Below are 71,415 nucleotides of genomic sequence, written 5' to 3'. Positions count from 1 at the left end.
GATGGGAAAGTTTTCCTGGTGGGAGGTGGTGATGGTAGAGCAACACTGTGGTCATAATTAGCAGCATAAAGTTATGTATTTGCATAGGGTTAAAATGAGAAATTTGGGGTTGTATATGTGTTTCTAGAATAAGAATTAAAAAACAGAACTGTACAATGTAAACAATGAACACATTGTAAAAGATGGACTATAGCTATGAGCATGTTCAAGAATTGTAACAAATGTACCACACTAACACAATAATGGGGTGGTATGTGGGAACTCAGTGTTTTCTGCATGATTTCTGTAAACCTACAACTTCTCTAATTTTAAAAGGCAAACAAACAAACAACAAAAACCACAGGACTGTACAACACAGACCCACATTAAGTTTGCGTGAAGTGTCTGAGACAGTTAATAAGTAATGTTTCACCAAGTGTAACAAAAGTACTGCATTACCGCAAGTGTTACCAGGGAGAACTGCGCCGTGAGGAGGGGTATATGGAGGTGCTGCATTTTCCGCATGACTTTCCTGTGAACCTACACCTTCTTTAACATAAAAGATAAATTTAACAAAAGGATAAAGAAGGGTAACGGTGACAAGAAACCAGGATTCTACTGCCACAAGGTGGCACAATTCTCAGCAAGTGAAACCAGGCCAGCGCCCTCGGAAATCCGCTTCGCCTGCTCCTGCCACACCGTCCTTTTTCTGCCAGAATTTCAGAGCTCGTTTTTCTATATGATAAGGACTAGCATGTGGCTAGTCCTTTGCCCATTTACCTTCCTGTCCCCACTGTGTCCCGCTACCTCCCATTTACCTCTGGTTTTCACCTTAAATGTTTCCTAGGAGGTTAGTCTCTGAGCACACACTCCCCTGAGCACACACTGAGCACTCACTCCCTGAGCCCATACTCCCTGAGCACACTCTGAGCACACACTCCCCTGAGCACACACTCCCCTGAGTACACTCTCCCCTGAGCACACACTCCCCTGAGCACAGTGCTTCAGGTGATACTGGGCTGTGAATGCAGGGCTCCTGTCCTCAGGATGTCTGCACCCAGCCATCCTGATTTCAGCACTGCTATTTTATAACTCACAGTAAGTTCATACTTTAGACAAGCATTCTTTTTCTTTATTAGAGTTGTGGGTTTACAGAACAACCATGCATAAAAGACAGAATTCCCGTTAATGAACTCATTATTAACACTTTGCATTGGTGTGCTATGTTTGTTACAGTTGATAAAAGTACATTTTTTTCACTTTTGAATATTTTAATTAAGTAAAAAATACGTGATCTGTTATCTATGGCACGTTTTCATTTGAAACAACGTTTTTTTCTTGTACCCTGTATCTCCATCAATTGCACTTTTTCATGGTTTCTGGACAAGTGATTAGTCCTTTGTGGTGTTTTGGGCTGAGCGGCAGGTGGCAGCAGGGGACAGGGTGGGTGAGGGGATGGTGTCATCATTGAAAAGGGAATATTCGATACATGCTGAGTTTATAATTCTAGCTACGGAACGGTCCTTCAGAGGGACATGCATATGATTACATGACAAGTAGGGATAAGGCAGAATAAACTTGGAGATGTGCTCTCAAACTCGGGGTGCTCCAGTTGAGCCTAGGGGGTGACGGTTTGCAGACTCTCTCCAGCTGCCCCCATGCCCCCAACCAGTTCTGCCTCCCAGCAGTTCTCCACCAGCAGCCCCTGGAGTCGGGCGTGTGGCCCACTGACTCGGCGGCTCGGTTACCCGCCCGGCCGCCCCACCTCACTGGTCTGGGGCCACCTGCCGCCTCATCCCTTAAGGGGAGCACTCCCTCCTCGCCCGCAGCGATGGCCCCTGAAGCTGCACGAAGACCCCACGAATCCATCCAATGACTACCAACGTTATTAGATTAATATTCCCTTTCACTGGGTCGTGTTTCCTCAGGATTAAAGTGCTTTCACATGCTATCTTATTTTCTTTCATTCCTCACAAAAACATCATGTAATGAATCTTAGAACCACCTAACCTGAGCAGGAAGGACCCTTAGAAATCAATATCTGATCCTCTTTTAGATGAAAATTAAGACCAGAAAAGTTAAAAGACTTGTCCCAAGTCTGAGGATTTAGCAGGAAACATAGATTGTATTATTTTTTATTGCTGCTGCACAAATTACCACAAGTTTAACAGATGAATACAGCCCCGATGTACGAGCTCTGCACTCCGTAGGGCAGAAGCCTGGACTGCCCGGCTGAGCTGTCCTCTCGGGGCTCAGTCCTCACCAGGAAGCGCGGTTCCTACAGGCCTGGAGCCCCGGTTTCTGGCTGTCCCTCCCCAGTCCCAGGCTGTTCTCTGTCATTTCCCCACGACCGCCTCCATTCTCAAGCCAGCAACAGGGCCTCTGAGCATCCCGCGCTTCGAACCGCTCTGGCCTGTACTGCTACCGGCCAGAGAAGACTCTGCTTTCACAGGGCTCCAGGGATTCGCTTCGGTATACTTGCATAATCTTTCTTACAGTCAGCCACGCACATAGCATCGCCTAATTACAGGAGCAAAATCCATCCAATTCGCAGTCCTGAGGGCTGTGCATTTGGGCACGTGGGGGAGGGAAGGAGAGGGAGAGCTTGGGCGAAGTCTGAGACGCCCGCCTGCCACGCACAGCTTTGGCATCGGAAGGACGTGGCTTTGTACCGGCATCGCCATCACCCTCTCTGCGACTGGAAGCCGCTACATTTACTGAACCTATGTCTCTTCACCTGTAAGACGGGGATAGCAAGTACCCCACAGGGTTTTGTAAGGGTGAATGAGAGGATGGATGGGAAAACGCACTGAAGGTACACGGTGGTTTGAAGCTGTATTTACCCCAGAAAATCAGGTCTTAGATCTAATCCACTCCTGCGGGTGTGGACCCAGGGTAAGTAACCTTGTGACACGGTTACTTCAGTCAGGGCGTGACCCACCTCATTCAGAGTGAATGCACACGGGGGGAGGGGAGGGGAGGGAGAGCCATGGAACCAAGAAACCGCGAGCAGCGAAACCCGAAGAGAAGGGACAGCCGAGCCGTGTGGCAGAGGGTCTCTGGGAAGAACATCCCCTTGGTGGTGTCTTGATCTGGACACATTTCCAGCCTCAAACGGTAAGCCAACGAATTCCCATTGCTTACACCAACCCCTTCACGGCATCTGCTTTAAGCGAAGCAGCAAACTAAAACAAGGTATAAAGAAAGCACCAGCCAGCAAGGCTTCGGTCAACGTGACACGTGCACGTGTACGGCACAGTACGTGTGCCTCCCTCTCTGGACCCCAAATTCTTTAAGTCAGCGGCCCTGTGTCTCGGGGCTGCCGCCCTGCTGTGTGAGTCCGGCTTCCTTTCCATCGCAGTGAGAGGGAAGCTCAGGGCACCAGGAGGCAGGCGGCACACAGAGGGCTCTCCAATGGCCCTGCATTCCCTAGCCAAGACGACACCAAGCCACATCTGGATGGAGCCGGCCTGCCCCAGCCCTCGCGGGAAGGAGGGATTCCTTCAAGGGGCAGGACCGTGCTGGGTCCTGGCACAGGGTCTCGAAGGCAGCCCTGCCGGCCACGGCCTGTGCCTCAGCGGACATAGCCCACCGCCCTCCCTGCACACGAGCCTGCCAAGGGCAGGAGGGTCCATCACAGCAACGCCCTGCTGACCCTCTCATCTCAGCGCACAGCCACTCGGCCACCCGGGAGCGCCCCAGAAGGCCAGCGCCAAGGTCAAGTCTGTGTGCTCCTTTCTCAGAAAATAAGCCAAAGTGAAGGGATCAAAGATGGAACTTCCACAGATGGCGGCATGGCACGGCTCAGCCTTCACGATTGGGGCACCTCCAAACCTTTCCCCACGCTTTCCTGACCCTTCTTCACACCCACTGGTCATGTGTGCCCCTTGACACCCGTCCACAGACTCTCGTATGAGTGATTCTTCTGCTCGCACCACCGCTTCCTTCCTTGGCTCACGCCTCTCCAGTTCAGTTCTCAGGACCCCATTCAGTCCTCGTTGTTTTGCCTTCTCCCTCCAGGCTGGACGCCCTCCTCACACGTCCCCACATGCCCCACGAGGACCGTGATGCATTCAGAGGGCTGCTGCACTGTCTCCCCATGATCGCGAGGTCCCTCAAGGCAGGCAGCGGCTAATTCTCGCTAATCGTTGATGCTTAATACGACAGCTAGTAAACAGTAGTGCATTAATGCTTATTCAGTGCATGAAAGTCCCTTTCCTTATTGATAATAACTCCCAGTATGGGCACTGTTTTCCCTTGGACAGTGCTGAGAAATATCAGTTACGCCCTTTTCATTCTCTTTAGACGCTACCACCGTGGCGCCTGCAGCAGCCATCAGAATGCGCCACGGCCAGCAGCAGCCACTGACTGAGCGAGGCAGTCCCCTGTGCCAGCCGGAAAGTCCCTCGCACGCACAGTGTAAAGGTCAAGAATGAGTAACAAATGTCTGCAGCTGGCCCCGACTGTGGGTATCGTTTCCAGCTTGCACATGATTGGTCCACAGTGCCTCACCCGACCGCCTCCGCATCCTGCTATGTATAAAACCTGCAGCTGCCGAGGCCTCCTTGGTCCCGATGTGGTGCCCGCAGGGCTGTGCCCACCGCGCAGTGCAGTGCCCGGGCCTGACCTCTGGGTCGCGTCCCTTTCGGAAGCTGCTCGGCCGGAGGCTATGCCCCACCACCCGGGGTGCTCCAGCTTTCCTGGTGTCCAAACAGGGAATTGACTGAACCGGCGCCACCTGCGACACCGGACCAGAGCCCCTGGTGCCTGGCCTTCGTCAGGTTAGCCAGGCCCTCGGGCTGCTGTCACCTGTCCGCCCACTGAGGAACCTGAGATGCCTCAGGCCAGCCGGACAACGGACACCCCGGGCATCGCCGGGCCTCTGCCGGCTCAAACCATTCCTGTTGGGACCACCAGGCTCAGCCATCTGTCTGACTGGATCCACCTGACTGGGTAAGTAGGTCCGTTTGGGACGATGCCCCAGGATCTCTCCTGGACCCTCCAGATAAAACTGGAACTGGGGCCTCTGTTTAACTGTTCTGCCTGAGTAAAAACTGCCTTGTGATTTACCTGTGTCTAAAATGAGAAATAGCCAGTCCTCTCCAGGAGATGGGGAGCCTATTGAGCCCCTGAAATGTGTTACAAAACTGGTCAAACTAGGAAAGGGAAGGCCTAAAAAAATGATTCAATACTGCACTGTAAAATGGTCAAAATATGATACTGCTGGTCTGCCAAAATGGTCACCCAAAGGGCCTTTCAGTGTAAGTTTGCTAAATGCCTGGATAACATGGCTGGATGAGCCTGGAAAGTTTGAGGAAGGATATTACTGTATGGTTTCAGGAACGCCTCCTACAGCTTCCAGTTCAGGTCCCTCCTGTGCAGCCCTTCTGAGCCTTTGTGAAAACCTCAGGCCCTGCTAAAAACTGCAATCCCTTGACGGGACCAGTCGCTTAACCCTCAGCTCCCACCGAGTCCCCCAGTTCCCCACTGCCTTAACCATCAGCTCCAACCTCTGAAAACCCTGGTCTGGGGCCCACTGGACTGTGCCCTCTGATTCCTGTAGCCAGGGTAATTCTCTCTGCTGGGGCAGGGGGGCTCCAGCCACCACCTGACTATGTTTGCATTAGGCACAGGGACCGTCAGAAGCAGCCAAGCTAGCTGAATTGAAGCATAAGTTCCCTCCCCATCCCTGACTGGTGGTAGAAACTATCTGAACTCTTCACCATTCACAGGCCAACCTGGGAGGGTCTAGAAGCCTTGGCTTCTCTGGTGTTGTTGGAAGTAAAAATCTTCCAGACCGTTTCAAATGCACACTGACTAGTGAGCTCCTGAGCCAACCTCAGCCCCTACGGGCCAGGAGATGACAGTTCAGCTGGGAGGCCAGTCGGACTGGGACTTTGATGATGACACTCGATCTCAAACTGGCCAAGCTTGCGTCTCCCCTGTTCAGCACTCGGCTCATTTTCGATACCTCTTCTTACAGGGGCTCGAGGCCAGCAACGTTCGCACCAACAATTGGCCCCAGGTAGAGGAATGTCATCAAGATGAAAAAGAACCCCTAACCCAGTTCCTCCAAAGTCGCCGGATGCAGCCCACACACACCCTAGTGAAAACCCCGATGGCCGGCACCTGAGCCCATTCTAAAACACCTGTTCTTTTTCTTTTTGTTAACTTTTTTTTTATTGTATAATATAACATATATACTGTGTTAGTTAGAATCAGTTGTCAACTTGGCCAGGTGAGCATACCTAGTTCTGTTGCTGTGGACACAAACCAATGGTACGTGAATCTCATCTGTTGCCAATTACATCTGCAGTGGGCTAGGAGGCGTGTCTGCTGCAATGAGTGACGTTTGACTTAATTGGCTGGTGCTTAAATGAGAGAGCACAATGTAGCACAGCCTAAGCAGCTCGGCATTCCTCATCTCAGCACTGGCAGCTCAGCCCAGGCCTTTGGAGATACAGGAAGAAGTCACCCCGGGGAAAGCTGTTGGAACCCAGGGGCCTGGAGAGAAGACCAGCAGAGATTGTGCCTTCCACGTAAGAAAGAACCTCAGTGGAAAGTTAGCTGCCTTTCCTCTGAAGAACCAACAAAAATAAATCCCCTTTTATTAAAAGCCAATCCGTCTCTGGTGTGATGCATTCCGGCAGCTAGCAAACCAGAACATATACAAAGCAATGAAAGAAAAAAGCAATAGTTTTCAAAGCACTCTTCAACAACTAGTTACAGGATGGAGCCCAGAGTTTGTCATGGGCTACCATACCATCCTCTCAGATTTTTCCTTCTAGCTGCTCCAGATCATAGGAGGCTAGAAGGCATATTTATTTTTAACATCACAATCAACTTTTTTTCTTTTTGTGAAAAATAACATACAAAAGAGTAATAAATTTCAAAGTATAGCACCACAATTAGTTGTAGAACATATTTCAGAGTTTGACATGGGTTACAATTCCACAATTTTAGGTTTTTACTTCTAGCTGTTCTAAGACACTGGAGATTAAAAGATATCAATTTAATGATTCAGCATTCATATTCATTTGTTAAATCCTACCTTCTCTGCATAACTCCACCAACACCTTTGATCTTTCCATTCCTCTCTTTGGGGTTGTTTGGGCTATGGCCATTCTAACTTTTTCATGTTGGAAGGGTCTGTCCCTAATATGGGGTAGGGAGATGGAACTGTCTGATGTTCTGGAGAGGCTGGGCCCTCTAGGTTTCAGGACTTATCCAGACCAGGGACCCATCTTGAGGTTGTAGGTTTCTGGGAAGTTTCTCTAGTGCATGGAACCCTCGTGGAATCTTATATATTGCCCCAGGTGTTCTTTAGGATTGGCTGGAATGGTCCTGGTTGGGGTTTGGCAGGTTATTGCAGGTAGCAAGGTCTAACAGAAGCTTGTGTAAGAACACCCTCCAGAGTAGCCTCTTGACCTTATTTAAACTCTGCCACTGATACTTTATTAATTACACTTCTTTCCCCCCTTTTGGTCAGGATGGAATTGTTGATCCCATGGTGCAAGGTCTGGATTCATCCCTGGGAGTCATCTTCTACACCACCAGGGAGACTTTCACCCCTGGATGTCATGTCCCACATAGGGGGGAGGGCAATGATTTCACTTGCAGAGTTGGGCTTAGAGAGACTGAGGCCACATCTGAGCACAGAGGTCCTCTAGAAGTAAATCTTAGGCATGCCTATAGGTAGGTTAAGCTTCTCTGCTACCTACATAAGCTTCACAAGAGTAAACCTCAGAATCGACGGCATGGCCTATTGATTTGGGTGTCCCTCAAATTTGACACAGTATCAGGGGTTTCCCTGATGGTAAGGTTTAATAGTTTCATACTTTTTCTCCCCTCCCTCATGGGACTCTGCCAATACTTTCTGATCATTTGCTTAATATACTCTAGGATGCATCCAGGCATTACAGTAATCTATACAGGATTGAAGGACCTCCGTCTCATTCTGTGCTCCCTGTAAAACACCTGTTCCTAATCCACTCCGCCTTGACATCCATCAGAAATTAACTAAAATGCCTGGGGGTCAGATACACGCTATCCATCTTTTAGAAGAAGCTCAGAAAAGGCTATTGGAAAAGCAAAAAGGCCAGAAGGTCCTGGTAATGTCTGTCCAGCCCTCTAAGAAAGGAAACAGGCCAACAGCGAACTGTGAGTTTGGGGGGAAAAGGCCACCAGTCTAAAGGGGGACAAAGAGGTCGTCCCCTCCTGGCACCAGATCAATGTGTCTCTGCAAATAAACCAGCCACTGGGAAAACTGCTCAGCCCAGCAGCACAGGAGCCAGGGCACGGGACCTTCCACGAGAAGCCCCCAACCGGGGAATCCAGCACACTGTGGCACAGGAGGCTCCCCAGGCCTGACCCAACCCAATGGCCGTCATGGAGGAAGATGAGTGACGGGGTCAGGGGCCCAGACCACCTGCTGAGCCACTAGTAAGCTTGCAGGTGGCCAGAAAAACTGTGCCATTCCTCATGGACACTGGCCGCTGTGTCTGCTGTCTGCCGGCCCCTCCAAGTGCCAGTACAGTCCACTTATCAGTCCAGGGGCCACGGGAAGCCAAAAGGTCTCTGTCTTCAAGAGCACCCCTGTCTATAGCCCAGCTCTCAGGAAAACGGAAGATAACTCTCTGTCCTTGCCCGAGGCCCACCTCCACCTACTGTGCAGTCACCTCCTGTGTAAGGCTCGAGCTCTTGTCTCCTGTGAGTCCAATGGCCACATCGTCACAACCTTCCAGCAGGAAACAGACTTCTGGAGAGGGTCACCTTACCCCAGCCCTCTCACGGTCGCCTCCCTGTCCCCGGTCTCCCACCAAGTGAACCCCCAGGTCGGGAAACAGGACTCCCTGGACTGGCTCCTCTGCCATTCCCATCCACATCACCCTCAGGCCGGAGCTCGACCCGTCTGCCTTTGCCGGTGTCCTCTCCACGGCGGCCTCACCTCCGGCCTCCTGGAAGTCATTCCCACCTGCCTGAAGGGCAGGTTCCAGAACCATCCTGGCCGTCAGAGAACCAAACGGTGAAGTCCGCGGGCTGCACGACCTGAGAGGAGTCAACGTCCAGACAGCGGGCCCTCGGCAGCTGGTTCCAGACCCCGCATTCTGCACAGCACCCCGAGCCCCCAGCTTCACCAGTGCGCGGTGCTGGGTCTGAAGGACGCCTTCTTCTGCATTCCAGTGGACCCTGAAAGCCGTCCCAGTTTCACATTCACGTACCGCTCTCAGCCTGACTGCCCTCTCCGAGCCACCTGGGCCAGGCTGCCCAAGGATTCAAAAACTCTCCAGTGTTTGAATCCTATCAGTGGCTGCTGATGTTCAAGAATAGGAGTGTCCATGGAACTCACACTTCTCCAGTCTGTGGAGGGTCTGCTCTGGCTTCTCCCACAGCCACCTTCTTGCTGCTAATCCCCATGTGGACAAGAATACTGTCTCAGAAAAAGGCTCAACTCACTCAGACCAAAGTCCGATTCCTCAGGCACAACCTTCACCAAGGAAAACGCCTACTAGCCCCCAAGTGGGTAAAGGCCACTGCAGCACCCTGTCCCACCCACAACATAGTAACTCAAGTCCTTTCTTGGCCAAACTGGCCGTCATCGACTCTGGACCTGAAATGACGGAACTCTGGTCAAGCCCCTTTACAATATCCTAACTGAGGCCGAAAGCCTCCGATCGCCAATGCTGCCGGCCCAACTGAGGTTGCTCGTCAGATTCAACAGCTTAAGGACCGTCTCTCCTCAGCTCTGGCTCTGCGCCTGCCCAACCCTCAAAGGCTCTCCAGCTCTTTGTGGCAGAAGGAGGTGGGCTGGCCCGAGGAATCCTCTGTCCACTGCCCCGTGGTAACTGCATCCTACAGTCAACAACTGGACTCTACTGCCAGCGGATGGCTGTACTGTCCACAGGCCACTGCTGCAGCTGCCCTGCTTGTCCGGGAAGCTCAAAGATCCACCTTCAGAGAACCTCTAACCATCCTGTTCCCCCACGTCATTCGCACTCTTCTTGAAACCCAAGGGCCTACCTGGATGGCCAGCAGTCTCCTCCAGTGCCATTCTCCTTGAACACCCTGAGGTTACCCAACAAGTCTCCAACTGACTTGGCCCTGCCACCCTCTTGCCTCTGTACCCCGTGGACCTAGAAGCTCCCAGCCGGGACTGTACCCACACCGACCTGCGAACCGAGCCTCGAGACGGTCTCTCTGAACACCCCATTCCTAATCCTGGTCTTCAGCTGCTCACTGATGGCTCCAGTTTTGTTGAAAATGGCACCAGGTACACCAGCTGGGCAGTTGTAAACGACTCACTAAATGCCGTGGCCGGTGGGGCCCTCCCCCGAATGCATCTGCCCAAAGGGCAGAACTTGAGGTGGTCAGTCATCCAGGCCCTACAGCTCAGACCCCACCAGGCCCTGCTCACTGCAGATTCCACCATCAGGGTGATCGGACACAGCTCCTGGCACCACCACTCCAGAGTCCAAAAGGCTCCTGAGCCAGAGCAGGGTTCAGCCCCTGGAAACTGACACCACCCACCGGCGCCAGTTCCTGTCTCGTCAAGAAAATCTGGCTCAAAAAACCCAAGCGGTCCAGTCCCCAACAGGAACCTGTGGTGCCTGACCCGCCCACAGGCTGTGCTCGCGACCACAACCAACGAAACCACTGCCCTCAACTCTCCAGGCAAACAAAGCACCCAGCCGCAAGCCGCCGTTTACCAGAACCATCTCGCCTTGGGTGACCCATTAGCTGAGAAGGCGGCGACTGGGCAGGTTTAACCTAGTCCACCGCTGCTACAAATCGATGACCAGAGCAAGGCCATGGAAAGAAATCACCACCCACATGAAAAAGCTTGCCCACATTCCTGTCCAGACCTGGCGAGGAGTCCTGGACTTAGATGAAAGCTTCCTGGGTCCTGTGTTCTCCTCCAAATGGTGGAAACAAGTTGGCCTCGTTGCCTTGTGCACCTTCATTGCCCTTTATTCGTGTCACCTGCCGCATCCCCTGCTTTCGGGAACTTGCTATGCACACGCACTATGGAAGGTGTGTGCGTCACCCCCGTTGATTCCACTTCACCTAAGGTCATGGTCTTACAAACAGGACTGCCAAGACCACCCCCACACACGTCCCTGCTAACGGCTACCCGAGCAAAATAGAAGCTGCCTGTGCCTCCTGAGGGGGAGGGGGACTGTGGAGCTGCAGCAGGCCATCAGAGCACGCCACGGCCAGCCGGCAGCCACTGACCGAGTGAGGCAGTCCCTTGCACCAGCCGGAAAGTCCCTCATACGTGCAGCGTAAAGGTCAATAAATGAATAACAAACGTCTGCAGCTGGCCCCGACTGCAGTTATTGTTTCCAACTTAACCGAGACTGGCCCATGGTGCCTCACGCGAACGTCTCCGCATCCCGCTGCGTATGAAGCCCGCAGCTGTCAGCACCTCCTTGGTCCCGACTTGCCACCCACAAAGCTTTGCACAGCAGAGTAAGATGATTCGAGCATGACCTCTGGTGTCATGTCGTGTTTTGGAAGCCGCTGAGCTGACGGCTGTGCCCCAGTGCCGGGGGTGCAACACCATTAATTAAAAAGATTTGTCTTTACAACTTCACCATATTGGTGTTTTGACATGAGTTTTTTTTGCATTGGTGTATTTGGAGCCTGTTCTTGAGCTATAGGGTGATGCCTTATCCTCATCTTGTTGATTCCTATCAGCTATACACAGGGTGACTGTTGTTGACGCTATATACAAAATTATATCCTTTAGGCCTGTGTGTTCCTACAGCCAGCTTATACCAGACCATCCGGTTCTCTAAAAAGTCCTTCGTATTGTAAAATTATCAGCATTTAAATTTTCCAATATTTATCTGCATCATGGGATAGTAATGCCTGCCTTGCCAAGTAGTTGAGAATTAAATAGGAAAATTGACGCAAAGCATCTAGCAGAGTCTACCGCAGGGTATGGAGGTAACTTGTAACAAGACCAAGACAGCCTTGTTTCCACTGAGCTGTAGGAGGTATCGACTTGCACTTCTGGAAAACTGGGAAGTAGAGACTGGTAGTTGCTTATCCAAATGCATTCTTCCCTTCATTTTGGGAAGACGATTTTATTTGTGGCAACCGTATGCCTCGCAGAGGTGAATCCATGCTACTAGGTTCCGATCTAGAAGATGCAGATGTTGTCCCAGCAGCTTCTGAAAAGTCCTTCTAAAATAAGGACATGATGGCTGGGGCTCCAACCACCATTTTGGGCCATGAGGCAAATCTGTGGATGGAAGCCAGACGGTAGGGATGACAGCAAAGAAAGGCTGAAAGAGGCTGGTCCCTGGGTTCGCAGCAGAGATCCGTTTGCTCCTTTGGGTGGCCTGTCCACTCCCCCACGGGTTCCCTTTCCCAGCAGACATCATTTGCTCCTCTTTTGGGTGACCTGTTCACTCCCTGTCTGCTCCTCCAGACAGGTGCCCTGCAGGTGGGAAGGGCCCTGGCTGGGGCAGCGGGCTCATGCGCCAGCACTTGCACTGTGGGACAGCGCCCACTTTGAGGAAGTTTTGCTCTGCCTGTTTCTTTTCTCTTTTTTTTGTATGATCTTCCTTCTATACTAGCCTGACCCTAACTGAGTAATATTTTAGAAATTACATATTTTAATTTTCCTAGTTGATCAAATAGTCAACCATCTGGTCACAACAATGGTGGAGGGAAAAATAACAAACTTAAAGGTTTTCCGTGTGAAATTGTAGTTTCTGTTCACGCACGTGAACCCAGGCAGCTAATGTGTTAAGAGAGCAAGTGTGGGCTAAGCATGGTCCCGGCTCAGTCCCTCGTATTTTGGGTTTCTCCAGAGCATCCAGAGCTGGAACCACAAGGCAACTGGGGGGGGGAGGGGGAAGGGGGGAAGGAGGGGAGGGGGAAGGAGGGGAGGAGGGGCGGGGCCGGGCGGGGCCGGGCGGGGGCGGGCAGGGACGAAGGAACCCGCGGCAGGGGCAGGATCTCCGCGCTGGGAGACGCGCCCAGAGGCGGGCTCTATCAACGGCGCTCCACCGCGCTCCTCCCTCCCACTCCTCTCCGCACCTCCAGAGCCCCGTCCCCCCAGCGGCCCCCGACCCACTCAGCGGCTCCGCGCCCCGCCTCAGCGGCACCCCGACCCCCCTCAGCGGACCCTTGACGCCCTCAGCGACCCCGCGGCGTCGCGCGGGCTTTGAAGGCTCCGGGAGCGGCGGGCGCGTCACGTGGCACCGCCTCGGGCTGCTATTGGCCAGCGCGGGTCACGTGCGGGGGCTGGGTCCGACTGGCGGGGGCGCGGCCTGAGCTGCCCGCGGGGCGGGGTCGCGGAGTGCGGGCCTCGGCGGTGAGTGGGCGCGGGCCCCGGGGGCGGTGATCCGGGGGCGGGCGCGCCGTGGCGGCCGGCTGGGGTGGAGCGGCCGTCTGGCCCGGGCTGCGAGTGGTGGGCGGGGGCCGTGCGGCCCGGAACGGGCGGGAGGAGGCGCTGGGGACCCCCGCGCGCGCCCTCAGCTGAGGGGAAGGCACACCCCGACCCGAGGGCCGCGGGCGGGAATGGGAAGGGGCGCGGGGTGGGCGGGGGTCCCGCGGGAGGCCCCGGCTGTGGGGACCGCGCCCCCCGGCCGCCCCTCGCGTGCGTTGCGGCGGGAGCTGCCGACCCCGCCGGACCCCAGCGCGGCGGAGGGTCCCCAGGCGGAGCCGGGGGGAGGCGGTGAGCCCGCGCTCGCTCGGACGCGCGCTCGAGTGTCGCTCCGCCTCCATTCGATAGGAAGGGAAACAGACTCAGGAGCTCAGGGTGACCTGTCCAGTCCGCCCAGCTCTTCAGGGACCTGACCCAGTCCGTGTGGCCCGGAACCATCCCCCGCCCTGCTGCTCCCGCCTCCAGCCAGCGGGGCCCGGGCCCGGTACACACCAGTCAGCCTCGTGGTCTCGCGCAGATGCAGCCGCCTCCCCGGAGCCCACCGTGGGTCTGGTTTCTGCTGCAGAGCCTGAGGAACTGCGTTTGAGCGAACTCTGCGGGTGCTGTCCGTGCGGGTGGTCAGGGGCCACTGAGCACCACCGCTCTAGTCTCCCACCCAATCCCAGTGTCCTGACGCAGCTCGCCCCGGGGACTCCGGGTTCCCTTTCGCAGCAGAGATCCGTTTGCTCCTTTGGGTGGCCTGTCCACTCCCCCACGGGCTCCCTTTCCCAGCAGACATCATTTGCTCCTCTTTTGGGTGACCTGTCCACTCCCTGTCTGCTCCTCCAGACAGGTGCCCTGCAGGTGGGAAGGGCCCTGGCTGGGGCAGCGGGCTCATGCGCCAGCACTCGCACTGTGGGACAGCGCCCACTTTGAGCAAGTTTTGCTCTGCCTTTTTCTTTTCTCTTTTTTTTTGTATGATCTTCCTTCTATACTAGCCTGACCCTAACTGAGTAATATTTTAGAAATTACATATTTTAATTTTCCTAGTTGATCAAATAGTCAACCATCTGGTCACAACAAATTAAACAGATTAGATTTTTAATGAAGTTGTGAATTTTGCAAGTGACTACTTGCAGTGAGGAAAATGTGAAACTGCCTTCTTAACACCTGTATGAAAAAAGTAATTTATTTTAAAATATTCATAAGGATTCTGCTGTAGGGTTTTCTCAGTTTGTGCCTGTTTTCTGGGCCACCTAGTTAATGAAGTGTTTGGACAGATCACTCTTTTCGTGGATTCAAACGTAACATTTTCCTCGTGGGTGGTAAACCGTGGATTTTAATCGGCAACCTTTTGAGTGGTGGGTTCTTGCACGAGACCATCACCTTGCCTGATTCTCGCAGCTGTGAAGGGACGTGTCCCAAGTGCTCTTTCTGTCCTGATAAAGGCGTGGTCTTTGGGTCAGACTTTCCTGAGTGCTGCGGTGCTTGCTCCGGCCACGTAGAGACTGGTTAGGAGGAGGCACCACAGTGACCCAGAGAGACAGGCCTGTGTTTGATCTCGAGTAGCCATGTCTGCCTGCAAAACTCAGACTGCTCCGTTTGTCCCAGCTGGCACCGGAGCATTCCATCCTTCAATAAATGCAGAAGTAAAGTTGCTCAGCCCTGTGCATGCACTCAGGACTGTTTCATCAAAAATGTCAAGCATTTCTTATTTTGCAGGCATTGTGATGGCTAACTGGATTTATTATAGGATTCAGGGGCAAATACCTGTATTTTTAGGAAGAGCTACTAGTGGAAATGTCTTCTCCTTTAGAATAATGCCTTTCAACGTCAATTTTCTTGATATCTTTCTTTTCTTTATACCTTAAAGACATTCAACTCTAGGTGGAAAAGGTTCTAGAGAATTTGCATTTTCTCTGTTTTCCTGAATGTTTTATTTTAGCGACTTAAAATGACCTGTTAGTGTAGTAACTGTATTTTTCATTTTATTCTGTTCGCAACTCTGTTTGCCAAGATAGTTATGGTATAATGCATATTGTCTTTTTAAAATAACATTTTTTCTTCCAGTCTTTTTCTGTGTCCATATTATATATATGTATTTGTTTTGTGAAAATAAGATCATTCTCTATGTTATGTTTTGTAGCATGTACTTTTTAATCTAACAGCACATGGTAAATAAATTAAACCTTCCCAGCCAATTTTTTATGATTTTTATTTTTTACTTAATTGCTGCTATTGGCAAAGCAACAAGAGTGGAGTTGAGAATTTATAGTAATATGGGTAAATAAGATCATATACTAGAATTTTTCCTCGGAATTGTAGAGGAAGGAAAGGCACCTGAAGAAAATGTTTAAACTTGAGTAATAGATTTTGTAGCTTAACATTTTTAAATTCAAAGAAAATGGCCCGATTTTTGAATTCCACTTCTCCTTTTGTATATGGTCTCAAATTTTCTAGCAATTTTGTTGTAATCTGCTACTACACAAATCTATTTGACTATTAAATTGTCCCTGTTTTTGAAATACTCAATATCTTTGTCTTTATGGTCTGTAAGAAATTGTATACAAATGCTTCAGGCCACAGATTATATCAGATATTGAAAACAGTGTTAGGAATGTATTTTTAAATGTGGCATGATAGTAAAACACCTAACAGGGTATATAATAGCAATCAGTGAAACTAAAGTGTTTGGAAACTAACATTTTTAGTCCTATAAAACATTGAATAAAAAGAGTTTAGAAAATACCCGTAAACCAAAAAGAAAAAAACACTTAGAATCATACCACAATTAACGTTCCATTAGTTTACTAATCTGATTTACCTTTCTTTTTCCTACTCTTTGGTAGCCTCTGTTCATAATGGTCATGTAGAGTGACAGCTCTCCTGTGAGTGCTCTTATTTGAACTGAGTATGTGTACATCAGAGGTTTGGTTTGCACTTATTCCATGAATGGACGGGCTTATTCCTATTTTGAGCTCAGGTTTCTTTTATCCACCCTGTGTATAAGCACAGCAGATTTTTATATCTTTAAGTGCGTGCTTCAGTGGCATTGATGACACTCACAGGGTCGTGCCACCGTCCCCAGCACCCATGCCAAGATGCTCCATCGCCCCAGACAGGAGCTCCGCCTGCTAAGCCCTCCCGTTCCACTCTCCTCCTGGCCGCTGTGGAAGCTGCTAATCTCCTTTCTGTCTCGATGAATTTGGTTATTCTGTGTATTCCATATAAGCAGAATCATACAGTATTTGTCCCTCTTTGTCTGACTTATTTCACTTAGTATAATGTTTTCAAAGTTCATGCATGTCGTAGCCTGTGCAGAACTTCTTTCTCTCTTAGGGCTGACATATTCCATTATGTGTATATACCACAGTTTGTTCATCTGTTCAGATGTTGATGGACATTTGGTTTGTATCTACCTTTTTGCTGCTGTGAATACTGCTTCTATGAACATTGGTGTACAAGTATCTGTTTGAGTCCTGGTTTTAAATTCTTTTCCCTACTCACCAGTGATGTTGAACATTTTTTCATGTGCTTATTCTCCATTTGTATATTTTCTTTAGTAAAGTCACTATTCAATTTAAATTGCTGGGTCATATAGTAATTCTCTTTAACTTTTTGAGGAATTGCCAAACTGTCTTCTCTGCATCATTGTCAACACTTATTATTTTCTGTTTTAAAAATAATGGGCACCTGGGAGTGCAGGGGTAGTTCTGTGGTAGAATTCTCACCTGCCATGCAGGAGACCAGGGTTCTATTCCTGGCCCATGCAGTTCCCAAAAACAAATGAACATGCAAAGAAAGAAAGAAAGAACAAACGAAAATTCAACAAGTGGTGCTGCAAAATTCAACAAATGGGATACTCACGTGGAAAAAGAATGAGATGTGACCCCACCATACAGCTCACAATGTAAGTAAGTAAATAATGACCATCCTAGTGAATGTGAACTGGTATCTTGTTGTGGGTTTAATTTTCTTTTCCCTCCTCACCAGTGATGTTGAACATTTTTTCATGTGCTTATTCACCATTTATATATTTTCTTTAGAAAAATCACTATTCAAGTACTTTGCTCATTTTTAAAGAAATATTTTTATTGACACACAATTTCATCACAGTTGTATGTTCATCACCGTGATCATTTTTAGAACATTTGCATCACTCCAGAAAAAGAAAGAAAGAAAAAACTCACACATCCTATACCCCTTACCCTCCCTCTCATTGACTACTAGTATTTCCATCGACCCAATTTATTTTACCCCTTATCCTCCCTATTATTTGTTTATTTTTTAGTCATATTTTTTTTTTTACTTAGCCATACTCTAGATAATAGGAGTGTCAGACACAAGGTTTTCACAATCACACAGTCACATTGAAAAGTTGTATCTTTATACAGTCATCTAGAATCAAGGCTCCTGGAACACAGCTCAGTCATTTCAGGTGCTTCCCTCCAGCCGTTCCAATGCAGCATAGACTAAAAAGCTTTACCCATTTTTTAATTGAGTTCTTTGTCTTTTTGTTGTTGAGTTATAGGAGTTCTTCATATGTTCTGGATATTGAACACTTACCAGATCTATGATTTACAACTTTCTCCCATTCTCTAGGTTGTCTTTTCACTTTCTTGATAATGTCTTAAATTAATTTTTTTGTGGAATACACTTTTATTTTCCTTTTACCTTTGCAGTCATCTTTGAGTTATCATTGTGTAAACAATGGAATGGAATGAAATTCCATTAAATCATATGTAAATAGCTCTAGAATACTTAAACAATTATGACAAAGCAATTATAAGTAACTTTTTTCCTTAGTAGTATGTATTTGCTTTTTAAAGTACATTAAAGAGCTGCCATGTCTAGAGCTAGCTAAGAGAGAGCGATAGTGCTGTCCCAGGAGCTCACCTCCTTGAAAGTTTAGACTTCAATTCTGAAAATCCTCAAGTTTCTGAGTTCCAAAGTATATAGTCAAGCAGAGTGCTATTTGGGTTGAAATTATTTATCTTTGAAACTTAACAGCATTTTACCTTTCAGTCATTGCACAAAATCCTTTCTATTATTTCCACTCTATCTTGGTATTATGCAGAATTCCAAGTAAAACTCAGATTCCAGTATTTTCAAGTTTATTGGCCTGCCCTGGTTTTTCCAGTAAACTTCTGTGCGGAATAAACTAACTGTAGTTCAATGTTCTCTTTCCTTTGGGCAAAAGCTCACTGAAAACAGACCTGATATAAAGGCCACAGGAGGTTTTCTCCTCTCTGCGATTAGTTGTGCATGTTCCCTGGTGCATACAAGAAAAGTTTTCTCATTTAGATAACTTTTCTCTTCTGACACAAAGGATTTGATATTTCAAAACAGGGCGGGCAATGGTGGCTCAGTGGCGGAGTTCTTGCCTGCTGTGCTGGAGACCCGGGTTCAATTCCGGGTGCCTGCCCATGCCAAGAAAAAAAACAAAAAACAGGGAAAACAGCTCTGTTAATTATTTGTGGATTTTTTTAAAAGTGTGAATGGCTCTAGTGGTTTAAATTGCTGTAAGGAGTTTATAGAATAATTACACTTTTAGCTTTTATAGCCGAATCATAGTTCAGAATTCCTCAAATTAGTGAAGGCAGGGATAAAATTTCACTTTTTCTTTCATATTAGGTTTAGGACTTCTAAAATTTTAAACTTTTCCAAAAAATAACTTTCCTAGGTGTTTATGACAGTAGAGAATGGAAGTAAAATACTCTTGTGGCACGGACAGCGCGGGGCGTGGGTGTGAGAGTGTGCCACCTCTTGTGCGGGGCCTTTGGGCGGAGAGCCCCATAGGTCTTGGCTCTCGCTGAGTGTGGGATGCTGAACCTGTCACAGGACCCGCCTTCCCTCGGTCCATCCCAGCCATCCTGGACAGACCTCACCCCTTCTCCACACAGCATTCTTCACAGTATTTGGCTTCATTTGCCATGGCACCCCCTGCCAGACCCTCTCCATGTTCTTTCATCCTCTCTACCAGAAAGGTCAGGGGCTATTTTGTTCATCTCTGTCACCCCACGGCTCGCATAGTTCTCCGTGCCTCGGGGGCTCACATGGGAGTGGATTGGTCTGTTGTTCACGGGAGTCCCTGACCATCCCTGTCCCTTCCCTCTGAACATGCTGCAGTTTGTTGTACCCCCTTTCAGCGGTTTTCCTGGTACACTTTTGTCCTCCTCCTTTGAAAAAAATTATACCAGTACAATGATAGAGTTTAAATGGCTTGGTTGGAAAACTATCAAAAATAACTTCATTACATTATTAGTGAGTATGTCGTGGTTTTATATTGCTGGCCAGTTATAATTGAATACTACATTGTTTGTTTTGTTGCTGAAATTGTTCCAGCTTTTGCCGTTGGGCTTTTGGTTGCCTTCAGTATCCCTTTGCCAGAACCCCATCGGTTTGTGTTTTGAGCACTTCCCTGCTTTCCAGCAGTGTGAGATGCTCCAGGCTCCTCTCTTTATTTCCTAGCCCAGCTTAAGGTCAGTGGCTTCTCCAGTGAGTCTTGGTTCCTTTTATTGGAGCATGATATTCAAAACCAAATCTGCTGGTTGTTCCTAGGCCCTCTTTGCAGACAGAGCCCACAAGCACGTGTGTGCATAAAAACTCTGTGTGCACATAAAAGTATTTCTATTTCTGTTCATCAATGTAATATTAAGCTAATTAAAAGTTCACTCTGTTGTCTCAGACTCTAGGTCAGTACCACACATGCTTCTAGCTGTCCCCTTCCAGTCAGACAGTGAGAGGCCTGGCTGCACCGTTCCCATTGCTTTTCGTATTTCAGTTCCAGTGTACGTGAACGGCATGGAACAGCTTTACCCATCGAAGTAGGGTTCTTTTTGTCTTGGCCCTACAGTTTTCGGTCATTTCCAGAGTTACCCCACACCCTTTTCCCATCCCCTTCAGTGAGGTTATGCCATACTTTTGTAATACAGGTAGATTCTTGTGTCACATCTGCATTCCATGCTGGCATCCTCTGCCATCCTAGTTGATATTTTAAGATTTGACACATTAAGGTTCATTCTTTGTGCTCTAAAGTTCCTTGGTTTTGCGAAAAGAATAGTGTCAATGGTCCATCACTACAGTAGTACACAGAATTGTTCTGTGACCTTAAAAAAATCATCACTCTGCCCTGATATATCCCAGAGTAATTTGGGCAGAGAGTTAAAAAAGTATTTGCAAAGTCCTCTTGGGGCACTGGGGAGAAAGGAGGAAATATTCAACTTCCCCATCTGGGGAATTCCTGATATTCTTGCAAGCAGTGGGGACAACAAATTCAATAACCTAGTCCTCAATCTTGGGGTTTGCCTCTATGAAACTTATTCCTGCAAAGGAGAAGCTAAGTCTATAATTATGCCTAAGAGTCAACCCCAAAGAACCTCTTTTGTTGCTCAGATGTGGCCTCTCTCTCTCTCTAAGCCAGCTCGGCAGATGAACTCACTGCCCTCTTCCCTGCATAGGACATGACTCCCAGGGGTGTAAATCTCCCTGGAAACATGGGGCATAAATCCCAGGATGAGCTGGGACCCAGCATCATGGGATTGAGAAAACCTTCTTGACAAAAAGGGGGAAGAGAGATATGAGACAAAATAAAGTTTCAGTGGTTGAGAGATTTCAAACAGAGTCAAGAGGTTATCCTGGAGGTTATTCTTATGCATTATACATATTTTGTGGTTTAGTTTAGTTTGTGGCTGAAACTGTAGCCTTGATTCTTGAAGATGACTGTATAACTATATAGCTTTTACAGTGTGACTGTGTGATTGTGAAAATGTGTCTGGTGCCCCTTTTATACAGAGTATTGACAGATGAGTTAGAAAAAAGAGGATAATGAATAAATAAATAATGGGAGGGGATAAAGGGTAACAATTGGATAGATTGAAGTACTAGTGGTCAGTGGGATGTATGAGTTCTTCTTTCTTTTTATTTCTTTTCCTGGAGTGATGCAAGTGTTCTAAAAATGATCATGTGAAAAATATACAACTATGTGATGATATTGTGAGCCACTGATTATATAATGTGGTTGAACCCTCCATAGTTTGTCGAGAGTCATAATAGAATTACACCATATGTAGCCTTCTCACACTGGATTCTTTCACTTAGCATAATGCATTTAAGATTCCTCCATCTTGGTACATAAATTAATAGCTCTTTCCTTTTGATCACAAGTAATATTCATGGTATGGATTGTATCTTGGTTCCAGTTTTGTGCAATTATGATTAAAGCGGCTTTATAACATTTGTGTGCAGGTTTTTGTGTGGACCTGAGATTTCAACTTAACAAATCAATTGAGTAAATATTTAGGAACAATTTCTAGATTAGTTAGTAGGTCTATGTTTGGTCCTATGAGAAACTGCCAAACCTTCTCCTAAAGTGGCCATACCATTTTGCATTCCCAGCACCAAAGAAGGAGAGTTCCTTTTGCTCTCCATCCTTGCCAGCAGTTGATATGTTGGTCTTTTGGATTTTGTTGGTTTGTTTCTGCTTTTGTTTTTGTTTTTGGATTTTAGCTATTCTAATAGCTACATAATGGTAAATCACTGGTTTTAATTTGCATTTCTCTATATCTTCTTTTCAAAGGCTTATTTGCCATATGTATATCATTTGGGTGAGATGTCTGTTCAGATCTTTGACCCATTTTTAAAATGGGTTGTTTGTTTTCTTTTTGTTGAGTCTTAAAAGTTTCTTTTATATATTTTGAATACACATCTTTTATCAGATATGTGATATGCAAATATTTTCTCCTAGTCTGTGCTTGGTTTTTCATTCTCTTAACTGTGCCTTTCTCAGAGTATAACTCTTTTTATTTTAATGAGGGTGAACTTAGCAATTCCTTTTTTCATGAATTGTGCTTTTGGTGTTGTGTCTAAACACTCCTCACTAAACCCAAAGTGATGCAGATTTTGTCTATGTTTCTTCTGAACGTTTTGTGGTTTTGTATTTTACACCAAGGGCCACGATCCTTTCTTTTTGCATGGGCAGGCACTGGGAATTGAACCTGGGTCTCTGGCATGGCAGGCGAGAGTTCTGCCTGCTGAGCCCCCATGGCCTACCCTATGATCCATTTTGAGTTAATTTTTACTGTAAGGTATGAGGTCCAATTTATTGATTGTGGGCTTCCAGTGGTTCTGGCATTATTGGTTGAAAATACTCCTCTTTCTCCATTCAGTTGTCTGTACGCTTTTCTCAGAAATAGGCTGACTTATTTTTATGGGTCTGTTTCCAAGCCCTGTATTCTCTTCCACTGATTGATACGTCTCTTCTTTCACCAATGCCCCCTATGTTTATTCCTGTAGCTTTGTAGTAAGTCTTGAAATAGAGTAATGTGAATCCTCCAACTCTGTTCTCCTTTTCTAGAATTGAGTTACCTATTCTAATACCTTTCCTCTTTTATATAAGTTTTTTAAAAAGCTAGTCTATGTCTAAGAAAAAACCTGGCTGGGATTTTCATAGGAATTGCATTAAAGTGTAGATTTGGTGAGAATTGACATTTTGCTAAGTTGAGTTTCTGATTAATGAACTCAGAATATCTCTCCATTTATTTAGATTTTTGACATAGTTTTTAGATTCAGACCTATGTACTTCATCTTTTGTGGTAAAAAGTATTTATTTATTTATTTATTTATTTATTTATTTATTTATTTATTTATTTATTTATTTATTTATTTATTTATTTATTTATGTGTGGGCCGGCACTGGGAATCGAATAAATGGTGTTTTTTTAAACTTCAAATTCCAAGTGTTTATTGCTGGTATACAGGAAAACACTTGACTTTCGTGTGTTGACTTTGTGTACTGTGACCTTGTTAATTGCACTTACTGTGTCCAGGAGTTTTCTGGCAGATGTTTTGGAGTTTTCTGCATAGACAGTCGTGTCATTCGTGAGTAAATACAGGTGTATTCCTTCCTTCCCAATCTGTACTTCATTTCTTTTTCTTCTCTTATTGTATTAGCTAGAACTTCCAATACAGTGTTGTGTAGAAGTAGTAAGAGATGACATGCTTTCCTTGTTGCTGATCTTAGGAAGGACTTCAGTCTCTTGCTGTTGAGTTTGATGTTAGCTTTGACTTTTAAAAATAGTCTTTATTGCGTTAAAAAAGTTCTCTTCTATTTCTGGTTTTCTGAGAGATGTTATCATGAATGGTTGCACTTTGTCACATGTTTTTGCTGCACATATTAATTTAATTGTGATTTTCCTCATTTAGTTTATTAATATGAATTGCATCAATTGACTTACAAATGTTGAATCTTGCATTGCTGGGATAAAGCCCACTTGATCATGGCATATTAATCCTTGTTATATATTGCTGGGTCCGATTTCCTCATGTTTGCCTTCAAGTTCCTGAGAGATATTGGTCTGTATTCTTTCTCTGGTTTCCTAAGGTGGGAAGCATGGGTTATTGATTTAGAACTTTCTTCTTTTCTAATATGTGCATTTAATACTATAAATGTCTCTCGAGCACTATGTTAGCTGCATACTGTAAATTGTTTTGGCATTTAAAAGTTTTTATTCAGTTCAAAGTATTTTTAGATTTCTCTTGGACTTCTTTAACCCATGTGTTATTTAGAAGTATGTTGTTTAATTTCCAAATATTTGGAATTGTCTAGCTGTCCTTTTGTTATTGACTTCTGATTTAATTCTTTTGTGCTCTGAGCGATAACTGTGCATGGTTTCTTTTCTTTTACATTTGTTAGTGTGTTTTATACCCCAGAATGTGGTGGTCTCTCTCTTCTGTGGTGGATGAAGCGTCCCATGGTGTTGAGTGCATCAGCCCGATTGCTGGTACTGTCCATATCTTCTCTGTCATTGCTGAATTTCTGCCTGCCTCAGCTCCAGTTCCCAAGAGATGGGGTTGAAGCCTCTAACTGTAATAGTGAACTTGTCATTTCTCCTTTCAGTTGTATCCCTTCTTGTCTTATGTATTTTGATGCTCTGTGGTTAGATCTGCACATGCACGTTTAGAAATATGTCAGTAGCATACAAACATTTTCTCCAGTATACCTCTGTTCCCTCTTCTTCCTTTATGCTATTATTGTCATGCAATACACATTAGCTCATCAACTCATTTTTATAATTATTTCTTTTTACATGTAACTTTAAAAGTAGTTAGGTAAAGAATAGTTACATAAAAATACATGTATACAGATTTTCATCATATCTGTGTAGTTACCTTTATTGGTGCTCTTTATTTCTCTTGCAGATTTGAGTTACCATCTAATGTCCTCTCATTTCATCCTGTTTACTGTAGGGCAGATCTGCTAACCAACAAATTCTCTCAGATCTTGTTTATCTGGAGATGTCTTAATTTCTCCTTCCTTTTTGAAAAAGAGTTTATCTGGATATAGAATTCTTGGTTGACCATCTGTTGCCTTAGACACTTTGAAGATTTCACCTTACTGTCTTTTTTTTAACTTTTTTTTATTGTATAGTATAACATATATACAAAGCAAAGAAATAAAAGAGCAATCATTTTCAAAGCACTCTTCAACAAGTGGTTACAGGACAGATCCCAGAGGTTGTCACGGGCTACCATACAATACTCTCAGATTTTTCCTTCTGGCTGCTCCAGGATACAGGAGGCTAGAGGGCTTAAATACTTTATCAGCACAATTGACTTTTTTCCTTCTTTTTTTTGTGAAAAATAACATATATACAAAAAATATATTTTTCAAAGCACAGCACCATAATTAGTTGTAGAACATATTTCAGACTTTGAAATTGGCATGGGTTATAATTTCAGGTTTTTACTTCTAGCTGTTCTAGAATATTGGAGACTAAAAAATATATCAATTTCATGATTCAGCATTCATATTCACTTGTTAAGTCCTATCTTCTGTGTATAATTCCACCATCACCTTTGATCTTTCCGTACCTCTCTTTGGGGTTGTTTGGGTTATGGCAATTCTAAATTTTTGATATTGGAAGGGTCTGTCACTAATATGAGTTAAGGAGATGAAACTGTCTGATGTTCTGGAGAGGCTGGGCCCTCTAGATTTTAGGGCTTATCTGGTCCAGGGACCCATCTGGAGGTGTAGGTTTCTGGAAAGTTACTCTAGTACCTGAACCCCTTGCGGAATCTTATATGCTGCCCTAGGTGTTCTTTAGGATTGGCTGGAATAGTCCTGGTTGGGGGTTGGCAGGTTATGATAGGTAGCAATGTCTAACTGAAGCTTGCATTAGAGTAACCTCCACAGTAGCCTCGACTCTATTTGAACTCTCTCTGCCACTGATACTTTATTAATTACACTTCTTTTCCCCCTTTTGGTCAGGATAGAATTGTTGATCCCACGGTGTCAGGTCTGGATTCATCCCTGGGAGTCATCTCCCACGTCATCAGAAAGACTTTCACCCCTGGATGTCGTGTCCCATGTAGGAGGGAGGGCAATGATTTCACTTGCAGAGTTTCACCTCACGGTCTTTTAACTTCCATCTTTTCTGGCAAGACGCCATCAGAAAATCATTTCTGTGTGATAGGTTATTCTTTTCTTGCTACTTTCAAGATTTTCTCTTTGTGTTTGATTTGATAATATGTCCATCATGTACCTTGGTTGTGGATCCCTTTGAATTTATTCTACTTGGAGTTCACTGAACTTTGAGGTTCAGTGATTTTTCTTGCTACACAACTTTTCAGTTCTTTTTCTAGCTTTGATTAATTTCCTAAGTTCTGAAAAGCTTGATTTTCGTTGGTTTGACCATACTTTTGTTGTTTTAGAGGGAGAATGAGTTCACATCGGCCCTCACTCTGCCATTTCAAAAGTTGATTCCCTGCCTCCAGCATATTTTGATACCTTGTATTTTCATTTTCATGGAATTTTATGTAGTTTGTTATTTCCTTTTAGTCTTCCTCTTTGATGCACATATTATCTATAAGTGTGTTTAATTTCTAAATGTGTGGAATGTCCTAGTGTCTTTCTGTTAATGATATCTAGATTGATTCTGTTATGGTTAGAGAATGTGCTTTTTATGATCTTAATTCTTTTAAATCTTTTGCCCTTTGTGTGATGGCCCAGGGTATGGTCTGTCTTGGTGAATGCTTTCTTGGTGTCTGTTGTTGGGTGAAGTACTCTGTGTATGTCGGTTAGACCTCAGTGCTGATTGTGCTGTTTGCGTCTTCTTGTCCTTGCTGGTTTCCGTTTGGTTTGTTTTGTAACTTCTTTAGTCTGTTGCCATACTTAATTGATAGCGTCTTTTAGAATATTGAAGGTATTGCCTTGTCGTAATCTAGCATCAGTTTTGCCCATGAAAAGTCTGATGCCATCTGATTCTGTTTATCTGGAAATTTGTAATAGAATCTTTATTTTTAGTGCTCTGAAATTTTACAAGGATGTGTACGTAGGTGCTTCTTTTCATCCATTTTACTAGGTAAGTGGTGGTCTTTCTCTTTTTGGTTTTGGGATATTTTCTTTTATTTCTTTGATAATTTATTTCCTGAGTTTTTCCCTACCTCCTCTTTCAGGATTTCTTATTGGACAAATGCTTGTTCTCCTTTCTGATTCTCTTATTTTTCTCTCCCTTTATATAGTGTTTTAAGGAATTACTTCAACTTTCTCTTCTCTTCCCTCAGTGAAATTTTTTAATCTTAGCAAGCGTATATATATATATATATAACTTCTAAGATTGCTTTATAGCTTTTGAATAGTACCTTTTTTGATGTCATACTATCCTTAGTATTTCTTCAGATCTCTTTAAATCATCCAATTAGAATGATTTTCAGTGTTTCTTCTATGTTCTGAACTATTCCTTTTTCTCCCAGGATCTGTTGTTTGTGTTTCTTAATATCTTTATTTTCATGCATCTGGTTCCCTTTCTTTAGTCACGGTTGAGTATACATTCACATTTAAGAAGGAGGGAATGAGTTGACTGTTCTGGCTTTCGGGATTTGTGTCCTGTCTGCAGGTAGGTCTTTGTCCCTCGCAGGTCTCTGCCTAGCGCGGGAAGGCGAGTGGACGACCTGTGAAGATGAGGGAATGTTGGCAGCTGGCAGGCTTTGCTTTGGATGTTTGGTCCCAGGTTAGCGGCAGCTACACATGCCAGGAGGGGGAAGGGTTTTCTCAGGGTACTAACAGCACCTTAAAGGCCTTTGATTTTCCTGGCCAGTTTGTTCATTTTCACTGGAGGAAGGCATACAGAGTTTTGCTCGAAAGTAAGTGCCTGATAGCAGTTGCCGTGGTCAGAAAGGTTGGCGGAGGTGGAAAGGGAGCGTGTCCTGGCACGGCTGTTCCTTTTGTTTTTAACCCAGTTCTGACCCTCCATATCAGCTGATGCCAGGCAGAGAATCTCTTGGAAGTGTTGCCACAAGACCATCTTTTCCCTTCCCTGTGGTTTCCTTGTGGTACTCCCTTTGTGGTCATTCCTGGCCTGTAACTTCTTGCATTCAGCTTTAGTGACCCCTCCACTTCCGTCTGCCTTCTGTCTTCTAGAAGCTGGGGTCATATGGAGTCCACGGATGGCCCTCTCCTCCTCCTTGCTCTTATGGTCTTACTCCTTTTTAAATTTCCGTAACGTCCTTCCACAGAGTCTCAGGAGGGAGGGGATGCTAGGGCATGGGCACCATCCCCTACGTAAACTGGGAGTACCAGGTACCTTCCCGTGGAAGGCCCCGTGTAGTTCTGGGGATGTCCAAGGGGCCACACACCTGCCTGTGTAGTAAGTAAGTCCATCCTTCTCAAGCCCTTGAAGTGTGATTCACAGAATAACTAGTTCTCTTACATGAGAAATAGCTCAGGAACTGAAGAGGTAGAAAATCTTATCTTTCCTGATCTGTAAATAAATAGAAATAGTAAAATGAATAATAATCTCTGCTGTACTCAGTGTTTTAAGTTTTTCATGTTGAGCTGGCTGAAAGTATTGATTGAAATAGATTTTTAGCAATATATGTCAAAATATGTATTTAAAGATAAACATAATTGTATATTCCTATTATCTATATATTTATTAAAAGGAATATTCAGATAATGAATGTCTGTTGGTTTGGAAGCCAGATTATAGTGTCTACAACAGTGCAGTGTCTGAAGAATGGCTGGCCTGTGGAGCCCGTGGCCCATGCCTTGTTCTTGTTGGTTTCCCCCACGTGGCACCGCCCAGCTCCGCAAGGTGTGTTTGGTTGAAAGCAGGCTTTTGTTAGGAAAGTCTCACCCAGGAGTCAGAGGCCCTTTCCAGATCTGGTAGGTGGAGTGGGCCTTCTTAAAGTACCTCATGGTTTTGTGAAGACTTGCTCAGGAACTGTAAAAGGAAGGTTTTTAGAGTTTGACAGCTAAATTGAACCCTGGACCAGTAAGCTCTATATGAATACCTGTTGGTAGGTAAGTGCAGACTTCACCTGATGCAAAGGTTCTCAAATAATCAGCATCCCCTGGAAACTAGTTAGGATGGCAGATTATTAGCCCTTTCCCAAACCTACTGAACCAGAAACTCCCATTTAGAAAGCCTTTTAGGTGATTCTCTTACGCATTGAATTAGGAATCATTGGCCTCTTGGGTGAGTTGACAAGTATCTGTTGTGGTGTCAAAGACTTCAGTTTTGTTGAAACCTTAATAGTCAGGTGTGGGTGTTTGTAGAAAAGGGATAGCGAGTATGGAACCCTCAAGAAACAGCAGCTTCACCAATTGTCGTTTTACCCCATCTGCCTCATCGTAATATGTTTGCTAAAGAAATCTGAATCTTTAAATGATGAAATAGTGGGATCCTGTTGTAGTGTTGTTTTCAGCCTGTTCTGCGCCTTGTCTCCTGAGAGGCTTGGAACATTCCCTAAGGTGTATTTGAGGTGTGAGATCACAGAAGGCGGTGAACTTAATAGCTTACTCCAGACATAACCTGTTTTATGGGTGGTCCTTAGTTCTCTACCTAAGGACTAACGTCCTCAGAAAGGTTAGAGGGGTCTGAAAAAAAAAGTTTTTTAAAATGTTGCCTCCATGTATCTGGGAGTGATTTGGGGAGAAAAGCGTGGATTTTTTGACATGCTGTATGGCAGGGTCACAGTTCATTCTTTTTCCATGTGAGTATCCTGTTATTGCAGCACCATTTGTTGAATTTCTTGTTTGCTTGTTTGTTTTTGTTTTGGGAAAGTGCATGGGCTGGGAATTGAACCCAGGTCTCCTGCATGTTATTGTTGTTGTTTTGTTTTTGTTTGTTTTTTCTTTTTGCTTGGGCAGGCACTGGGAATTGAACATGGGTCTCTGGCACAGCAGGCAAGAATACTGCCACTGAGCCACTGTCACATCACCTGAGGAAAGCTTTTTAATATAGTTCTGTCATTGTTTAATTTTTCTGAGGTTGCAGGTTCAGAGGGGAGGACATTTCAGTTTTAAAAAAATCTGTTTTTGTTTTGTTCAGCTACGTGTGGAATCCTAAGGAGTGCTTCAGCTCTTTAAGGATAAGATGCTCCTGTGTTTGGAGGCCTGATTTTACAACGTCTGAGCCGCATGGTCCTAGATAATTCTTCACTCAGCCCTATGTGACGAGGGGATGTGAGTAAAATGTGTAATTGATATTAGAACTAGTAATTTTAATTAGTGGTTGGCATTAGAGCAGGCATCCTAAAAAGAGAACATATTTGGGTTGAGGGTTGAAGTTATTGTCATCATGCATATTTAGCTTTAAAAAAACCCGTATCTGTGACTCCCAGGGATGAGTCCGACCGTGGCACTGTGGGATCAACAATGCCATCCTGACCAAAAGGGGGAAAAGAAGTGTAATTAATAAAGTATCAGGGGAAGAGAGAGTTCAAATAGAGTCGAGAGGCTACTCTGGAGGTTGCTGTTACACAAGCTTCAGGTAGACCTTGCTACCTATCATAACCTGCCAACCCCCAACCAGGACCATTCCAGCCAATCTTAAAGAACACCTGGGACAATTTATAAGATTCCACAAGGGTCCCAGGCACTAGAGTAACTTTCCAGAAACTTATAACCTCCGTATGGGTCCCTGGACCAGATAAGTCCTGAAACCTAGCCCAGCCTCTCCAGAACATCAGACAGTTCCATCCCCTACCCCGTATTACTGACAGCCCCTTCCAACATGAAAAAGTTGGAATGGCCATAGCCCAAATACCCCTAAAGAGTAGGATAGAAGGATCAGAGGTGATGGTGGAGTTATATAGAGAAAGTAGGATTTAACAAATGAATATGATTGCTGAATCATTAAGTGGATATTTCTTTTAGTCTCAAATATCTTAGAGCAGCTAGAAGTAAAAACCTGAAATTGTGGGATTGTAATCCAAACCAAGCTCTGAAATCTGTTCTACAACTAATTGTGGTGCTGTGCTTTGAAATTTATTGCTTCTTTCTATATATGTTATTTTTCACAAAAAATTTTAAAAAGTTGATTGTGATGATAAAAAAAATAGTCCTTCTGGCCTCCTATATTCTGGAGCAGCTGGAAGAAAAAATCTGGTAGGATCATATGGTAGCCCGTGACAGATTTGGGGATCTGTCCTGTAACTACTTGTTGAAGGTTGAAAACTATTGCTTTTTTATTTCTTTGCTTTGGATATATGTTATATTATACAATAAAAAAAGTTAAAAGCAAAACAGAACAAAAACAGATCCACCGTTCTGGAGATTAGAAAGAGGACAAAGCTGTTATGTTGAAGGTCAGCAAGAAGTTGGAGATATAAATGTGATCTGGGGATCAGGATAACTAACTCCATTCCTTGCATGTGCATAATACTATCACCTAATTTATATGCTCTTAACTGTAACCCTGAGAAAGGTAAAGCGTAATTACTAACCTGTTTTCCAGATGAAACAGCTGAGGCTCTGAGAGGTGAAATGATGGTGGTGGCGGTGGCAGCCACCTCCCCCTGATGCTGGCTCATGTATTCATGCAATGAATACTCATTGAGCACCTCTGCAGACTTTGGAGATACAACATTTGAAAAAGCAGACAAATATCTATTCCTTCATGGTGCTTACATTCTAGTGGGGGGAGGCAGACGTGAACAAGACAAATAAGTAAATTATATAATGTGTTAGTTGCATTTTCTTCATAAATCCTATGGAGAAAAATTAAACAGGGAAGAGGGTACTGGTTGAGATTTTAAATAGGGTGACTACGAGGGTTTTGAACAGAGAAATGACACGACCCCACTGAGGTTTTACGAGATCAGTTTAGCTGCCGTACTGAGAATAGGCCGTGCAGTGTGCCAGGAGCGGCACTAGGTGCGCATGCTGGCTCTCACATGATCTGTGCAATGACCCAGTCAGCTAGGTGCTGGGCTCGGAGATGTTAGCAGACCTTCCTAAGGTCAGAAAGCCAATGAGCATGGACCAACCTATTGAAAATCCTTTGGATTTTATAATCTTATGCTTAGAGCTGCAGTGTCCCAGTTTCTTTTAAGTGGGAGAAGGCTAAAATGTGTAAAGGGCGTGTGTAAAGGGCTATGTTTTTGCCCCTTTTCTTTGGGACAGCTGTGAGTGAAGAGTGTTGTGGTGAAGATTAAATGAGTTAATATACAGAAATTATTTGGCACAGTATCCCACGTGGAATAAGCGTATGTGTGTTTTGGTTACATTATCGTATCATTGGAGAACATGTAAGTGTCCGTATGGCTTTCATGAGCTCCCTCACGTACTTGGTCTTCTGGTTCTGTTTTCCCTCATGAACGCTTACAGGGTTCAACGTCCAGTTCCTCTCCTGTGACTGCTCTAGACTCTCATCGTATTCATAGTGTTCCTTGGAATGCAGGTGGAGGGCCTCCTACGTCCGAGTGACCTTGAAGTGCACTCCTCACCAGACATGCTCAGACTGCTGAGGGTGCGGCAGGAAATTTACATTTTCCACCACAAGCGTTCCATTTCTGATGCCTGTCAGAGTTGGAGCTGGCCCTCTCCCCCTTCAGGCTTCCCAGGCACTGCCAGTGCGATGCCCGATTCCTCTCCAGAGCCACAGTAGTGTTGGCAGACCACCTTGGGTCCGGAAGGGTGGGCAGGAGCCCTCAGCCACCTCAGAATCCAGCTTCTCCTGCGAAACGGCTTTGTATGGGGCAGGACTTTCTCTACGTTGAACTCTCACTTGGTGACTGCTCTTCTCAGCAATGTGAATACCAGCCCATCACTGCACTTAGAAGATTTAAGTACTGGGTACTAGTTAGTACCTAATACTTGTGACTAAACAGTTGAGAAATTTTGGGAACTTTCAGGAATAAAAGCAAACTGTAGACTTGAGCAAGTAAAATATTTGTCATTGGCAACAGGAAATGAAATTAAATAATATGTGTAATATGTGACCATGCAGTGGAGTGACAGGTTTTCTACTGAAGACTCTTTTTATCCTGATTCTGCAGTCAAGCACATTGAAATAAATTCAATTGTGAATGGAGATAATCCATTTTTTGTAAATCTTCAAAGTTTCTTGAGAAGCTCAGCAATGACTAACTAGCAGCAGGATTATTTTACAGGTAATCATTGGAATCTTTTATAAATTCTTAGAAAACAGGAGGAAATGAAGTGAATATAGATCAGGAGGGGAAAAAACAGAAAGATATAACAGATGGGTTTGCAGTTTAAATATTTATTGAATACCTGTGTGCCAGACATTGTGCTAGAAACACACACATAATCTCTCTTCATCCTTACAACAGTTTAGGTAAGTAGATGCTGTAATTCTCATTGTAGAGAAGTTGAAGTTCAAAAAAGTTCATACAGCTGGCAATGAACAGTCAGGATTCAAACACAGAACTTCTGATTCTTAACTATAGATTAACTAACCTAGCTGAATTGTAATTTTTGGTCAGCAATTGTGTACATTTGAATTATAAGTTTTTATGGAAAGTCAGTGCACAATGAGCACTGTTTCAGAGTTCCTCTAAGATTTGAGATATTAAAAGAAGGCTGGATGGATTTCTGCTTCCAACCAAGATGAAGCAGCAGGGACTCATTTAAATAACTAGGAAACTGGCCAAAATATAGGAAAAAAGATTTTCAGACCTTGGAAAGCAGGCAACAAAGGCCTGTGATCTCTGTGAGAAGAGAGACAAATGTGGTTTGCCTTAAACGGCACCAGCTGCCTTCCTGAGGCTACTTTCAGGATGCTGTGCAGGATGGGGTAGCCCAAAGGCAGCCTCCTCAGAGGTGAGCCGCAGAGAGCAGGAGGGAAGTTCAGCCAGCTCACGCAGGGGAGTACGGAGAGCAGGGAGGGCAGCAAAGAGGATCCCAGGTGCTCTCCAGTCTTCTTTGCTGGCCTGGAGGGCTCAGCCGAGTGCTGACCTGCACCGCTGTGAGGGTGAGCTACCTGGAGCAGGTAAGGTGGACAGGAAGGCAGTGCAGAGCAGGGCCCAGGCCCTCGAAGGTGTGAGGGTGAGCTACCTGGAGCAGGTAAGGTGGACAGGAAGGCAGTGCAGAGCAGGGCCCAGGCCCTCGAAGGTGTGAGGGTGAGCTACCTGGAGCAGGTAAGGTGGACAGGAAGGCAGTACAGAGCAGGGCCCCGGCTCTTGGAGGGCTGGGAGGAGTTAACGTTTCCATCTGCCTAGGAGAAAGGCCTCTTTGTACCCATCAGGTGGCCTCTGAAAGGCACTGCCAGGGCATGGGGGTTAAATTAGCCTGAAGAAGACGCTGCTCTGGAGCTGCCCTAATACACTCTAACAGGAAGCCCAGAAAAGGGCCCGCTGACTGCGCATAAGTTGCATGGTTCGGTCAGAGGAGCCCACAGTCAGCAGGCGGCCCTGTGGGATAGCGCGTGGGGATTTCCTCCAGGACGGCAGAGTGGAGGAGAATAAATAAGCCAAAACAGGATATGAGGATCACTGGTGTTTGGGCAAAGAGGAAAGCTATTCAATTTGAAAAGCAGTGAAATTGAGGCATCTGCACTTTTAGATGAAACCAAGTGTGATTTGCAACTGCAAGAAAAATGGGAGAAAGAGTCTGCAACATTAGTCAAGAACATACAAATTCAATTAGAGGTGATTTTCTCTTATAACTCCAAGACTCTGAAAGGCCTTGAAATATACTCTACTTCTCAAACTAATATTATATTTCAGACCTTTAAAAAGTGGTAATTTAACTGTAAGCATATATAGTAACACTCAGGAAATTAGGCCATTAGAGAAAACTTGCCATTCTTCCACTATTTTTTCTAGGTCAGAAGAATTAAGTTTTCATAAAAAGTATGCACTCATGTGGTTTGTAAAAACATAGTATTTAAGCTTTACAGATGTAGATAACTTACAAATAAAGAGAATTTTTTATTGTGCTATTTTTACAGATTAATTTTGTAGTCACACTAGGAAACATGATATTCTTTGAAGTTGAACTATCTTCAATTCAGTAGATTAACTGTTATGTTTTAGCATTATCATTGCTAGCTTATAACAGAAGAACAGCATTAATCCTCCAAAAATACTAGACATTAAATTGGGATTTACATCTTGAACTAGAGAAGGTCTTTCCTGTTATGGCACTAGAGCCAGAAAAGTTAAGGGGAAAATCTTACAGGTTAGACCACATGAAAAGATGAAACCATTAGGCAAAACATACTATTATCAAAACTAAGACATGGTAAACTGATTAAAAATTTATATATATATGTGTGACATATATGATGATGAATTGATAGTCTTAATATAGAAGGACGTCTTGCAAGACAGTAAGAAAGGGGCACATATCCCAAAAGGAAGAAGGGCAGAGCTGTGACACAGGCAACTTATTAATAAGCAATTCATAAGAAGTAGTTTTTTTGTACTATTTACTTGGCCTCATTAAATAAAGAAATGCAAAGTAAAATAGTAATGGCAAAGGCTATTGGAGAAAGTTAAAAACATTTCAAGTGCCCAGTATTAATGAGAATGAAAGAAAAGACACTTTTTAATAAATTGTGTAAGTTGGTATGCTTTCTCTGTGAGGCAAAGTGGACTGGTGTTGAGCGTGAGTTTTACAGTCTGACAGACTGGATTCAAGTACCAGCTTTACCTCTTAGAAAACGTGATCTTGGACAAGATTTCTGTACCTGAAGAAAAATGGAGACGATAACAGCATACAGCTTGTAGAGTTATTTTGAGAATGAAATGAATTTCGTAAAACTAATAATGTAAATTGTGGTCCATAATACACAGTAAGTTTTAGCTGCCAAAGGAGACATCAGTCTGCATGTTGAAGGGCCCATCGGGAGCTAATCGAGGTGGAGAAAGAGACCTGCCCCCAGTACACATCCTTGTGCAGTTTCAGAACACTGAAGATGAAGGAACAACCCTACAGCTTCCGTGTTCCACGTCTTAAACTGACATCACACTTGTCCACAGCAGCATTGTTAACTTGAGCACAGTAGAACAGAGCCTTCAAAGACCTGACATGGCATGACTTTCAAACTGGAATCCTGTAGGTAGCAAAATTATCAGCTGAATGCAAGGATAAAATAAAGATTCTTAAAGAGTGAAGGTCATTTACCTTCCCTTCAGTCTTTATGGAAAATTATTTGAGGATGTTGGGGATTGAGTTGTGTCCCCCACGAAAGGCGTGTTCGGGTCCCACCCCCTTGTCCCGTGGGTGTGAGCCCATCTGTAACTAGGACGTCTGCGATGTTATCAGTTAAGGTTGCCCAGACTGAAGGAGGGCGGGCCTTGGTCCAATGGGGCTGAAGTCCTTAGAAGCCAAGGACACTGGACACAGAAGAGGAAACCATGCAGAGCATCCAGAAGCTGGAAGTCGGTGGAAGCAGAGGAGAAAGGAGAAGACACTGCCACGTACATGTCTTGTAACAGAAAAGCCCAGCCAGCCCCAGAACACCGCCATCTGTGGGGCGACAGCATCGCCTTGCTGTCCCTTGATTTTGGATTTTAACGAGTCTCAAAACTGGGAGCCAAAAAATTCCCTTGGTTTAAGCCAACCCGTTGCATAGTATTTTTCTTACCAGATGGGAACTAATACAGAGGATAAATCTGCAAAGCCAAAGCAGGATCCAAGAAACAATGGCCTCGACTGAGGAGTGCAGTGAAAGGAGTCTCAGGCTGACAGCAGTGTGGTGGCCTAGTGAGCTTCTGGTCCACACAAGAAGAGAGATCCAAAGGGCTCTGAGAAAAATACCTTCAGGAGGAAAGGTAGACTCCCTCATGGAGTACCATGGAGTATCATGCATAGGCAAACAGTGTGATTAAGAAGTTGAGAGATCTTGGAGATAATGGTGAAGAAGATTTCTATTTTCTTTTCCCAATAAGAAAAAGGTAAGTAAAAATCAGGGGAAAATCTGTATAAGAAATTCATGGTCCAAATTTGAAGTAAAACAAAATATGTCCTTGTTTTAAGCAATTGATGTAATGAAGAAAAAGGCTGTTTGACACCGGTGTTTGGAGCGTCTGCTTTGAGCAGCAGAGGTTTGATGCCCCAGAATTCTCCTTCTTTTCTGTATGGCCCATCCACAGTGCTTGTAAAGATAAAAGTGGTACAAATGCACACACACACAGGTATTTATATGCATATGCTTGTGTACATATGTTTTTATGTATATGAATTATGAAATACACATAGGCAATAATTATATTGCATTGTAGCTCAAGTTTCGGGTTTTAGTATAAACCTATAGACAAAAGTTAATTATAGAGATAGCTAAAATTTAGAAGTTCAAAATCTTAAAAGAAATTATTTATCTGTCAAAAACTGAAAGTAAAGAGGAAAGGACACATGGACATTAGTAGAGGTAAACTAATTTATTTATTTTGCATAGTAAGGAATCAAGATATTTTTTAAAGCTGATATAATAAAATAATTAAAGGATATTTAAAATTATTAGGATAATCAAAATAATTAAAATATTATATTCAGTTAGCATGGTGGGAAGTAAATGAGCCAATTTCCTCATCCTTTATACTGGTATTAAATCGTATGATCTAAAGATGATAAAATAAGAACCAGAGGCATAACTGTAGTTATAAACACACCCCCCCCCCAGGTTCTGAAGAACTAAGGCAAATGATAAAAATGTTAACCTTTGGGGAATAAAACTTGGCATGAGGAATAGAAGATGGATACTTTTTTTTTTCATTCTGTATCATTATATTTCACTTTGAACTTTATATATGCTTAATTCTCCATAGCAAATGCCTACTATTAACCTCAAAATGTATTGCAAATCATTTTTAATCAGGTTTTTTGTTTTTTGTTTGTTTTTACCTTTAACTTATAAGTGAAGAGCGTCTCGAGGCTACTGAAAATATTGATGTGGCAAGGCGATGAGCCACATACGAGATCCAGGAGGAAGGAGGTGACTGGGTTTTGATGCTCATACCACATCTAGGGGAGACTTCAGCCCTCACAGTTGAATATTAGTAATTGCTGAGTGTAAATGACAAACGCACCCAGAATAGTGAGGTCTATAAGCCATTTTATGTAAAGAATGGTAAGAGAAACTGGCGAGGTGTAATCTGGGAAGAGAAAATTTGGGTTTAAGGGGAGCACGATCAGCAGCTTGAGCTCTCTGGATGTGGTGGTTTGAAAACCACCTAGAAAAACACGTTCTTAAGCTGAATGCATTCTGGTGGGTGTGAACCCATTGTAAGTAGAGCTTGCGTTGAGGGTACTTTATTTAGTTAAGGTGTGACCCACCCCCCCAATCAGAATGAGCCTTAATCCTTTTACTGGAGTCCTTTATTGAAGAATGGAATTCAGTCAGAGAGAAGAGGCGGTGGAAACAAGAAGGTGGAATCAACAAAGCCCAGCAGAGAAGGGTGAGACCAGCAGATGGCGCCTCTTTCCTTTGCACGTGAGAGAGGAGCCAAGAACCACCCGAGGCTGGCCTTCCGGAGGAAAACAGCGCCTTGTTGATGCCGTGTTTGGGCGCTTTCTTGGCCTCAAAACTGTAAACTAGTAGATTCCCATTGTTTAACTTCATAGCGTTTGCTGGAGCAGCCTAGGAAGCTAAAACAGTGGAAGAAAGAGTTGGTTATTCTGGGTGGTCTCAAAGGGCAGAAATAAGACCAATGGATTGACACTTTCAAGTAGCAGCATTATGAAGAGCTTTCTAACTGCCAGAGCTGTATAATAATGCCAGTGTTACTGCTCAAGCATCTGGAGAGCCATCATTGGGCTATTGTAGAGAGGATGCTGGTGTTCAGTTTGGATTCTAAGATGACTTCTTAGGTTCCTTACAACTTTGAATTTCTGAGGTGCTAGTTAGAAAGAAATTGTAGTCTCTGTGATACAAAAGAGCACAGTTAATTTAATAAATGTTTTTAATAGTCATGTTCTCAGTGGGCTTTAGGTGTTAGGAACTGTGCTGGTTTGAAAGTATTATGTACCCAGAAAAGCCATGTTTTAATCCTGATTCAGTCTTGTGGAGGCAGCTGTTTCTTTTACTCCTGATTCAATACTGTAGGTGGAAACTTTTGATTAATTATCTCCATGGAGATGTGGCACACCCTATTGTGGGTGTGATCTTTTGATTAGATGGAGATGTGACGCCACCCATTCCACATGGGTCTTAATTAGTTTACTGGAGTCCTTTTAAAGAGAAAACATTTTGGAGAGAGTCAGAAATGACAGAGCCAACAGAAACTTCAGAGCAGAGCTGACACAGATGCCAACACTTGGAGAACAGAGACACGGGTGTTTGGAGATGCTTGGAGCCCAGCAGACGCCATGAGATGTTAAGCAACTCAGATCTGGAGAGAACCAAGGGAAGCCAAGACATGAAAGCCAGCCCTGGAGAAGCAAAGGGAGGAACCCCCACAGGAACAGAGGCTGAAAGCACAGAGCCCAGGAGCAAGGGACCAGCAGATGCCAGCCACGTGCCTCCCCAGCTGCCAGACGGGCTTCTGACCCACCGACCTTTCTTGAGTGAAGATACCCTCTTGTCGGTGCCTTAGTTTCTACAAATTTATAGGCTTAGAACTGTAAACTTGTAACTTATTAAATTCCCCCTTTTAAATGCCATTCCAGTTCTGGCATATGGCATTCCGGCAGCAGTTAAGAAACTAATATGGGGACCCAGAGATAGAGAAGACATGAAACTCCCTCAAGGTCTCAGTTTAGCATGGTTCGTTTCAGTTCCGCAGATGTTTAGTAAGCATCTCCTGTCCACCCGCTCTTTCCTTCTCGACAGACTGAAAGAAAAGTCATGGTTCTTTTCTCACTGGCTCCGTGAAGTAGGTACTAAGGGAGCCAGTCAGATCAACAAGTCTCATTACTCTGCAGCTGAAATGCACAGAGTGGACTCAGGGAAGACTTCACAGAGTGATGACTGGTCCTAATTTGTCACTAACACATTCTGTCACTTAAATGCTAAGCTACGTTGGACAAGTCAGGAACTTTCTCTGGGACATAGTTCACAATTCCTTATCCACAAAACAGCAAATTAGTGCTGGAACCCATGATTCCAAAATTGTTTTCTCATCAAAATATTTTTTTATGAAAACAGCCCAAATTTATGAAAAACCATATATGGTAAAAATGTTTCTTCTAAATCTAATCTTTTGGGGTTTTTTGTATGCTGTGTGGTGGGGGTCATATTTCATTGTTTTCCATGTGAATATCCCATTATGATGGTACCATTTGTTGAATGTGTTTTTTTGGTGTGTTTTTGTTGCTGTTATTCTTATTTTGGGGGATGCATGGGCCAAGAATCAAACCCCAGGTCTCCTACATATAAATCTAATCTTAATGGAAATGCTTTCAAAATTTAAGTTTTGCTAATGGGTTTGTTGAAGTAACTGTTTCATTAGTCCTTTCACTTCATGTCTTCGGTAACATTCATTTGAAATGTAAAACTTTGCATCAATTACTTTGATACCTGACTTGTGACATTAATATTGCAGAATGCATTCTTGCTTTTTCTTTTGCTTTAGATCATCCTTATGATTTTAATTTCAGTATTTGTTTTGAAGAGACACAGCTTCATCAAACAGGACTTCAGATTTTAAGTTATATGCCCTTAGAGCATATAAAACTTGAAATTAGAAGTAAAGTTTTAGTGAATTTGAAATTCTTGAAGGATGACTGGGATTTGTGAAGTAACTTTTTTTCTCTTGCAAAAATAAATGCTCCAAGAAAAAATATTAATTAAGGCTTAATTTAGGTACTATTGTTAATTTTTTGCTGCAAGACATTGTAAGGTTTTAGAGCCTTATAAAAAATTCATAGCCATTTTATAAGCTATTGAAATTATAGTATTTGATTTCCCCAGTCCTCAATGCCCAAATAATAAATAAGATTGTAGAGGAAAATGTTAGAATTGTTATTTAGGAAGGCCTTAGTATTCTGTGTGATGTTCTCTTGTATCCTGGTCAAAGCCATAAATTTTTCTGGCTTAGGTGCTTGTCTTTTTTTGGGGGGGGGGGGGAGTTGGGTGCATGGTCTGGGAAGTGAATATGTGCTTGCCTTTTATGAAAATAATTTTATTGTTTATAAAATTCCTCAGGGGTGGGTAATAGTGGCTCAGTGACAGAGTTCTCGCCTGCCACATAGGAGACCCAGGTTCAATTCCCGGTGCCTGCCCATGCAAAAAAAAAAGAAAGAAAAATACCTTAGCTGATTTTTCTGTTTCTATCAGTATTTAAATTGAGGTACATTTAGTCTGTGACTGCTGAATTGGATTATATCCATTTGTTTTTTTGGAAGCCACAGATACTGAGGTGACCACTAGGGATGACCTGACATTCTCACAAGCACTGGGCCTGCCAGGTTGAAGCACCAGACCCTCGACCTTGGGGCTCGCGCCTGTGAAACTTATTCCTGCAAAGGAGAAGCTAAGCCTGCTGATAAGTAGGCCTGAGACTCACCCCCAGAGAGCATGTTTTGTTGCTGAGATGTGACCTTTTTCTCTGTAAGCCAACTCAGCAGGTGAACTTGGTGCCCTCCTCCCTACATGGGACATGACTCTCAGGGGTGTACATCTCCCTGGCAATGTGGGACAGAAATCCTCGGATGCACCGGGACCCAGCATCATGGGGTTGAGAAAGCCTTCTAGGCCAAAAGGGGGAAGAGAGAAACAAAGCAAAATAAAGTCTCAGTGGCTAAGAGATTTCAAACAGTCGAGAGGTTATCCTGGAGGTTATTCTTATGCAGTATATAGATATCCCTTTTCAGTTTTTGATATATTGGAGTAATTAGAGGGAAATACCTGAAACTGTTGAACTATAATCTAGTAGCCCTGATTCTTGAAGAAGGTTGAATAATTATAGAGCTTTTAAGGTGTGACCATGTGAAAACGTTGTGACTGACATTCCCTTTATCCGGAGTACAGACAGATGAGTATAAAAAAAAAAGATAAAATGTAAATAATATGGGGAGGGAAGTATACAATGTTTTGTGTGTTCTTTTTTTATTTTTACCTTTATTTTTATTTTTTTGGAGTAATAAAAATGTTCAAAATCAGTTGTGATGAGGAATGCACAGCTGTGTGATAATACTGTGAACCACTGATTGTGCAATTTGGATGATTATATAGGGTGTGATTATATATATCTATAAAATTGCATTAAAAAAGTTAAGATTATCTTTATTAGAATTTCTTCCATTTTCAACTGTGAAGTAGAACACTGAACTTGAAGTCAGAAGATGTAGATTTAATTGTCAATTCTGCCATTTACTGTGTAGCTATAGGCGAGTACTGTAACCTTACTAAAACCATTTCCTCATACTTAAAATAGGGAATAATCATAACTACTCCACAAAGTTCTTGTTAGGAAAAAACGATTTAATATTTGTGTCCAGCACATACTAAAGGTTGAAGAAATGGGATGATTGGGAGGATTGGTTTTCCTTGTGGAAACCATACCATTTGAGCAACACAGCAGTCACCACTCCTTATAATTCAGCATGGACAACATGAAGATTATTCACTATATGCAGCAAACCCTCACTTAATTGAATTATTGAAGAATAAATGAGAGGTTCTGCTCAGTTGCCTGCTGTACTCTATGTCCTTGTATCCACAATAAATTTTACTTGTGGAGCCCCGTTCAAATGCTGCTTCCTCTTTGAAGCCTTACCTCACACCCTCCTTCAAGGAGACAGACCTCTCACTCGTCTGAGCCTGTCTGGACCCTTAGCACATATTAGCAGTGTCTGCGTCTGCACCTTATCCTCCCAATAGGCTGTAAAAGCAGGAGGAGAGTGTGCCTTACTTTTCTCTGTAGTGTACTTACTGTCTAGTACACAGTCTGATAGAGATACTGTGAGAGCCATGTATTCCATTTCAGATTTTCTAGTAGCTACATTAAAAAATAAAAAATAGGAGAAATTAATCTTAATGTATTCTCTCTATATATGCATGTACATTCTATTATATCAAAAATATTTCAATGTATACACTATATAAGCATTATTAGTGAGATATTTTACATTCTTTTTTGTACTAAGTCTTCAAAATCTTGCATGTAATTTTACACTCTGGCACATCTCAACCTGGATGAGTCACATTTCAGGTGCTTAATAGCCACATTAGCTCATGAATATTATATTGGACAGCACAGGTCTAGCATATTATAGGTACTTGTTAATGAATATCCCCAAAACAGTCTTTCAAAAAGTAAAATGTTTTTCCCAGCAGAATGCCATGGCTACAGGAGTCCTGCCACAGCATGAGCTACCATCTTCCACTTTGGTGAATAGCAGTGGGTGTGCTGCAGGCATGAGAGGTACTGTCTCTTCAATATGCTTTTTGTTCTCTTTATGCAAGCTAGAGTTTAATAAAAGTAACTGCAAGTGAATAAACAGCAAAGAAAGGGCTCAAACCTTCATATTGAAATCCTAAATGGCAGCTAAATCCTAAATTGTGAGTTATTACTTAGAGTCTTTTATTTATTTCTGCTTTACCATCTTGGGCTGTAAGAATTCCTTTCCAAAATCCTGAATAATGACCTTGGCCTTTAAGAAGGAATGTTGAAAACAGTGCTTGCCTCCTGCACTGTTATCTTAGACTGAAATTATACGTTGGCTCCTATAGTCCCCCGCCTATGCGTGAATCACCTTTCATTCTTTCTTCGTCATTAGTTGCATGTGTCACATAAAGCACACTCACTTCCCTCCTCCCTTTTTCTCTTCACTGTAACCTTCCCACACTGTTTTGACTTTTTCTGTGGTGGCTCAGGTGAGGGAGTGCGCCGTGATGTGTCTTGTGACTCTTAGCGCCGCACTTGCCACCTCGCGCTTTCTGACCGTGTTGGGTCCTGAGAATGAACTCCTTGATTTGGCACCAGCAGTTTGCCAAGAGAAATTTGAACAAGTTTTCTTGGCAGTGCCCGTTGGAGCAATTTGTAACTGCCTATGTTCATTTTAGTCCTACTGTAGAGGGCACTTTAAAGGATTTTTCACCCTAAGAATGGACTATTTATATATAAAAATAAATGAGTAAATCAAGGAGTAAGGGTCTAAAGGTATTGGAGCTCGGTGCTTGCTGAAACAGTTATTTTCTGTTGGCTGCTGGACTCCAGCGACTCTCCTGGAGGAGCTCTTTTTCATAAGGAGAAGAAGTGGCAGGAGGACCTTAGAATAGCAGACTGAGGCTAGATAATATAGGGCTTTGTGCACCACATGAAATGGTTCAGATTTTTCTTCAGAACAAAGAAAGCTTTTGAAGTGTTTAAAGCAGCAGAGTGACATGATTTGAAAAAGGTCACTCTGTTCTTGCTATAAAATAATTGAAAATGGGCAGGAATTGACATGGGGACATCAGTAAGGACCCAACTGCAATGGCCCGGGTGAGAGGTTAAGTGGCAGTGGATTTTCGAGGGTGGATTTGAGAGATATTTTAGAGATAAGAATAGGACTGTGATTAATAGGCTTTAAGAATAAAGGAAGGGTGGGCCACGGTGGCTTAGCAGGCAGAGTTCTTGCCTGCCACGCCAGAGACCCCGGTTCAATTCCCAGTTCCTGCCCATGCAGAAATAAAAAAAAGAATAAAGGAAGAGGGAGGTATCAAAGCTGACCCCAAGTTTCTGGTTTGCATAATTAGATGTAAGGCAGGGCCATTTATTAAGATATGAAACACTGAGATCCATTTGTGAGGAATTGCTGAGTATAAAGAAATCATTATTTAGGATTTGGAAATGTTGAGTTTGAGGGGCTGTTAGAGGGACGTTCAAGTTGACATAAGCAGTAAGCAAAATTCTGGAGTTCAAAGGACAGGTGTAGGCTAACAATTTTGGTAGTCATTAGATGGTAACTAAAACCAAGGAAGTATATGAGCTCATATAAGTAGAATGGAATGAAAAGAAGTGCCAGGACTAAACTGAGGTCTCTAGAAATGCCACCGTTTAGAAGTAAGAAACAGGAGAAGGGTAAGGAGTCATTGAGCCTTAAGGAAGAAAACCAAAAGGGTAGAATTACAGAATCTAGTGTAAAAGAATATTTCAAAAAGAAACTTCCTCCTTTTCTTCTTTTCCTTTTCCTTCCTGAACCCTTTAGTCCAGAAGCCACTGGCTGGGCTCAAGCAAAGTAGGCGTGTGGAGCCCAGCCTGGCCAAGGAAGGCACTGGTGCCTGGCTCCAGCCCATCGGAGCCCAGAAGGCCTGGGCCTGGGTGATGACCAGTGGGCAGGCGTGTCTGCATGGGAAGGTGACCTGGTGCAGGGTGTTCGAGCCCAGGCCTAGAAGCCTGGCACACAGAGCTTGGTCAGGAGGGCTCCTGAATGGCCTGGTGGCCCCGTAGAGGGCATCAGAGCACAGGCAGAGCAAGGAGGACATCCACACCAGGGAGAGGCAGTGAGAGTCCAAATGAGATGATGGAGGGTCCATCTGGGAGTGGGGACAACAGGGGTAAATACCCTGAGGGTCGTGGGAGCTAGGTTTCTCACTGGCAGAACAGGGAGTTAGGATTACAAAAAGGGAGAACATTAGAATGAACCCTGTGGTGTGGGACTGGAATTGGTAGTATTTATGTAAGCTCTTGATTTTCGATATTGATAAAATAGACCCAGAAATGAGCATAAATATAAATGTGTGTGTATGTGCAGGTGTTCTTTAGCTCTGTCCATGGAGAGGCCTTTTTTCCTTCACATTGAATTGATATTTATTTCAGGACATACCATGTCAAAATAAAACACAAAAGTCAACCCTTACCTTTAACAGTAATATTGCATTATAAAAGCGCTTTACAATTCCATCCTGTCTTTGAACATGAGTTACTGGTGTGTAGGCTAATGATGACCTGACAACACTTCTCTCTTCAGATGTGTAATCCAGGTGCTCTCTGAGTGTTCCAAGTAGGAAGTGAAGGAAGAAGAAGAAAGTGAGAGGAATAAAATTCTCCCAGTAATAGGGTTTTGTTGCAGTGAAAAGAGGAAGTGTGAAGATATTTTTGTTGTCTTTTCATCTTTATGCTGTGTTAGAGTAATGCTTACAATATAAATTCATCAGGCTGAGCTATAACTCAGAAATTTGCTTCCTGCAAACACTGTTTACAAATGTGCTTGTTAACTCGCACCGCAGACTCACAGTAACTGGTTCTAGATGCCCTTCTTCACTAGTGAGTGCCAGGGCTTCTTGAATCTAATCATGAGGAATCATCAGATAAACGCAAATCGAGAGACATGCTACAAAATAACTTCACCCTTCAAAAGCATCAAGGTCATCAGAGTCAAGCAAAGAGGGACTTGTTTTAGAGTGAAACAAGTTGTGATGCCTAAGTACAAGTTGTGATTCTGAACTGGACCCTTTTACCACCAAGAATCTTGCTGGAATAGCAGTGAAACGTGAATGAAGGCTGAGATTAGAGGGCAGTAAGGTATCAACCATGTTATTTTTATTTGGGGACTTGTGGAGGACGCCTTTGTGGGAAATGCACACTAATTTACATGGGGGTAATAGGACAGCATATCTCATTATTCAGTATGCATCTTATTCTCAAATGGTTCAAGAAAAATATTCTTTGTACTGGACTTGTAGATTTTCCATAAATGAGATTGTTTCAAAATGAAAAATAAAATAAAATCTTCTTTCAAAAGTATTTGAAGATTAAAGCTGAAGTATTCAGCTGTGTTGCATGCTGGTGAGCAGTCAGATAAGATGAGAACTGGGCAGAGCCCACGTTGAAACAGGCATTGTGGACCTCAGCAAGAACGGTTTTTGGTGAGCGTGGAGGCAAGGCCATAGTTGAGTAGGGTGAGGATGAGACAGGACGTGGAGGGAGACAGCGAATGCAGTCACCTCTTTTAGCGGGGGTGTTACAGTGAAGGGTCTGGAGACCCGGTATGTGCCAGGAGTAACTGAGAATTGAGAGAATTTAGCCCAAATAGGTGGAGTCTCTGAGAAGTTCTAATTGAATTCAGATATTTTAAACCTTGCAAGTCAAAATGAAGATTCTTTTTTTCTAGAGGAAAGAACAAAAACTAATGTTTTTAGAGAAATGGATTTTCACTGAAAATTAGGAAACATCTGGAGCTGTTGAACACTTGAAAGATGCATTGCATTGTGTGAAGTGAGCCTGCTGCTGTCACGACAAAGGTGGAGGACGAGAGGCTGGAAAGTGACTCCTTGGTGGACTTAGGGATGAGAATAGAGTGGCCTCTAGCACGCCCACCTAATTGGAAAGTTTGTCATGTGAGTTGGTCGTAATAAAAAGTTATCAGCCGTCTGACATCTTGAGTACAGAAGGATATTACCAGGCAGTCTGTGTTTCTGCTTAGGTTTTTCCATGTTTTAGCTGCTCACTTGTAAAGTTACAAAGGAAAGGCCAGCTACGAACACACGCCTTTTAGTGGGTTTCATTGTTGTGCTTATTGTGCTTATTACAATGTGGGTCATTTCACGTGTGTGGTGAGCACTGTTGCACTTGGTTGGCCGGTGGCCACAGGGAGCTGCGAGCTGCAGACACAGCCCAGCTCTGGGAGGACCCTGCAGGCGCCAGACCTGCTCGGGTCGCCATGTGGGCTAGCTTTTGGATTATTTTACCTGTTTCTCTTGTACCAAGATTTTTTTCTAGAGACAGCATATCTGAAAGAAGGCAGAGGGCTAAGGCAGATGGTCCCTTGTGATTTTATTGTCATGGAATATAGAAAACTAAAAATTGTTTTATATAATTTGAAAACTACATTGTCAGAAAAGGAAGGAAAAATAGATCAGTTGCTAAACAAGTAATTGGGAAAGCGACAATAATGTTACATCTCAAGGCCTACCTGTAAGTTGTAACTGTGGTGGGAGGGGAAACGGGTATCAGAAAGGTGAGCACAGTTTGTGATGGTGGCATTCTAAAGGCTCTGTGGCTGCCAAAAAAAGCTCTTCACCTTTTAAGTTTCTGTTAAAGGTATGGTCCTTCATAAAACTACTCTTACTTTTAAAATTCCCATTTTATATATAAAACTTGAAATGGAAATTAAAATAGTCTTGTTGCTTCTGTTTACCTAAAGATATCTTAAGACTTCTACTTTTTATATATATTGGTAATTTGAATAAAATTAAAATTTTCTTTCTAAAAGTCTGAATAAGTCATCATTAGTGATCTATAGTTTATCCCAATTTAAATGTTTTTATTGATTTTTAAGTGATAATATAAATATACTTTCTTATAGATGTGTATGCTGGTTTGAAAATATTATGTACCCCAGAAAAGCCGTGTTTTAATCCTGATTCAGTCTTGTGGGGGCAGGTGTTTCTTTTCATCCTGATTCAATATTGTAGGTGAAAACTTTTGATTAGATCATCTCCATGGCGTGGTGACACACCCAATTGTGGGTGTGACCTTTGATTAGATAGAGATGTGACTCCACCCATTTCAGGTGGAGGATTAAAGGATTCTTCATTAGCTTACTGGAATCCTTTAAAAGAGGAAGCATTTTAGAGACAGTCAGCACAACAGAAGCCTCAGAGCCCACAGAAGGAATAGTTTTGGAGCAACCCTTCAGGCAGGTGGGGGGTGAAGGTCTGGTTGGTCTGAAATCAGTGGACGCCTAGGGCCTGCCTTCCTTGCCCAGGAGTGGAGGTGGGACGTTGCATTTCATTCCCAGGTCAGTGGGAGGTGAGTCCCCTGCATCCTTTGTGGGGCACCCCAGCAGCCTGAGAGGGCTTCGCACACCGTCTACATTTCCTTGTTTGCGTTCGGCTAAGCTTCCTCCAAGATGCTGACCAGGGGTCGCTGACCGTATAATATCTTAGTCAGCTCAATTATGACATGTCTATTTGAGGTCATCCCAATTCTTCAGATTTCACAGCAGAAGTTATTCTTGAGGTGATCCATAAACCATCCCTTCTCATTCAGCTTGGTCTGAGAAACCCCACCCTTGGTCACATCTGTGTCCACTTTCTTCTGAAGTGTGGGTGTCCCGAGATGCTAGTTCTCCAACGTGAAGCGTGCATTTCATACTGACAGTCTGGGACCTCGGATTGCTACAGGAGTACCTTAGTCTAAAATGGAGCCGCTGCTCCTTCTTGCAGGCCCCCGCGGCTGCCCCTATTGACTGGCTGCACTGCCTTGCAGACTTAAGCTGGAAGTCACACCTCATCCCCGCGCTCTCCTCTCCTCCAGCACCCAAGCCCGTCCCCTCTGAAGGGCCCCAGCTGGAGCCTCCAAGCACTGCCTGCCTCCCGCACAGGCCCTCAGTGGAGCTGGCGTGCTCCTCCCACCGCATCTCTCCAGGGCAGGCCAGCCTGCAGGGGCAGCGCACACCATACACACACCTGCTTTGAGACCTCCTAGGGGTCCCGCTGCCTGGACCTGGTTGAGCATTTGGAGCCCTCTGCCCTTGAGTTCCTGTTTGCCTTCCTCGCCTTGCTTTCTGCTCTCTCCTCTCAAGTGAATCTTTGTGTTGGTCACATGGAACTGCTCTGCCTTATTTCCCTGGCATTCTTTCAGGCCTTACCTGGAATCTTCCTCGGATCCTCCCTAAAGAAGGGAAGTTGTGTTTTCTGGGTTGTTTACATTAAAAAAAAAGATGCATTGCTGCATCCTAAATAGCAAGGTTGTGTGCTGCACAACGAGGAGTGATTCGGGCACCAGATTGGGCTTCCATGCCCCAGTCTTATTTAATTAACGTGCACGGTATTGGGGCAATGGGGAGGCAAAGAGCTTCTAGGGCTGTAGGGTGATTTCCTCTGCCCAGGGCTGGGAACCCATCTGTACCAAGTACAAGGTTGACTCGGACAAGGGGAGGCTGGCAGTGGGGACGCTGGGCACTCATGGCCGTCTCTGTTTTCTTCATGTCCTTTATCCTCGAGTGGCAGCCTCCTCTTCATCCAGTGCCTTTAGAAAATGTGACAGTAAGTGCATTTTTCCCCTATGTTTCTCCTAAGACATTGTTTAAGCTTCTTATTTTCTCTATGGTCAGTGACAAAACGTAGATAATTGTGTTTTTGAGAAGCATGGCTACTGTGACTCCCCAAATCAAGGCCTAAACCAGAATTGGGTTTTTCATATCTTGAAAATATGAATTAAATGTCTTCTAATTATCAGCCCTACAGAAGTCTTTATTCTATCCAGCTGTTTCTTTAATAGTTCTATCAAAAAATATAGGGCGTTAGTCCCCAACCAAAACCATTGCAGCCAATCTTAAGGAACTCCTAGGGCAATATATAAGAGTCTACAAAGGTTTCACGCAGTAGGATAACTTTCCAGAATCCTACAACCTCCAGATGGGTCCCTAGACCAGATTAAGCCCCGAAATGTAGAGGGCCAGCCTCTCCAGAACATCACCTAGTTCTGTCCCCCTACCTCATATTATTAACAGCCCCTTCCAACATGAAAAAGTTAGAATGGGCATAGCCCTAATACCCTTAAAGAGTGGGACAGAAGGATCAAAGGTGATGGTGGAGTTATACAGAGAAGGTATGGTTTAACAAATGAGTATGATTGCTGAATCATTGACTTGGTATCTCTTTTAGTCTCCAGTATCTTACAGCAGTTAGAAGTAAAAACCTAAAATCGTGAAATTGTAACCCATATCAAACTCTGAAGTCTGTTCTACAGCCAATTGATGTGCTGTGCTTTAAAATTTATGCTTTTTTGTATATATGTTATTTTTCACAAAAAAAGAAAAAGACGATTGTGATGATAAAGAATATTTATTCCTTCTAGCCTCCTATATTCTGGAGCAGCTAAGAAGGAAAAATCTGAGAGGATGGTATGGTAGCCCATGACAGACTTACTACTTGTTGAAGAGTGCTTTGAAAACTAGTGCTTTCTTTGCTTTATATATATATGTTATATTATACAATAAAAGAAGTTAAAAAAAAAAATATATATATATATAAGGGGGCAGTCCATGGTAGCTCAGTGGCAGAATTCTTGCCTGCCAGGCCGGAGACCCAGGTTCAATTCCTGGTGCCTGCCCATGAAAAAGAAATTATATATATAGAGAGAGAGAGATAGGGTTTGGGATTATGAAACATTGAGTGATCTTTTAAGAAATATTGTAAGTTGTCCAGCATATCCCACTTTGTTGCAATTCACTTTTTATCTACGCCCATTCCAGAGAAGCATAGAAAGATAATTTTCCCCAAATATTCAGAGAATGGAAATGAAAGGAATTGCAGAATTTAAATGTTTTTTAACATTTTAACATTGTGTGTAAAAGCCAGCGTTTGTGTCATAGAGAAACTTTTTCTAAATTCATTGCAGTGTTTTGGGAGTTAGTTGTTGAGCAGTCAGAACTTTGAAGTCTGAGAAATGAGATAGAGTAGTCCCGAGGTAGGAACAATGAATTTAAAATACACATTTTTCTTCGCTGCATGTGAACAGTTTGTCCCCAACACAATCCATCCGTGTAGCGTTCTGCCTCTGCAGCTCTGGGTGGGAATCAGTGGCTTCTTTGTTTGTCACCATGGAAACGGCCAGCCTATCCTGAGCAGCTGTGCGCGCACAGCTCGGTGCCCAGGCCCCGCGCGCCTCCCCTGGCCGCCGCTGCGCGCTCAGCCCGGCTCTCCCTCCCGGCGCCCGTGGCCATGCAGGACTCGCCTCGCAGACTCTCGGCGGTCGGGCTCCTCAGCGCCTTCCTTCAGGGCCGGAGGCACTCGGCTTCCGACCCGCTGCTGCGGCCCGAGGCGCGGCGGCGCAGCTCTGCAGCCAGGGTGCTGTCCTCGTCCTCTCTCCAGGTGGTGGTGGCCGTGGCCAACGTCCGCCGCGCAGAGGGAGACCCTGCCTTCCCCGGGAGCAAAAGTAAAGCTGCTGTGGTGGTCACAGATGGCCAGGCCATGGGGCTTAAACCAGAGGGGTGTGAACAGCTTGTGCTGTGTTTATCCTTTCTAAACTTTGACAAGTAATTCTGTATGATGCTTTCACTGTCTTGATGCCAAGACTTTAAGTGGATATGTTTTAGGAGAGAAAATGATTGCATGCTTTGTGTTTTTCTTTGAAAATGTAGTTTTTGAACGAATCTTATCCCCTTGTAAAAGATGTGCTTTTATAGTTTCTTCCTCTTTGTTACCACTGTACAAAGTGGAGATATTTCTATGTAAAAGCTCCTTTCCTATTCCAGTATCACGCACTCAAAATTTAAAGGAAACGGGCTTTTTGTTGATGAGAGGGATTTAAATCAGGCTCGTCATCCAAAACCCTGAGTTAAGATGGATGTTGTTTCCTGTGTAACTATTGCATTTGGAGAGTGGAACTTTGAATCTTCCCTTCCTTGTGTGTCCTAGGAAATTCAGGACGCCCAACACCAAAGTACACCAAAGTTGGAGAGCGTTTGCGACATGTCATTCCTGGACACATGGCCTGTTCTGTGGCCTGTGGTGGCCGGGCCTGCAAGTACGAGAACCCTGCCCGCTGGGGTGAGCAGGAACAAGCCGTCCGGGGACTGTACTCCTCCTGGTGAGTGGGTCTGCCGTCTCCCGTGGGTGTGGGGGCGCTGCACTCTTCCTGGGGAGCGGGTCTGCCATCTCCCATGGGCATGGGGGGGCTGCACTCCTCCTGAGGAGCTGGTCTGCAGTCTCCTGTGGGCGTGGGGGGCTGCACTCCTCCTGGGGAGCGGGTCAGTCATCTCCTGTGGGTGTGGGGGGCTGCAGTCCTCCTGGTGAGTGGGTCTGTCGTCTCCCGTGGGTGTGGGGGGACTGCACTCCTCCTGGGGAGCAGGTCTGCTGTCTCCTGTGGGTTTGGGGGGCTGCACTCCTCCTGGGGAGCGAGTCAGTCGTCTCCTGTGGGTGTGGGGGGGCTGTACTTCTCCTGGGGAGTGGGTCTGCAGTCTCCTGTGGGCATGGGGGGCTGTACTCCTCCTGGGGAGTGGGTCTGCCATCTCCCGTGGGCATTGAAGGGCTGCATTTCTCCTGAGGAGTGGGTCTGCCATCTCCCGTGGGCACTGGGGGGTACACTCCTCCTGGGGAGTGGGTCTGCAGTCTCCTGTGGGCGTGGGGGGCTGCACTCCTCCTGGGGAGCGGGTCAGTTATCACCGTGGGCGTGGGGGGCTGCACTCCTCCTGGGGAGCGGATCAGTCGTCACCCGTGGGCGTGGGGGGCTGCACTCCTCCTGGGGAGCGGGTCAGTCGTCTCCTGCCATCCCCGGAGTGTGTAGGGGAGGGGAGGGCAGGCATAGGTGATGCTGTGATCAGTGGGTGAGGAAGAAGGGGTGGGTGGGTTTTGGGATCAGAGGATCTTGCCTTCCAGCCCTGGCTTCGATGCTTGAGACCCTGTTTGATCTTGGGCTATCTCTGAACCTCAATTTCCAGTAAAGCCGACCTTGTAGGGTTTGTTTGTTTTTTTAAGTGAAATGATGTACTTAAAATGTCTTAAAGAAATAAGAAACTAGATAGCTCTTAAATTTTAGAAATTGTTAAAAATAATTAAAATGTTCAGCTGTAAGTTTGAGAAATTATGAGGTACCCATGTAGTTTTTTCCATTTCATATAGATAAGCTTTTAGTCTCATTTTAATTTTGTTACTAATTCTATGGAAAAGGAACATATTTTCACACTAATATACTTCAAGTCTACCTTAATAGCAATGGTATAAACTGCCAGCTCAGGAGACAGTGTAAGATGGCTTGCATTGTTTATGGTTTATAAATGGAATTAATATCATTACTGATTCTTAGCTGCCTTTTTATTATTTAACAGTAAACTCTTCAAGTATACGTTTTTAATTTAGTGACTTCTGAAAACTTCTGATGAATCACATTTGAAATGCATTTAAAGGAATTTTTTTTAAAGAACTTAAGTAGTGACTAATTTTATGCAGCAAGAATATGTTTGTAAATTAGATATTTGTTGACCCTTTATCTAACATGCATTCTGTATTTTGGCATATTGAATTTTCTGGCTGTATACGCAGTAATAAAATCAGGAGTCCACTGTGATTGCACTCTGCTCTTGTCCATCGTCATCTTTCTTAAGGCATGGCACGAAGACGCGAGCAACCAGACTTCTAATCATACAGCTTAGGTCACAGTAATATTTTTGCTTTATTGCTGATCAACCCTCCAAGTCTTTTTCAACTCTGCTGCCTTCTAGTCACATCTCTCCACCTTCTCCTATGAAGGACTAAGTTTCGAGGGTGCCAAGCACTGAGCCGTGTTTGATCCCACCCAGCTCACCCCATGCTCCCAGGGCTTCTCTCAGCCTCCCGTGCCCACGGCTCTGATGGACCACTTGTGAGCTTCTGCCAGGCCACTGGCGCGGACTCTAACAGAACAGAGTGCAGCCAGAGCCCTCACCAGAGGGACAGCCACTTACTGGGCCTCTTTGTCCACTCACTCACTCACTCATTCATTCATTCTTTCATTCATTGAGAAAACATCCATTTGGCTACAGGCTGGGTACTGTGCTAGACGCTCTCAAATGACCATCTCTAGTCTTCACGAAACTCTGAAGTAAGCATCACTAATGCCATCTTATTGATAAAGGAATTGAGGTCCAGAGAGACTGACTAATTGGCTACCTAGCTAGAAAGCAGAAAAGCCACATTTTAAACCAGGCCCACTGACTCTAGAGCTTTTTTTTTTTACATCCATGTCACATGTCATCCAACACAGCGCTGTGAGGCAGACCTCACTGTAAATTAGATATTTGTTGACCCTTTATCTAACGTGCATTCTGTATTTTGGCATATTGAATTTTCTGGCTGTATATGCAGTAATAAAATCAGGGGTCAACTGTGATTGCACTCTGCTCTTGTCCATCGTCATCTTTCTTAAGATAACTTAGCACACGAGGTGGTGAGGTTAGAAACCTCCCAGGGGCCTTCTTTACTCAGCCACCGACCCCTGGGTGGCTAAGCCACACTGTCACCCTTTGCCTCTGGCTGAGGCTTCTCTTATGGCTGCTGGAATCTCTGGAGAGTCCTTGAAAACACTTTGCTGAAGTCCATTATGTCTCAAGATTTTTCCCTGGGTTTTTAAGAAGCTAGAATTAGAGTCCTGAGTATGATGCAAAACTGAAGCCAGATTTGTGTAAGATTCTTATCTTATAAATTGTTGAAATCATAGAAAAGTAGAGGCTTAATATCCTGCTTTCTCGGGTCCTTAAAGCTGGGGTGTTCTGGATTTGTGCATCTCACTAGCCCCTTCTCGCTCACCTGCAGGGTGACTGACCACATACTCGCCATGGCGCGTCCGTCCACTGAGCTCATGCAGAAGTACCACATCATCGAGCAGTTCCAGAGGTACGCGCCTCGTCCTTCATGCTCTGCAGCAAATGAATTAAGGCTTTTTCTTTCATTGCTTCTGACTTCAAATGAAAAGTGCTTCCATTTTGAGAATAGGCAGTGATGAGCTTATTTCAAGTAAGAAATTAAGGCTTTAAGAGTAGGTAATAATATCTATTAATACTAAGAATGGAGATTTTTTTTTTTAACTGCTTTCTTCCAGTGTGACCTTTTTTTCCCTTTTTCTCCAAGCTGTGCCATAAAAACGGTGATTAACCTTCAGCGGCCTGGTGAGCACGCCAGCTGTGGGAGCCCCCTGGAGCCAGAGAGCGGCTTCACGTACCTTCCTGAAGCCCTCATGGAGGCTGGCAGTAAGTTCCTTCCCGCTGCTCGTCTCACGAAGGATCAGGGACGTGCTTAGAGGCTTTTTTCTGCTCTGCTATTAGATTCAAAAAGGTGATGGGAATAAAAACTTATAGCATAGTAGTAGAGCTCATAAAAAATGAAAAGGAGCTAACTTTCACTTAAACATGCTGCCCCTCTTTGGTGTTGCTGCTGAAAGTCCAGGACTTCTTTTTTTCCTGACAGTGGTGGAGGGAAGAGACCTGTAGAATTCCGGCTGAATGCCAGGCCCTGCTGTCTCACCTCTCATTTTATCCCTAGAGCTATTGGGTAACACAGTTCTTGTTATTTCTGTTTTATTACGTGCGAGACCACAGAGGCTTGCCGAGTTGAACTGACTTGCCCCAGACGATGCGGTTTGAGGATAGCTGTCAGGATCGGATGTTCCTGCTCCCTGTGCTCCTCCTGCCTCCGAGCTCAGCTCCAGGGACCCTCGGCCGTGCCTTCTGTTATAGTGCCTCCGTCCCTCCACTGGGGGTGGAGCCCGCTGCCTGTGGGCCATTCAAAGCGTGCTTGAAAATGATAAACCCATGCAGTTTGGGAAGTTATTTTTTAGAAGTTTGTGGTTAGCCACATTTTCTGTGCAGATGAATCTAAGGCACTGCTGTTAGCCCTTTGTCAGTCTCTTAGACCTGCTTCCATGCTCTTCCTCCATACCTGAGGAATTTCAGTGTGGATCATTCCTATTAATTTATAATTTCTACTTTCCATAGTTCTTTCTCTCTTAATTTCATAAAGAAATTCTTAAGTAACATAGATTGTGCTTTGTGAGAAATGATAATACACTTAACCGAAAATGTGAAAAACCTGTATTTTTAGTCCTCTGTGACCCAAGTGAGAGATACATTTGGTTTACCAGTTTATATATATCATGAATTTGCTGATATTCTTCAAATGTATTTGCAAGTGTTTTTCCTACGTGTTAATTTTTTTTCCTTTTTTTTTTTCATTCCTCAGTTTATTTCTACAATTTCGGGTGGAAGGATTATGGTGTGGCATCTCTCACCACTATCTTAGACATGGTGAAGGTGATGACTTTTGCCCTGCAGGAAGGAAGAGTGGCTATCCACTGCCACGCAGGGCTGGGCCGGACAGGTAAACTGTAGGAGTGCTGTTACCGTCTTGTAGATATATTTAAACATATTGAGAATAATATTTCCTGATTCTGAGGATAAATATTTTTCAGATTCCTACCAAAGCTTTGGAGTCAAAAGGAAGAAATAAAGATATTTGAAATATCTTAAATAGATAGCTACAACAACTATATGTTTAAGAGACTATTTTTTAAAGACTTAAAAGCTGAAAACTTGTATTTAGTAAACAGGTAGGTTTCTAAAGCTAGCAAAATGATGACTCTAATTTTCTTCTTTAAAGGAAAAAGATCAATACCCCATTTTAATAAGTAATGCCTTAAAGACATGTAATTCACCTTAATTGAAATAATACGAGGACAGCAAGCACTGCACCACCTACTGTGCTCTAGGCATTTTCCATCTTTAAATCTTGAGCTACAAAGTGAGTGAAAGAATCTGAAGTTCAGGAGAGGTTGGGTGATGTGCTACATTTAGTAAGTGGCAGGGCCATGATTTAAATCCATGCCTGTCTGACTCCAAAGCATATGTGCTTTCTACTTTTAGAGGTGTAAGGATTTTATTGTGAAGGAAAGTCTGCCTGTGGCTAGAATTCTATATAAAACCCAGTGATTTTACTTAAAAATGCAGCAGAATCTCATTAGCTGGTGTCAGGGCAAAGATAAAGGTCTGAGGGTTGAACTGTTTATTGTCACCTGTCCACCCAGACATCTGATGCTCCGCTCCTGTCAGCAGCACACCTGCCGTTCTATCCCCCACCTTCCCTGCGTCTCCAGCGATGGGACTCAGTTCTGATTCAGATAGTTGGCACTCATGTGGAGCCCAAACCTGGCTGCTCTGGGGGTTACAAAAGAAGACAGTTCCTCCTCCGTCCACATGATAGTTCCTCAGATACTCCGTACTTGCCTAACAGTCTGCCGTGCTGTCACGGTGCAGACACCTCGCATGCTCCTGCGTGCCCCAGGACATCCGTTTTCACAGGTTCTGACTTTTCATATCTAACAGGATATTCAGGGACTTGGTGAATTCACACAGATGCCTTTTGATTTGCCTTTTAGTTTGCTATTATATTTGAAATAATTGATTAACTACTGCATTTTAATCATTCATTTTAATTTGATACTCATTAAAAGACCACATATAAACGCATACTGTTGTGCATAATGTTTATGCTGCTAAGGCTGACTTTCTTAATATTAAGAGCTTTTGGAGAAATGGAATTTTATCAGGATCCAGAAGAAAACGCTGAATAAATAACATAGACACAAATCTGGAAGGAGAATGGTCCAGAAGAAAAGTAGGCTATGAATAGGGAGCATCCCAAAGACACGCAGAGCCCTGGGGAGGAGAGCGTTGGGGGAAACAAGCCGTCAGTGGCAGAGGTGGCCGGGGTGCAGTGCTCCCAGCACAGTGTGAGTGAGTGAGTGGCAGATCAGGTAGGAAATGTCTGGAGCTGTGCAGAGTGGAAAATAGAAGCAGGATTTGCTTCTGTGCAGGTGGGGCTGTGCATACAGAGTATTGAGGACGGGTAACAGTTCACTCAGTCTTCCCGTCCTCTCCCGTGCACTCCCTTTCTGGGCAGGACCAGTTCCTCCGCCAGGCCACAGGCCCAGGGGTGGCCACAGCAGTCCCTGCTCTCCAGACGTTCCCACTTGGGGCATGGAGGGGCGCAGGGTGGACACGCATGGAGGTGACCTTTACACATGAGGGAGTGAGTGATGAAGACTTCTACAAAAAGTTACACAAGTATAATTGTAATTGGTCTTTAAAATATGGTTTATTAAGACAATCAGATCATATCAAAGGGTGATAGTAAAAACATAAGCCTTTCTAACCCCTATCTTCCCTCTTTCTCACTGTTTAGGAGTTTTAATAGCATGTTATTTGGTATTTGCAACGAGGATGACTGCTGACCAAGCAATTTTATTTGTTCGGGCCAAGCGACCCAATTCCATACAAACTAGAGGACAGCTACTGTGTGTAAGAGAATTTACACAGTTTCTGATTCCTCTCCGCAATATCTTTTCTTGCTGTGATCCCAAAGCACATGCCGTCACCTTAGCTCAGTTTCTAATCCGCCAGCATCATCTGCTTCACGGTTATGAAGCACGACTTCTGAAACATGTACCCAAAATTATTCACCTAGTTTGCAAACTGCTGCTGGACTTAGCTGAGAACAGGCCTGTGGCAAAGGAGGGACCCTTAAGAGGACCTGACCTCTCTGCGGAAATTGAGAAGGCGGTTTCTGAGATGGGCGCGGTGCGCCTGGATCCGGAGTTGGCAAGGCGGGACAGCAGTGCTTCAGACCCCTTCACACCCGCCACCGGGGCCTCAGCCTTTGACAATCACGATGCCGTTCTCCCCAGTGAGCGTGAGCCGGACCCCCTTTGGAAGCGGCGGGATGTTGAGTGCCTTCAGCCGCTGATGGGATTGGAAAGGCGGCTCAGCTCCAGTGACTCTGATTTAAAGAGGGCTGAGCTGCTCCTGGAGCAAGGGGAGGTGCCCTGGACTGTGCCTGCCCAAGTCTGGCTTTGCCCTAACCTCAGGCAGCAGCAGGCTGTAAGCCACTGCTACGTTCCAAAGTCTCCACAGCTGGAATTAAAGAAAGAAACCCTGGTGTACGATACATTTTCTTTCTGGAATCAGACCAAGTGGGGGGACTTGGAAGGACTCAAAGGTGGTGGCGGATCCCCCCTTCTCAGCAGGGGGAGTGTTCCACGGGAAGTGCAGCGCAGTAGAACCTTTTCCTCGGGGTGTTTGGGTCTTTACAGCCCTGGTGCTCCGCTCGCACCTGACCTTGTGGGCGTCCATAAGGAGCCAGCCCACTGTCCGCAAGTGGAGTGCCCTCAACGTGGTGCCCATGGTGGGCTGGGCCCAGAGCCCACCGCGGAGGACCGGGGCACCTGCTGCCTCCCCCTGGCTTGCGGCCTGACTCCCACGGCAAAAGGCTGTGCCGGACAAGAAAAACAAGAGAGCAGAAATGCCCCTGCCATGGCTGCGCATGCCGCGTTGCAGCCTGAAATGAGTGTGGAGGCAAGGAGAATCCTGGCAGCCAAAGCCCTGGCAAACATAGATGAGTTTGTAGAGAAGGAGAAAGTGAAAAGGAAGGTCGAAATGTGGCAGGTACTTGTATTTCATTTAACTGTCTGTGTTTGGGAAGTATATATGTACAGCAAAAATACACTCCATTTCCCCAAATTTACTTGGGATAGAAATTTTAAGGCATGTTTGTCTAATAATTTCTAATACTTTTGAACTTCAGGTTTCACGTTTATAAAGTGAGCCTAATATTCTAGAAGCAGTGCAGAGTGGTTGTTACTTCATTTAAATCTCCATGTGACGATGCTTAGTGTAGAGCTTGACACTGATAAAAGGTGTTGGTCATGTTGATTTCCTTCTGTTTTAGTGGTTTGTGGTTTTGGGCAGGTCCACAGCAAACCACTTTAGGAACCGACTTGCGGGATCTCTTAGCCAAACCGTCAGAACCCCCCAGCCCCTAAGTAGACAATAGAGTGGGCATGGGATGGGGCCTGAAAATGTACATTTTTAGCCAGTCCTCAGGTGATGCTACTGGTGCTACACTGGGAGAACCTCTGACCCAGAGAAACCAAGAAGAGAAAATCATTTTCTAAAGCTTATCACTCAAGTCTTGTGTGGGGTCAGCAAAAAAAGTGACGTCGTCTCAGCACTCTCTCTCTAGATCTCCCAGTCCTGCAGTCGTAAGGCAGCAGCCTCTGGGAGCTGTCGGAATTCAGGAAAGTAAATGGGAATAACCACAGAGTACCCTTGTTCCTTTAGTTTTTCTGAGATTATCTTTAGGTCCATGTATTGGCTTTTATTTAAATTACAGTACAGAATTTTAAGTTTTGACTACTTTTTGTGCTGTGCTTTCGCTGTGCATTGTGCTGTACTTTTACAGCACAAGAAAGACAACCTTAATTCAGCGACATTCTTTTTGCCCCAAATGAGCACCTGGTCTAGAAAAAGAGACAAGCCTTATAATCTAGTTATCAGACATCAGTAACCTGCCCTGACAGGGGCTGACTTGGGGAGTCCTGACTTGGTGAAATCTTGACTTGTTGACTATAATCTGCTCTAGGTTATTTTAGTGTTCCTTTTCTATGTTAGACCATTAATATGCACAAGGCTTGTGCATCAATTCAGATGCAGAGGCTTGGAAATGAGGCTATAGCCTCACAGAGCACACTGACTCACTGCATGGTAGGAGGTGAAATTTCTAATATGGTTTCAATCATCAGAACTGTAGTGTTTTGCTGAATTAAGTGTGTTGCTTTCTTCCGAGATGAATTGTGTTCTCTGTTTACTACTCATCTCTTTCCAAACTGAAAACTCTTCCCAAGTGTCTCCTGAGCACCTGCCACATAACAGGCTGAGATTCAGCTGGTGAGGGCCTCGCGCTGGGTGGCAGCCCTCACACCAGTGCCCGCGGGCTGCCCGTGCGCTCTGTGGCTTCACCTGGCTTGGGCCAGGCTGTTTCAGGAGGTAACACACAAACACAGTTCCCGGAGGTGACCACGGTCCTTCCATTTGGGTACTTCTGTCTTTTTTTCCCTCCCTCTCTTTTTCTGGATTTTATTTTGGAACTTTCAAGTTAAAGAAATAAATTGATTCTGAAAAGTATCATTTCAGTAGCCTGATGCCTTGTGTGCCTGTGGTAGGCCCTTTCACATATGTCGTGTCATGTGATTCTCACAGTAATCCTGGGATGCAGATGATGCTATGCACAGATGCTTTTTCATCTTTACGATGGCTATGTGATGTGCGCCAGCTGAGGCTGCCGGGGTTCACAGCAGCAGCTGGACCTCTCACGTCCCGTGGCTGCATGCGGCAGACAGGGCAGACCCCTAGCTGTGTGATATGCCCACTGTCCCAGGGCCTCACCTCCCTCAGTGCAGGATCCCCGCAAGCAGCATGAGGCCATAGTTATTTCATTAACAGGGCATTGAATCGTGTCTTCTAGTTTGAAATATAAAATTGAATAAAAAACTACTTTGTTATATCCATGATCTGTGGAATATGAAAAACTGTGATTTATTAAAAGTATTGGCTTATTTATGGGATAATGAGGAAAAGCAAAATACCAGGGGATCATTGTGGAATAGCAGAATTGGGTGTGAATGCCTCTTTTGTGTCTTTATGTACATAATTTTCCAGCTTTGGACTCCGTATGCGTTACTTAGTCCTTCTTGGCCTCCGGCACGTTTATCTGTGAAGTGCTCAGTAGCGCCTACCTGCTGGGCTGTCGCACGTTACATGGTTCCATGCTGTAAGGACTCGGTAAACATTAGGTGGGCAAACGAATGGATGGTAGTAACCATTATGCCTATTGCTATTCCAAAATGTATTTTTTTGGCTAAAATATAAATCTGATCCCTGTCAGAAGTTAATTAAAATTCTTATCTCACTTATATCTTGCTTTCTGTGTGGGAATATTTTTAGATTTACTGCTTAAGTTGTCTCCAGGCATTTGGAGTATTGGTGAGATTTAATAGTTATTTTCACCATGTCAAATTTTAGAATGCGAGGGTTTGTTATTTATCGAATTCTACATCAGACTCTAAAAGAGAATTTGAAGCAAATATATATTACCACATTTATCAGTTTCAAGGACAGCATTTTGTGCACTGTGACGTTTCACTGAAAATGAAAACTGGCTAATTTACCACTGTTCTCTTACTGCACGCTTCTATGTCCTCCTTGCGGCACCTGCTGCTTTGCTCTCCAGTAGTGTGGAAAGGAAGACCCCACGTCCTGCACGGTGTCCTGGTCTCTGAATGGTGCAGACAGAGCTGCGTGAGTGGTGCAGTGCCTCCTCCGTGCTCGGTGCTTCGCTGACCTCCGCCGGCCCTGGGCCACCAAGTGCCGGGCACAGATCACTGCTGGGCAGCGTGGGCTGCGGCCGCCCCTTCCATCAGACCACCTGCCAGCGCACTGCCGCCCTTTCTCCTTTCACTGTTGTTTTTCCTTTTTAGAAAGAACTAAATTCCCGAGACGGCGCTTGGGAACGAATATGTGACGAGAGAGACCCCTTCATCCTGTGCAGTTTGATGTGGTCCTGGGTGGACCAGCTGAAGGAGCCTGTGATCCGCAGGGAGGACCTGGCTGTGCTGCTGGGCCGGCGAGCCGAGGCCCCCGACTCGCTGCTCCTGCTGGACAAGGTGACGCTGCGGCCCACCCACTCCCAAGGGGGACGGCCTGCCACGCTTCACACTGAAACACTGTTCTGTTGTAAAAAGCGTGGGCACACAGAATTCCATGTCCACGTCTAATTAATTGTTTTTCCAAGACGTGAAAAGAAATTCATACTCAGATGAGGCATTTAGGAAATAGGATAGCCATCATCTTACCACCCAGGAGAGTCTCTTATGGAAAGGCATTTTCAAGTCTTTTCTTTCAGTCTTACTAACATGTATTTTAAAGTAGTGAAAATTGTTTTAATATATAATTTTATACTTCATTTTTGCTTAAAATTATTATCTCAGTATTTTTCATGTGTAGGTGAAGCTTTATAGGTCATCCCTTTGTTAGGTGTGCATGCTCTGACGTGGGATATGCCTCATTGTTAGGTGTTTGTTTCTCTTTATTTACTATGAGCATATAAAATGTGAAAAACTATGAAGTAGGTTGGGATATGCACTTGTTTGTATTTTTTTAACTTTTTAAATTGTATAATATAGCATATATACAAAGCAAAGAAAGAAAAAAGCAATAGTGTTCAAAGCACTCTTCAAGTAGTTACAGGACAGATCACAGAGTTTGTCATGGGCTTCCACACCATCCTCTCAGATTTTTCCTTCTAGTTACTCCAGGATATAGGAGGCTAGACGGAATAAATATTTTTTATCACCACAATTGACTTTTTCTTTCTTTATTATTATTATTATTATTATATTGCATGGGCAGGCACCAGGAATCAAATTTTCTTTCTTTTTTTTTTTTTTTTTGAAAAATAGCATATATACAAAAAGCAATAAATTTCAGAGCACAGAACCACAATTAGCTGTAGAATAAATTTCAGAGCTTGGTATGTTACAGTTCCACAATTTTAGGTTTCTACTTCTAGCTGCTCTAAGATACTAGAGACAAAAAAAGATATCAATTTAATGATTCAGCAATCATATTCATTTGCTAAGCCCAACCTTCTCTGTATAACTCCACCTTCACCTTTGCTCTTTCTATCCCTCTCTTTAGGGGTGTTTGGGCTGTGCCCATTCTAACTGTTTCATATTGGAAGGGTCTGTCACTAATATGGGGTAGGGGAATGGAACCATCTGATGTTCTAGAGAGGCTGGGCCCTCTAGGTTTCAGGATTTATATGGTCCTGGAGGTTGTAGGTTTCTGGACAATTGCTCTAGTGCATGGAACCCTTGTGGAATCTTACATATTGCCCTAGGTGTCCCTTAGGATTGGTCCTGGTTGGGGGTTGGCAGGTTATGATGGGTAGCAAGGTCTAACTGAAGCTTGTGTAAGAGCAACCTCCAGAGTAGCCTCTCGACTCTGTTTGAACTCGCTCAGCCACTGATATTTATTAGTTACACTTCTTCCCCTTTTGGTCAGGATGGAATTGTTGATCCCATGATGCCAGGGCCAGACTCATCCCTGGGAGTCATCTCCCACGTTGCCAGGGAGACTTTCACCCCTGGATGTCATGTCCCACATAGGGGGGAGGGCGATGATTTCATTGCAGAGTTGGGCTTAGATAGACTGAGGCCACATGTGAGCAACAACAGAGGTCCTCCAGAAGTAACTCTTAGGCATGCCTATAGGTAGTCTAAGATTCTCCACTACCCACATAAGCTTCACAAGAGTAAGCCTCATGATCGAGGGCATGGCCTATTGATTGGGATGTCCCTACATTTTGACAAAGTATCGGGATTTCCTGATGATAAGGTTTAATAGTTCTATATTTTGTGTGTATTTTTAAGGAGGCCAGGTGTGTATATGTAAACACACATGTATACATATATGTATAAAATTTGTATAGACATAAAATATCTCTAGAAGAAAAAAGAAGAATCTGTTAATGGGGTTGCCTCTAGGGAAGGACACCAGGATACAGTGGGTGTAGGAAGGGAGGGAATCTTACTGTTAATTGCACACCCTTTTATACAATTTAATATTTTAAACCTTATGGAGATACTGTATCTTCAGTTAAAAAGAAATAGGTTGTCTTTACCTACATGAATTCCCTCCCTTGCTGTGCCGCAGTACCAGCATCCTCGCCTGTCCCCCAGGCTGCTGCAGCTCACGCTTTCGCACACCCACATGATGCAGTGTACATCTCTGAACAGAAGGGTTTTCCTGTATTTTGAGTCCTTATCTTAGGACATATTTCCAGCAACTAAATTGCAGAGTTAAAATGGGGAGGGTGGTAAAGGAGGAAATTAATCTCTGCTGTGTGGCTATGGACCAGGCCCTTCCTTGGAGGTGATTTACACGCCCTCCTTTGCTGGTCATGCTGGCCCTGAGTGTAGAGGTGCCCCGTTTCACAGGAAAGGAAGGCGAGCCATCCTGCCCAGGTGCACAGCACTGGTCAGAGCAGGTTTCAGCTCAGGTCGCGCTCTCGGTTACATCACATCGTGCTGTCAGTTTCATCATGGCTCACTCACCTGCCTCCCCTCTTCCCTCACCTCCCAAGCATAAGACATTCATATTACATAGGATTTTTTACTACAGAGGTATCATTGTAATAATAATTTGTGTGCACAAGTTTTTCTTTATTTCAGATTATGCCCTTAAACTAGATGTCCAGCAGTGTGATTACTAGGTCAAAGGGTATGATTTTTTTCCCAAAAAGTTTTAAAAAGTGATGCTCCCAGTGATGGGGTATCTCTGATGCTTCTCTAAGGTGAGCAGCCTCTAGGTTCAAGTCCGTGGGCCGTTCTGAAGGGTGGTTCCCCTCTCAAGGTGGGGGGGCTTCCTTAGGCACCTGCAGCTCCTGCAGGGTGGGGCGGTCTCATTTCCTTCTGCCCCTCCTCCCCCTGTCGGGCCTGGCACGGGGCTGAGCACACAGCAGTGACTGCAGTGCATGGCCAGCTGTCCCGTGTCCAGGGCCTGTCAGCCTCCAGGGCCTAACAGGAACGGATGGAAAACTCTAGTCAGTTCACTGCAGGAAAGATTTGATGTTAAGATCGCACTGATCATAATGACTAGCCACTTTGATGTTGATTATTGCCTGAAAGCTTTACAAATTGTATTAATATGAAGCATTTGCAAAATTTGGTATAGCTCTTCCTAGATATTTTAGCATTTGAGATTGAGTTCTTGGTCTCCCCAGTTCCTGCTTGCAGTTGCTTTGAGTTTTTCCCTGAGGTGTTTTTCAGACAATTGTTTGCTTGTGATTTCTGTAAAAAACAGGGACAGCACCAGACTATTCTCTGCATTTTACATTGCATGGTGGATCTGCAGGCGATTCCTTTGGATATAGAGGATGCTTTCCTTGCTCATGCCATTAAAGCTTTCACCAGGGTAAGTGGCATACTTCCTTTTCCCCCACCGAGACCACAAATGAGCATAATTTTTTAAATTGGATTCCAGAAGTCACCAGTCTGCTTGAAAACAAAATTTTTAACTGTATTTCTCCTCAGTAGAAATGTTTTTGACATTTCTTGTAAGTAGCTGCAGAGTTGGGCCCTAAAAATATCACTGTTTCCTAACAGTGATATTAGAAAAAGCTGAACTGTGGATTTTTTGAAGAAGAACATTGAGACAAAGAGCTTTTATATAGGAGATGAGGGAAACAATTGGGCATTGAGAAAGTATTCTTAAATCATGCGCCTAGTAGGAGTTAGAGAATCTTTTCCTATTGAGCCAGTTCTACCTTGGGTTTAAATAAGAAATTCTATTGAGTGTTTAGCATTTAGCATTGACTATTCAGTACTATGTCCTGGTTGGCAAATCCTAAGCAAAGAATAAAGCATATTTCCTTTCTCTGTATATCCTTTTGGCTTGCAGCAATCTTTCCTTGCTGAAGAAAGAAGTCAGGTCCATGCCAAGAGAAAAAGTTCTCTTTATCCCTCAGCTAATTACTTGGTACCTCTCCTACATCCTACGAAAATGGCTTATCTGTGGTGGATATTAATGACAGTGACAATTATTGTTTGTATTCATTCACAAAATTTGAATATTCTCCCTTTTAAATATTTGTCCAATCTCTTCCTCCCTCCACTCTTTCCAAAGTGATAACCTTATTTCAGGCCCTCCTTGTTTCTCACCTGGATGTTTTATTGTCCACTCTGCTTCCTTTGGTCCGTTCTTTACACAGTATCCAGAGTGACCTAGAGAAATCACATGATCCACACACTTGTACCCACATTCCCATGGGCTCAGAGGCTACCTACCGTTTGCAGAAGGTTGTGCTTTGATGTTTAAGAAAGCAGCCGATTAACACCATTAGTAATGTGAATGGTGTTAATTAATTACAAACAGGAAGATAGCGCAGTGGTTAAGATGAAATTGCATTTCGGAGTTTAACTGAAGAAAAATCCTTAATATTGCTTTCTCTGAAAGCAGTAAGAATTCTTTACAACTTCTGTTAGCTTTTTAAAGGGACAGTAGTGAAAGTGAGCTGGGCGGTTACTCTACTCTGTCTCTGAGAATGCTAGGCGAGTCCCTGTGGGCCTCTGCCGTGGCTGCACAGCCTTGTGAGCAGCGGCACTGACAGTTTGTGTTCACACCAGCTTTTCAAGGGTGCTTGTGTGGTGTCTGCCTCTGGGCCAGAGAGCACATTTGTTGCAGGCTAGTATAACAAAATGACGTTTCCCTTTGGGGCAGAGGTTGGGCAGGTTTGCTTGCAGCTGCCTTCCTCAGTGTGGGGCTCCTTGGGGGGGCAGCAGCACCTGGGCCCATGCTGGGTCACCCCTGCGGAACGTGGGGACAGACAAGGGGAACCCAAGCAAGTGTGATGTGCGCGCTGCAGCTTGGCTGGTAGTGACAGAGAAAGTTCTCTATCTCTGACCCAGGAGTCTCATGTCTTCTGCACGTAGGGTATGACCTCAGATTCTTCACAGTTCTTGATGAAGGGCACAGACTTATTTGTCAACACATCAGAGAAGGAGAGATTCCAGGAGAGGAGAAGCACACGTGATCCCAATTCTTTCTCACTGAACCACATGCCTCGGGGGTCTGGGGTGAGAGTTGGGAGAGGTATGGTGGGGCTCTGCTTCTCCATGTCACTATCACCCCTAACCCCAGAACATGGTGAACTTGTGCCAAGGCCCCAAGTGCGTGTGCACGGCACCTGTGCACAAAAGGGAAAGGAAACTAACTTTTACTGAGTTTGTAATAGGTGCAAAGCATGTGTTAGACTCTCATACATACCTGATTTCATTTATTACTCACAAAAATCCTCAAGCCTAATTATCGCTGCTTACAGAGAAGGAAATTGAAGCCCAAGTTAAGGTGTGAGTTTATGAGCTGCAGGTGGAGCCCAGGCCTGGTTCAGGTCCCTCAGCCTGCTGCCGGGAGGGCCCTGTGGCTCTTGGTGCAGACCTTAGGGCTGGCTGGCTTCGTTCGCTAAGCCAGGCTCCTCCCGGACCCACAGTGCTTTGGCTCTGAACTAGAGACTCCCTCCACACGCAGTGCTTACTTGCTTTTGTGACAAGTTGTATGTGATTAGGCTAAATATCCAGGCACAAGATTTAATTTGGGATTTTCACTCAATACATTGGTATTGACACAGTTGGTAGTTATATCTTCTTTTATATAAAATAGATGTGTGAAATTCATTGTGGATAATTATAGAAATTATATGTAATTTTATTTATTAGTCTTAGTGTTTTCTCTACCAGATTGAGACTGTATTCTTGTTATAATGTCCTGAATAAAAGTTTTCTCTGTCACCAGGTTAATTTTGATTCTGAAAATGGGCCAATAGTTTACAATACCCTGAAGAAAATATTTAAACACACACTGGAAGAAAAAAGAAAACTGACAAAAGACAGCCCGAAGCCTGACTTTGGGTCAAGCTGACCCCCCTTCACGATGCGTGTTTCCCACACGAGACCCAGATGCGCATGTCCTCGTCCACGATGAGCCCAGCTGGCGGCACGACTGCTCCTCACGGCGCTGCACCCCCAGTGCTGGCCGTTTGTTCTGAACATGGTCGCCCCTGTTTGGAGCTATTATTTATTTTGAAATATCCTTGAGCTATACTTTTTGAGTTGAAAAACTGCCATAAAGTTGGTGCCACTGTATTTTATTTATTTAACTGAATTAATATTGCTGTATTAACATTTTAAATATGTGATATTTACATCCTTACTCTTGTTGACATTTTGGAAAAAAGTTGTAATGCATTTTCCAAAACAGATATTTTGTTTAGGAAACACTTTCCTAGCATCATCAACAAACAGATCATTTTAATCGTAAAACCATGTATCCACTCCCCTGTGATAACCCTAAAGAAGTCACCAAGTGTCTTAAAATGTTTAAAATTTGTTACTGATAAGGTTATTGATACATTTTAAGTTTTTTTAGTTGGGATTTTTTTCTTTTCTTCGTATAAATGTGGCAAAAAGTTTCAAAGTGTACCATTTTTCAAAGTGCTTTAATTTCATTTTAAAGAATTGAATGTGATGTGCTTGATTTTTTTTTTAATTTGTAGAAAGTGGATTTGCTCTGTGTTGAGATTGCAGAAAACTTCTGTAACTTTTCCTATTACCGGAAGGTAGAAGCAGGTCTCAGAACAGCAACGCTTCTTTCCACTCTCCTGGGTGGCTGCTTAGCTAAAGAGCATCTTTATGGAGGAGGTAGAATCACTGGCCACGGTGTGGGAAGTTGCTAAGAAGCAGGACTCAGCTGTGTCCTCCTGAGAACTCACTGAGGCTGGGACAGGCTCCCGGCCCGGGGCTCTGGATGCAGGTTCCCCCTTCTCCGAGGCTGACTCCGCACTGGGGGTTAGCGGGACTGTGAGGAGCCCCGCCCGGCCCCCACTCTCAAACCCAAGACTCCATAGGCCCACCTGCCCTAACTGTGGCTGAATTTGCAATACGAATTATGATTTTTTAGTTTAATTTGATCTGTGAGGTTACATTCATCCTACTGGCATTAGATAAGAAGGGATAACTGCCTAACGCCTTAACTATTATTTAAATAGCTATTGGAGGTTTCAGAGGTCAAGCCACAGAGAGGAAAGTACTTTTCCCTAATAAAGATATTAATTAACCAGTTTCAAAGAAAAGAAGCTAATGTTTAACCTGAGGGATAGAATTTCAGGGGAAGCAAGGCTACTTTAGAGCAAATGAAATTTCTTTCACTCCTTTCTTCTTGATTTCTAAATCAAGTTCTAGCACATCAAAAGTATTTTAGTCATTATCAGTCTTACTAGCTATGATGACAAATACTAAATATAATTTCTCACATGGTTTTAATTTTCTCAGGAAATCTAATCCAGTGAATTTTATTAAATTGTCCAATCCAGAAATTTCTCATTCTCAAGTGCCTGATCTGGGAAAGAAGGGAGGAAAAAGTTTTTTTTTTTTTATCCAAAAGTACATTATAAAAAAAATATTTTTACCCAAACAAATGCTAAGCCTCATCTCAGTAGGTTCTGTGTGGGCAGGTGACAGCCATGGCTTATTTGACAAATATTATTGTCTTGTGCATCTGAAACATTCATTTCAAACTAAAGAACAAATACTGCATGGTCATGATGCGATTATTGCAGGATTTGTCTAAAAATCTGAGTAGACCAGCCATGAAAAAGAGATGAGACTGGTGAACATTAACCAGACTATATATAAGTGAGTGTTGTATTTATTTGAATAAAAGTGAGAAAAGCCACCATCGCCCTCACCTTGTGCTTCCTCAGCTGTGCGCTCTGCAGCATCCCGCAGCTCCGGGTGAGGCGGGGAAGTTTTGCTGCCCTCCTGGTTGACAGGTTGAGTTCCAGGCTGAGTGGTCGGCAGCACCAAGCTCTTGTTGGTTCCTCCTCTCTTTTCTCTTGGATCAGAATGCCCAAGGAGGGGCAGGGTGGGGGGTGCCTACGAGTTGTGGTTGAGGAAAATCTGCGGCTGACAAATTCCTGACTTCCCCTCTCTGAGTTGCTGAGAGCTAGATGAGCTCTTAAGTGACCCCAGAGGACAGAAGAGTCATCTCTCGGGAGGAGTCCGAGCTCAGTGAGAGTGGGGAGAGCCAGGAGCACACGCGTGCTAGGAGCGTGCTACCAGAGCCAAGCACACACTTTAGATCTTCCACGTCTCTTAACAGATGGCAAGAGGGAGAGTTTGTGTTTGCGCGAAGGAGGAACCCAGAGCTGACTCTCCAAGCCCTGCTCGCCTCGGTCCCGAAGCCCCTGCCCTGCAGCGAGTGCCGTGTCAGGCCTGGCCCCGCTGGGGGCTGTGGAAGGGAGTCACGGTCAAATGGGCGTTAGAACCAACTGACCTTTGACGCCCTTTCAACACTAAATCTCGTTATAGCATTCAAAGCATCTTATTTTCCAAAACTTCCCAAGTTTTTTGTCCTTGGGAAAAGCCTGATCTGGCTCGGCTACCATCATACAAGGATGTCTAGCCTTTCAGTCCTAAAGGAGGGATGTGATTGCTTCCTACTTTTGGTTTTTACCATTTTGGTTGTTGATGCCTTTTGAGAGGAACTACTGCTGGTTTAGAGATTGCTTCATCTGTTTGCATAAGTCAGAAATACTTGTGCTGACCTACCTGGCCATGTCTTCAACCAGTTTCCCAGTTTTGTCTGAGAAAGAAGATGTGCTTTAATCACTGGATTCCATAAAAATAACCATATGCCACAATTCAACAGAGATAAACTTTCTCCCTTTTCTCTTAAATGGGGAATGCTTGCTGATACGCCTGGCTGCTCTGCTATTTCAGACTGTTCTCCGGGAGTTGGGGAGATTTCTTCCAGGGGGCGAGGCGTGACTGACAGTGCCAAGTTCTTGGCATCAGTCTTTGATCTGGGTGATTAAAATGAGCTCATTCATAGGATCTTTTTGTTTTGTGTTTGTTTTGTTCCAGATTAACAGGCATTAATATATTCTCAGTCCAGCTCAATCAAGAATGACATTCCCTTTGGTCCTTTTTATTTTTTGAGTGTGGCCCAAGCTTAGCTCCTCGCCTGAAGGAAGCCCTTCTGGACGCTTAGATGGCTGAAAACGGTTTGCCAATAAGGT

The 71,415-nt window shown here is 44.4% G+C and overlaps 1 protein-coding gene across 6 annotated transcripts; it reads left to right on the top strand.

Annotated features, from left to right (window-relative positions):
* Positions 1-13,243: 13,243 nt before the first annotated feature.
* Positions 13,244-70,065, top strand: PTPDC1 (protein tyrosine phosphatase domain containing 1). 6 transcript variants are annotated; one of them, XM_077138650.1, is made up of 11 exons: positions 13,244-13,306; positions 29,689-29,822; positions 42,826-42,913; positions 51,841-52,012; positions 54,712-54,792; positions 55,027-55,145; positions 56,134-56,271; positions 58,132-59,390; positions 62,261-62,446; positions 65,646-65,756; positions 68,133-70,065. In XM_077138650.1, the coding sequence occupies exons 3-11, from the start codon at positions 42,832-42,834 to the stop codon at positions 68,256-68,258; spliced, it is 2,274 nt and encodes a 757-aa protein (XP_076994765.1). In that variant the 5' UTR covers positions 13,244-13,306; positions 29,689-29,822; positions 42,826-42,831; the 3' UTR covers positions 68,259-70,065. The 6 variants fall into 6 exon arrangements, with proteins under 6 accessions (XP_076994765.1, XP_076994767.1, XP_076994769.1 ...); XM_077138652.1 differs by having other exon boundaries at positions 42,823-42,913; XM_077138651.1 differs by lacking the exon at positions 13,244-13,306 and adding an exon at positions 15,599-17,267.
* Positions 70,066-71,415: the final 1,350 nt, after the last annotated feature.

The sequence above is a fragment of the Tamandua tetradactyla genome, chromosome 2, assembly GCF_023851605.1.
Source record: "Tamandua tetradactyla isolate mTamTet1 chromosome 2, mTamTet1.pri, whole genome shotgun sequence".
Lineage (NCBI taxonomy): Eukaryota > Metazoa > Chordata > Mammalia > Pilosa > Myrmecophagidae > Tamandua > Tamandua tetradactyla.
The sequence above is the reverse complement of the archived record's forward strand: the minus strand, read 5'-3'. Positions and strand labels throughout refer to the sequence as shown.

Excerpts from the sequence above, each read along its gene's own strand:
- PTPDC1 (XM_077138648.1), top strand. The coding sequence starts at position 51,145 with ATGCAGGACTCGCCTCGCAGACTCTCGGCGGTCGGGCTCCTCAGCGCC. Across the intron at positions 56,272-58,131 it reads CGCAGGGCTGGGCCGGACAG|GAGTTTTAATAGCATGTTAT; the intron begins GTAAACTGTAGG and ends CTCACTGTTTAG. Across the intron at positions 59,391-62,260 it reads GGAAGGTCGAAATGTGGCAG|AAAGAACTAAATTCCCGAGA; the intron begins GTACTTGTATTT and ends TTTCCTTTTTAG.